Source organism: Ursus arctos, unplaced genomic scaffold (genome assembly GCF_023065955.2).
Source record: "Ursus arctos isolate Adak ecotype North America unplaced genomic scaffold, UrsArc2.0 scaffold_11, whole genome shotgun sequence".
NCBI lineage: Eukaryota > Metazoa > Chordata > Mammalia > Carnivora > Ursidae > Ursus > Ursus arctos.
The window spans coordinates 59,490,255-59,562,343 of NW_026622775.1; the positions used below are offsets into that span (position 1 = coordinate 59,490,255).

Genomic DNA, 72,089 nt, shown 5'->3' on the forward strand with positions numbered 1-72,089 from the left:
CCACTATAGTACTCAAGATTATAGATGGTATTAGAGAACGTATAGGAATATGGAGAAAAGGCCACAGTTAGAAAGGTTGTCCCCAGTAACAAAATGATAAATAATTGCCCATTATTTCCCATCCATCATGCTTTAGTGACCAAAGAAACAGAATTCCTAACTAAGGATCTGCAAATTGTTATGATTTCATAGCTGTAGCATGTCAGGATTCCACAGCCAGCTCTTGGCTTGATTTGACTGGAGTATTAATCTTGGTGTGTTACTGAATTGTGTTGATTTATCTCTGATTCAACATAAGGGATGGCAGGGACTCTCATGAGACCAGTCTGGCTCTGCTTTTATCCAAAAGCTTCTTGGGTAAATAGGGCCATACAATGTGTACAAGACAGGTGGTGGGAGGTAGAAGGGAAAATTCTGACATGGCATAATCCACGTAGATACTAATTAATAAGGAGCAAGGCCATATTTATGGAAAACTAATTAGATATCTACACTGAGCTTGGCAGCCTGGCTTCTGGCACAGAAGCAGAGAATGAGACGAGCATGTATATTTGAAATAATTTGGCAACCTAAGTAAATAGTTTCCTTTTTTTTTCCTGCTTAACTCTCTCTCTTAAAAAAAAAAAAACCACAAAAAACACAAAAAAAACACAAAGCACCCAACAAAATATATTTTAAAATGGAAGTAAAAGGCTCCTCGACAGAACATGATTTTGTAGATGTGTGAGAAGCATTACAGTCCAGTGGGAAGCATAGCCTTTGAGGCTGGGTTAAAATAAGGACTGGATCATTTATTCACTAAGTGAGTCAGGTTAAATTGCATGTGTTTGCTGAGTTATCTTATCAGGAAATGTGGAAAATAAAACCCACTTCTTGGCATATTTGAGAATTAAATGAGATAATGTATGTCAAGCACCCGGTGCAGGGTCTGGCACATACATTTGGGCCCCGGAAGATCATTTTCATGATTACTAAGTAATTGGCTCATAACGATGATTCAAGCCTGGAAGTGGGGAAGTGATTAAAGAAGAATGAAAAAGGCCAGGATTAGGCAGGCGGGGGTGGCGGGGATGAATGAGTAGAGCACAGAGTATCTTTAGGACAGTGATATATTCTGCATGGTAAATTTGGTGGATACATGCAATCACACATTTATTCAAATCCATAGGATGTACACCACCAAAAGTGAATCCTAATGTAAGCTATGGACTCTATGGGTGTGAATCCTAATGTAAACTCTGGGTGATAATGATGTGTCAATGTGGGTTCATCAGTTGTGACAAATGCAGCAGTGGGGAGGGTATGTGGATAATGGGGGCCTGCATGTGTGTGTGTGCGGGGAGGGTAGATAGGAGATCTCTGTACCTTCTGTTCAGTATTGCCATGAACTTAAAACTGCTCTAAAAACAGTTGATTGAAAAAAAAGAAGATCTCTTAGAGGCATCCCTAGGCATCAGATAAACCAAGGGACCTGGGAAGGTTTTAACTATGAATGAGGGTATCCACTAGATCTCAGGAATGAAGAAAACAAAGACGACTGCTCTTTGGTGGGTTGTTCTGATTCGTGATAGGTTAAATTGAGAATTTCAATCTCCAGAGCCATGGAAAAAAATTTTAAATTTTGGAACCTTATCAATCTTTGTAAATTTCCCCTGCTAAAATAGGCAATTTAATAATTACCTGTGATGTACTTTAGAGGCTTTATCTGAGTTTCAACTTGGCTTTCTGTATTTTCTTGCTTGCTTTTTAGATATTCCCATTATAAAGTATAAAATAGAAATTGTAATGTAGGGAGTAAGAGTTTCTTTGTCAAATTGAAATAAAGTAATTGGTAGCTTTCCAAGATAGTCTGAAGGGGGTAAGTTACGTTTATGTGATCTAAATCCATTGGTTAAATGCACAGGGATTAACATCTGTTAAAAGAATTCTGCGTGGCATGCAGGTGTTTCAATATTTGCATTTAGTATGTGTTTCAGAAACAGCCTCTGAGAAAAACATTTATGTAACAATCTGGTGGTTTTATTGTTTAAATCTGTCAGGACAGTCATTTTGTTACTCAGACTTTGTGACCCTCTTGCAAGCTATAAACTGTTTAACGAAGTGAATATATTGAGAAAGATGACAGACTTTCAAACTTTGGGGGGAAAGAGTATTAAATGAGAAGAATCAGCTTTCCCCCTGGAGACCGCGCCTAATATGTGAACAGCAAAAACAATTACATTGGTGATTTCAGGAAGTCCAATAAATTCCATTGCACAGTCCTACTTTTGAAATATTACATCACTCAGCAAAAGCTTAGGCTCATATATTAGCTGAAATGAACTAATCATGAATTAATTACCATTAGTTCAGTTTTGTGAATGGAGGGCAGAGGTAAGGCTCTGGTTTTCCCGCGGCCAGCGCCTCGAGGTTTAACGACGCCTGCAGTCTAGTCTCCCTGTGCCCGTGCGTACGTGGGGGGCACTCCGGAGCCACTCATTTCAGCAGTCCGGCTGATCAGCTCTCATTGCGGTGATTGACTTAATCATTCTGTAATCCACATTGTTAAAATAAGTTGTGCTCTGGTCGTTTGTTTTGTAGGTAAAGTGGGGGAAATAAATGCAGCGTTTCTCCAGAGATTTGTGGCTTAAAATTAGAAAGAAAATAGAGGAATCAATTGGTTTCACACACGGCCAGATTATACCTCAAGCAAATTAAAACTGGGTAAACGTTGAATTGCAAGTTGAATTCAGCTTTATAAAAGCCGCACATGGCTATGCTAGCTCGTGATGGCTCACTTTGGCTTAACTACTTTTTAAGTGCCTTAAATGTCTTTAGGGTACATGAGTATCCAGTGGGACACAATGTTTTGTGGATAAATAGCAACTAGTTTTGAATGTTAATATCTGCCCTGTGGCTTGTTCTCACACAATTTCTTTGCTTTTTAACTTCTAGATCCTAGTTCAGGGTTATTGCAGGCCACTTTGGAAATTCACCCAGGAAGTTTCAGTTGGTGTAGATTTCAGATACATTATTGCCTCAGGTAATTGTCTCCAAGAGCCACTGGGTAGGGTGTGTGTGGAGTTGTATTTAGAATTTTGTTTCATAGCTTCTGGAATAGTCCGCACTTCTCTAGGGCTAGAACAGCCATCTACCGTATTTTCTTCGCTTAATAATAATACTTCTCTCAATTGCTGTAGTCAGTCCCACAAATTCTACCTTATTCATATCTCTCCTTTGATAGTATCCAGATTTGAGATTGTATGGACCAGCAAAATCTCCAGAAAGTTCTGGGGGGAACCTGTGTTGATGGTCAAGTTTTGATTTTGTCAATTATGGACAAGAAACAAATACTTTTATCGTTTAATAAATGAGAGTACATTTTAACACCAAAAGTTAAGAAAGGTCTGCATGAATGAAGAACAGTGCTTTAAATTTAGTCAATTTAATTCACACAGAAGTCAGTTCCTTAACTTATTTTTCTCATTTGGGTGACAACTTTGTCATGGATGGACATCCAGCAGGAGAGTGTAGAGAATTATTGAAAATTTTCAAAATAGCTTTGAAATGCCTGGCTGTCTCAGTTGGAAGAACATGGAACTCTTTTTTTTTTTTTTAAAGATTTTATTTATTTATTTGACAGAGATAGAGACAGCCAGTGAGAGAGGGAACACAAGCAGAGGGAGCGGGAGAGGAAGAAGCAGGCTCATAGCAGAGGAGCCCGATGTGGGGCTCGATCCCAGAACGCCGGGACCACACCCTGAGCCGAAGGCAGACGCTTAACCGCTGTGCCACCCAGGCGCCTCAGAACATGGGGGTCATGAGTTCGAGCCCCTGTTGGGTATAGAGATTACTTAAATAAACAAATAAATAAAAACTTTTTAAAAAGTTAAAAAAATAAAATAAAAATAAAAATGGCTTTGGCTTAGAATCAGGAGACCTGGGTTAGGGATCAGACACCATTCCATGTTAGCTATCGGATTCTCTCTGAGCTTCTCCAGTGGGACAAGGGGATGATAACCTTAGTTGGGCTTTTCTCACAAGGCTATTGTGAAATTCATGGGAAATAATGCGTGCAAAAGTGTGTATGAGCCCTAAAGCACAATGAGAATGAGGTGGTTTTAATGTAAATTTATGCACGGTTATGATGAACTTCTAGAATCCTACGATTGGGTTGAGCCTTAGGAATCATCTGAACAATCACCTCACAGCCTTTCCATTTTCAGGGGCAACACAAGCCATCTCTGGTCTCTCATGGGTAAAGTATATAGCTTTTTAATTCAACTGGTTTAGATGCTTTCCTGTAGCGTCTGCCTATTGGTACCTGTTTCTTGAAGAAAGAAATGCTGTTCTTTCTCCTCTGTGATGGCACTTGAGAAAAGTAAAGGGATTTTATTCCCGATATTTTATTTTATTTTTCCAGGCCCAATATCTCTAATTTCTTTCATCATTTTTTGTATGGAAAGATCCTGAGTCTCGTTGTCATCCTGTCCTGCTTCTTCCGTCTCTCAGTGGAACTAAAGATGGGCCACCGAATTGCAGGTGTGCTGTAGTGAGCATAGACAGAGGTAAGGGATCGAACTCCGTGCTTAACACATCGCACTGCCAGCACTGCAGCTGGAGGTCTTGAGCGAGATTGACATCGTCCGTGAACTTCTCTGGATGTTGTCTTTTCTGCTTCCCTCAGACTGCATGTTCCTGCTTTCACTCTTAGTGCACCCTATTTAATTATATGTTGATTTTTTTTTTTTGAGAATGGGATTTATTTATTTTATTTTTTATTTAAAATAAATTAATTAACATATAGTGTATTATCAGGGGTAGAATTTAGTGATTCATCAGTTGCACATAACACCCACGTCACGTGCCCTCCTTAATGCCCGTCACTCAGTACCCCATCCCTCCACCTCTCCTCCAGCAACCCACGGTTGGTTTCTTATAGTTAAGAGTCTCTCATGGTTTGTCTCCCTCTCCGATTTTGTCTTATTTTATTTTTCCCTCCCTTCCCCTATGTTCATCTGTTTTGTTTCTTAAATTGCACATGAGTGAGATCATACGATATTTGTCTTTCTCTGCCTTACTTCGCTTAGCATAATACCCTCTAGTTCCGTCCATGTTGTTGCAAATGACAAGATGCATGGAGAAAGAAGATGCAGTATATATATATATAATGGAATATTACTCAGCCATTAATTATATGTTAACACGCCTCTATCCTCTAGTATCCTCTAGCATCCTTCAGAATAGGGTCGTTATCTTTTCTCATTTTTGTGCTTTCATTACCCAGTAGATTCTTACTAAATGTTGTACTCCACTGAACGTGGGTCTTTTTCTTGGCAGCCACATGATTCTGTTTACAAATATTAAACTGATAACCCAAATCTTCACGTCTTTTTTTTATTGGGGTTGGTGATAAGTCATATATTTCCTGTTTTTCAGTTGCTTACTTTTTCTGGTGTCAAGAGGAAAACCTTACAAAAAGTTAATTCTATCTTGTTAATTTGGCCCTGTACTCAGTGGGTCTAGTAATGGAGTGCAAGTCTGATTTTTAATTTCTTTCTTTTTTTTTTTTTTAAAGATTTTATTTATTTATTTGACACAGAGAGAGAGAGAGGCAGCGAGAGAGGGAGCACAAGCAGGGGGAGTGGGAGAGGAAGCAGCAGGCTCCCAGTGGAGGAGCCCGATGTGGGGCTCGATCCCTAATGCCGGAATCATGCCCTGAGCCGAAGGCAGACACTTAACGACTGAGCCACCCAGACGCCCCTGATTTTTAATTACTTAAATGATTTTAAATTCAGGTAATACATGTATAAGGAATTCCGTTCAAAGGGCACAAAATGTGTGTGCTGTGTAAAGGACGTCTCTTTTCTGTCTGTCACAGAGCCAGCCAGCCCTTTCTCTTCTCTGGATGAAATTGTTACCTGTTTTCTTGTGCACTCCTTAGAAATAGTTTCCACACACACACACACACACACACACACACTCACACTCACACACACACACTCACACTCACACACACTCTCACACACACACACACTCACACACACTCACACTCACACACACACTCATACACATTTTAAAATATATTTACATTATTCTACATGGTGATTTTATTGATTTTTTTGTCCAGCTTTATTGAGAAGTTATTCACAAATTAAATTGTATATATTTCAAGTATATAATGTGATGATTTGATATACATATATATTGTGAAATGATTACCAACATCAAGATAATTAACATATACGTTATCTCACATAATGAACTCTCTTTTTTTTCTTTGTGGTGAAATCCCATAAAATCTACTCTCAGCAAATTACACGTACACAATAACTGTATTATTAACTATAATCACCATGTCGTAACTAGATTCTCTGAACTTATTCATCTTATAACTGGAAGTTTGTATCCTTTGACCTACAGCTCCTACTTTTCCCTTACCATAGCCCCTGGCAACTACCACCCTATTTCTATGAAATCAGCTTTTTTTTTTTTTTTTAAGTTTCCACATATAAATGATACCATACAGTATATGTCTTTCTCTGTCTGGTTTATTTCTCTTAGCATAATGCCCTCCAAGTTTATCCATGTTGTCTCAAATAGCAAGAACTCATTTTTTTTATGGTTGAGAATATTCCACTATATATTATATATACATACCTATATATGCATATGTGTGTATACCACAGTTTTTAAATCCACTCATCTACTATTGGACACCGGTTGTTTCCATATTTTTAGCTACTGTAATGCTGCAATGAACATGGGAGTTCATAGGTCTCTTCAATACAGTGCTTCTATTTCCTTTGAGTGTATTTTCGAGAGTGGGATTGCTGAGTCATACGGTAATTCTATTTTTTAATTTTTTGAGGAAACTCCATTCCCACCAACAGTGTACAACGGTTCCTTTTTTTCTGCCTCCTTGCCAATATTTGTTATCGCTTATCTTTTTGATAAAAATACTTATTCTGACAGGCGTGAGATGATACCTTATTGATGTTTTGATTTTCATTTCCCTGATAATTAATGATGCTGGGCATCTTTTTCACGTACCTTTGGCCATTTATATGTCTTCTTTGGAAAAATGTCTGTTTAGCTGCTTTGACCATTTTTAATTGGATTGTTTGGTTTTATTTATTTTATTTTTATTTTTTTGCTATTGAGTTGTATGAGTTTCTTATGTTTATTGGTTATTTACCCCAGATATATGGTCTGTAAATAAATATTTTTCCCCTTCCATAGGTTGCTTTTTGAATTTATTGATTATTTCCTTTGCTATAAAGAAGCTTTTTAGTTTGATGTAGGTCTCTTTATTTAGCTTTTGATGCCTGCGCTTTTGGCCTCTTACCTAAAAAATCATTGCCAAAACCAATGTCAAGGAATTTTTCTCTGTGTTTTCTTCTAGGAATTTTACAGTTTCAGATTTTACATCTCACTCTTTAATCCATTTTGAGTTAATTTTTGTGAGTTGTGTAAGATAAAGGTCCAGTTTCGTTCTTTTGCATGTGGGATATCCAATTTTCTCAACACGTTTTATTAATGAGACTATTCTTTCCCCATCTTGTGTTCTCAGTGCCCTTGTCGAAGATTAGTTGGCTGTATACGTGTAAGTTTATTTTTGGGCTCTCTGTTCTGTACCATTGGTCTGTATGCACGTGTTTATGCCAGTACCATGCTGTTTTGATTACCATAGTTTTGCAATAGAGTTTGAAATCAGGAACTGTCATACCTCCAGCTTTGTTCTTTTTTAAGATTTCTTTGGCTATGTGTGGGCTTTTGTGAATCCATACAAATTTTAGAATAGTTTTTTTTTTAATTTCTGAGAAACATGACATTAGAATTTTGATAGTGATTGCATTGAATCTACAGATGGCTTTGGGTAGTATGGACATCTTAACAATATTAACTCTTCCAATCCATGAGCCTACGATATTTGCCATTTGTTTGAATTCCTCAATTTCTTGTTATCGATGTCTTATAAATATTTTCAGTGAACTGGTTTTTTTACCATCTTGGTCAAATTTATTCCTAAGTATTTTATTGTTCTTATACTTCTATAAATGAGATTGCATTGTTAATAATTCATTGTTAGTGTGCAGAAACATAATTGATTTTCTGCATGTTGATTTTGTATCCTGAAACTTTATTAAATTTGTTTATTATCTGTAACAGTTTTTTGGTGGAGCATTTTGGGTTTTCTATATAAAAGATCATGTCATCTGCAAACGGAGGTAATTTTACTTCTTCCTTTCCATTTTGGCTACTTTTTATCCCCCCCCCCTCCCAATTGCTATATCTAAGACTTCTAGTACTATGTCAAATGGAAGTGGTGGGAGTGGGAGTCCCTGTGTTTTTCCTGATCTTAGAAGAAGAGCTTTTAACTTTTCATTATTATGTTGTTAGTGGTGGGCTTATTATGAATGGCCTTTACTATGTTGATGTACATTCCTTCTATAACTAGTTTGTTGAGATTTTTTATCATGAAAGGATGTTGAATTTTGTCAAGTGCTTTTTCTGCATCTATTGAGATGATTATACGATTTTATATAATGAGATGAATTTTCTTAATGTGATGTATTATTTACTGATTTATGTATGTTGAAATATTCCTGCATCTCAAGGATAAATCCCCTTGATTACAGTGTATGATCCTCTTAATATGCTGTTGAATTTGGTTTGCTAGTGTTTTGTTGAGGATTTTTGCATGTATGTTCATCAGGGCTACTGGCCCATAATTTTTTTTTTTTTTCTTAGAGTGTCCTTGTCTGGTTTCAGTATCTGGATAATGTTGGTCTCATAAAATGAGTTGGGATGTATTCTTTCCTCTTCAACTTTTTGGAAGAGTTTGAAAAAGATTGTTATTAATTGTTCTTTAAATATTTGGTAGAATTCACCAGTGAAGCTATCTTGTCCTGGTCTTTTATTTGTTGGGAAGTTCTCTATTACCAATTCAATCTCCTTACTTGTTATTGGTCTGTTCAGATTTTCTATTTCTTCATGATGCAGTCCTGGTAAATTGTATGTCTCTAGTAATTTATCCATTTCTTCTAAGTTGTCCAAATTATTGGTGTATAATTGTTCATGGTAGTCTCTTATGATCCATTGTATTTTTGTGGTACCAGTTGTGATGTCTTTCATTTATAATTTCATTTATTTGATTCATTTTTTTTCTTAGTCTAGCTAAAGTTTTGTCAATTTTGTTTATCTTTTCACAAAGCCAACTCTTAGCTTTGTTGTTATTTTCTATTGTTTTTCTAGCCTCTATTTCATTTAGTTCTGCTCTAAACTTTATTATTTCCTTCCTTCTGCTATTATTGGGCTTCCTTTGTTCTTTTTTCCTTAGTCCCTGGATACATAATCTTCAATTGATCTTAGATTGATTATTTGAGATCTTTTTTTTAAAATTGAGGTATAATTGACATGTAATATGTATTAGTTTCAGATGTTCAGTATAATGATTTGATATTTGTATACATTGTGAAATGACCATGACAGTAGGTCTCAGTTCCCCATCATCATATAAAGTACATAGTACACAATACAATATTGTTAAATATAGTCACCACGCTGTACATACAATCCCCATGACTTATTTACTTAATGACCTGAAGTTTGTACCTCTTGACTCCCTCTCCTTTTGCCAACCCCATGACCTTCATCCCCTCTGACAACCACTAATTTGTTCTGAATCTATGGGTTTTGTTTTGTTTATTTTGTTTTTTAGATTCCACATATAACTGAAATCATATGGCATTTGCCTCTCTGTGTCTGATTTATTTCACTTGGCATGATATCCTCAAGATCCATCCATGTTGTTGCAAATGGCAAGATTTATTCTTTTTTATGGCTGCGTAGTATTCCATGGCATATATGCAGCACATATTCTTAACCCATTCATCCACCAATGGACACTTTTGTTATTTCCATATCTTGACTATTGTAAATAATGTTGCGATGAACATGAGAGTGTATATATATATATGTCTTTGAGTTGGTGTTTTTATTTTCTTTGGATAAATATGCAGAAGTAGAATTACTGGGTCATATGCCCTTACAACTGAGTTGAGTCTCTCATAGACAGTATATAGATGGATCTTATTTTTGTTGTTGTTGTTGTTTTGTTTTTTACCCATATAACTGTGCCATGTCTTTTTTTTTTTTTTTTTTAAGATTTTATTTATTTATTTGACAGAGATAGAGACAGGCAGTGAAAGAGGGAACACAAGCAGGGAGAGTGGGAGAGGAAGAAGCAGGCTCATAGCGGAGGAGCCTGATGTGGGGCTCGATCCCAGAACGCTGGGATCATGCCCTGAGCCGAAGGCAGACACTTAACCGCTGTGCCACCCAGGCGCCCCGTGCCATGTCTTTTGATTGGAGAATTTAGTCCACATACATTTAGAATAATAATAATTTGTAGGTATATACTTATTGCCATTTATTAATTGCTCTTTTCTTGTTTGTTGAAATAGACCTGTATTATTTTGAGCTTCCCTTTTAGAACTGCTTTTGCTGTATCCCATAGATTTTGATGAGGTATTGACCAAAGTTCTTTTTTGTATTTTGTAAACTGTATTGTTTTTAAAATTTCAATTTCTAATTAGTCATTGCTAATGTATACAAATAAAATACTGTATCCTGAAACCTTGTTAAATTCACTTATTGGTTCTAATAAGTTATTTTTGTTTTTTGAAATTTCTGAAGGATTTTCTATGTAGTCCTTTTGTTTGCACATAGAGGCAACTTTTCTAGTTTGGAGACCTTTTGTTTCTTTGACTTACCATATTGAACTGGCTTAAATCTCCAGTATAATGCTGAATAGATAGTAAGGGGGGCATCACCGCCTTTTTCCTAGTCTTAGGGAGAAAGCTATCAGTCTTTCTCTGTTAAGTATGATATTAGCTCTAAGCTTTCTGTAGAACTGTAAGTTTTCAAGTTGAAGAAGTTCCTTTTGAGTCCCTCTTTGCTAAGAGTTTTTAGCAGATATGCTTATTTAATTTTTGTCAAATGTTCTTTCTGAATTTGTTGAGATGATCATATGATTTTTACTTTTTAGTCTGTTAATGTATTGAATTACATTAATTGATATGTGAATATTAAATCAAACCTTGTTTTCCTTGAATGAGCCCTATTTGGTCATGTTTTATCATCTTTTTATATATTATTGGATTTAATTTACTAAAATTTTATTTAGAATTTTTAAAATGATTTTATTTATTTATTAGTGATATAGAGAGAGAGACAGCACAAGCAGAGGGGAGGGGCAGAGGGAGAGAGAGAAATAGACTCCCCACCGAGCAAGGAGCCCAGCTCAGGGCTCTATTCCAGGACCTTGGGATCATGACCCGAGCCAAAGGCAGACTTAACAGACTGAGCCACCCAGGTGCCCCTTATTTAGACTTTTTGCATCTATGTGCATGTAGGATGTTGGTATATGGATTTCTTTTATTATAATGTCTATCTGGGTTTCATGCCAGAGAACTTCTGGCCTCATGCAATAAGTTGGAAAGTATTACCTCCTATTCAGTTTTGTGGAAGAGTTTGTGTAGAATTGATACGATTTTTTGCTTAAGTGCTTGGTTGAATTGTCCAGTGAAACCATCTGAGTCCTGAAGCTTTTGTTGATTTGTTTGTGGGACACTTTTAATTACAAATTCAATGTATTTAATAGGCTATTTAGGTTAGTATTTATTCCTGAGTAAATTTGGGTAGTTTGTATCTTTAAAGAAATATGTTAATTTCATCTAAACTGTCAAATGTTGGCATAATGTTCTTAATATTTTCTTATTTTCCTTTAATATTCATAGAATATATAATGATATCATCTTTACCATTCCCAATATTAGTAATTTATGTCTTCTCCCTTTCTCCTGATTAGTCCAGCTAGCAGTTTATCAATTTTATTTATCTTTTTAAAGAAGCAGCTTTTGTTTTTACTAATCTTTTCATTGATTTTCTATATTTTATTCCATTACTTTCTAGTTCGATTTTTTTAATAATTCCATCTCTTCTACCTTGGTATTTGTCTTTTTGTTTCTAGTTTCTTTCTTTCTTTTTTTTTTAAGATTTTATTTTTAAGTAATCTCTACACTCAGTGTGGGACTTCAACTCACAACCCTGAGATTAAGAGTCTCATGTTCTACTGACTGAGCCAGCCAGGCACCCCTCTAGTTTCTTAAGGTAGAAGTTGAGGTCATCCATCTGAGGTCTTTCCTCTGTTCTAAGTGTTTGGTGTTATAAATTTACCTCTAAATATTGCTTTAACTGCCTCTCACAAATTTTGAAATGTTGTGTTTTCACCAACACAATTACTAATTTCCCTTTTCACTTTTTTTGACCCATGGTTTATTTAACATTATGTTGTTTAGTTTCAATATACTTGAGAATTTTCCAGATAATTGGTTTTTTAAGCTATTTTTATTGTGCTCAGAGTAAATACTTTGTATGGTTTGGGTCTTTTTAAATTTATGGAGACACGTTCTGTGATCTAAAATATGGTGTACCTTGGAAAATATTTCATGTGCACTTGAAAAACATGAGTATTCTAGTGTAGTGTTGGATGGGTTGTTCTGAAAATATCAAGTAGGTCAAATTGTTTGATAGTGTTCTCTTTAACTCTTCTATAGCCTTACTTTCTGTTTAATGGTTCTATCAATTATTGAGATTGTTGAAATCTCTGACTATAATTGTGAATTTGTCCTTTTTTATTACAGTCATATCAGTTTTTGTTTCATGCGTTTTGATGTTCTGCTATTATGTCCTCAATATGAATTGACCTTTTTATCATGAAATAATCTGTATCTTTAGTGATATTCCATGCTTTGAAATCTACTTTGTTCTATATAATATAGGTGTTTCATCTTTTGATTTCTGTTAACATAGTGTATCTTTTCTTATTCTTTTAATTTTAATCAGTTTGTGTTTATATTTAATTTTTTGATAGACAATATACTGAATTGAGTATTACTTTTTATTTTTTTAATCTGATCTGACAACCACTGTCTTTAACTCGTATTTGTAGGCCATTAACGTTTAACGTGATTGTTGGTATGGTGGAGCTTAAGTCTTGGTATTTGTTTTCTATTTGCTCTATCTTTCCCGTATTCTCCTTTTCATCATTTTTTATGTTTTCTTTTAGATTAGTTGAATATTTCATTGTTCCATTTTATTTTTATTGTTGGTTTATTAGGAAGAACTCTTTGTTGTGTTATTTTAATGGCTGTTTTGGTGTTTGTAGTCAACATCTTTAATTTATTACATTCTAACTTCTAGTGATATTATACTGCTTTATATACTATATAAAACCCTTACCACAGTATACTCTCATTTTCTCCTCCCAGTCTTTCTGTCATTATTGTCGTCTATTTTATTTCTATATATGTTACAAACTCCATAATCCATTATTGCTTTATATAGTCAATTATCTTTAAAGACACATAGCTAATAAGAAAAAAATATTTTAAAAACATGTAGTTGCCATTTTTGGTGCTCTTTGTTACTTTGTGTAGATTCTGATTTCCATCTGTTATTATTTTTCTTCTGGCTGATAGATTTTCTGTATTATTTCTTGTATTTCAGCTGTGTTAGTGATGAATTCTTTTGACTTTTGTGTATTTGAAAAATATCTTTATTTTACTTTTGTTTCCAAAGATATATTTTCTGGATAAAGTGTTTGAGGTTGACAGATTGTTTTTTCTTTTAGAACTTTAAAGATGTTTCTTCGCTATCTTCTGGGTTGACTGTTTCTGACATGAAATCTGATGTCATCCTTATCTTAGTTTCTTTGTATGTAATGTATTTTTTCCTTGGGCTACTTTCAAGACTTTTCTGTCACAAAGATTTTAAGTAATTTGGTTACGATGTGTCTTAGTGTAGTTTTATTTATGATTCTTGATCTTAGGGTTCATTGAGATTCTTGGATATGTAGGTTTATATATTTCATTAAATATGAATTATGTATATTTTAATTATGTCTGGCTATTATGTCTTCAAATTGTCCAGAATTGCCGGATCATAGGGGAGTTCTATTTTTAATTTTTTGAGGAAACTTCATACTGTTTCCTGTAGTGGCTGTACCAATTTACATCACCCACCAAGAGTGCACCAGAGTTCCCTTTTTCAACGACATTTGTTCCCTTTGCATTGCTGCATCACATTTTGATAATTCTCACAGTATTTCAAAATATTTCATTATTATTCTATTTGTTATAGTGATCTATAATTAGCGATCTTTCATGTCACTATTGTAATTGTTTTGAGGCACCACAAACTGTGCCTGTATTATATAGCAAACTTAATCAATAAATATTATGTGTGTTCTAACCACTCCACCAATTGGCTGTTCCTTGGTCTCTCTCCCTCTGCTCAGGTCTCCCAATGTCCTGAAACACAACAATATTGAAATTAGGCCAATTACTAACCTTACAATGACCTCTATGTGTTCAAATGAGTCAACTGATGTGGCAAACTTCATTGTTGTCTTATTTTAAGAAACTGCCACAGCCACCCTAACTTTCAGGAACTATCACCTCGATCAGTCCGCAGCCATCAGCATCAAGGCGAGACTCTCCACCAAGATTATAACTTGCTGAAAGCTCAGATGATGGTTAGCATTTTTAGCAATAGAGTATTTTGAAATTAAAGTATGTGCATTGTTTTTCTAGATATAATACTATTGCACACTTATGGTATATTATAAACATAACTTTTATATGCACTGGGAAAACAAAAAATTTGTTTGACTGGTTTTATTGTGATAGTCACTTGATTGTGGTGATCTGGAACTGAACTTGCAATATCTCTGAGTTATGCCTGTGTATATGAGTCTTAGAGATGGCCATCTTTAAGAAAATGTGTATGCTTTATTATACACGTAGCTTATAAGTGATTATACGTTTTGTTTAGAATCCTGGTTGATGTTAAGCATCTGAGACACCCTTGTTCTTGGTCTTCAGGATCTAGCTAGGCTAAATCCTCATCTATATTTTATATTACCCATTATGTAAAGTGAACAATAAAAGCAGATAAAAATAAACAACAACAGCAGCAATGACAAGGACATGAAGTCATCCCGAGGCCAAATGCACCTTGAAATTTATTTATGGCTATCAGAGAGTCTCTATACTATAAACTTGCTTTAGGAAATACATATTTGAAGGAGTACATGCACTCTGATGGTGATAGTAGCATTATCAACCCTAGCCAAACTATGGAAAGAGCCCTAATGTCCATCAATTGATGAACTGAAAAAGAAGATGTGATGTATATACACAATGGACTACTACTCAGCCATCAAAAAGAGTGAGATCTTGTTGTCATTTACAACAACATGGATGGAGCTGGAGTGTATTATGCTAAGTGAAATAAATCAATCAGAGAAAGACAAATAGCATATGAAATACCATACCAGAGGAATTTAACAAACTGAGGGCTGATGGGGTTTGGGATAGATGGGTGATGGTTATTAAGGAGGGCACTTGTTATAGTGAGCACTGGGTGCTGTACATAAGTGATGAAGCACTGAACTTTACTCTTGAAACCAATATTGAACTGTATGTCAACTAACTAGAGCTTAAATTTAAAAAATAAAAAATAAAAAAAATAAATTTGCCTTAGTAATGGTATGGGATTTATGTACAGGTCATATAAGATGAAAACTGCTAGAATAGAAAAAACCTCCTTCCTAAAATCTGTTTAATATTCCCTGAGTTTTATATTTCCATGAATAGCATGATTATTTTTAGTCATCTATGTAGGCTCAAAGCCTTGTAATAATGTTTTATTCATTTCCCTCTATACTTTAATCAATCATCTCTTACAGCTGCCTTCCCTGAGCATCTAGTATTTGCCAAAAATCAGTTATCATCTAAATTTCACAATGTCTTATAGAGTAGATATTATTATTCCTATTTTCCCAATGAGAAAAAAAGAAACATAAAGAAGTTATACTGGTGACTCCATGTCATCGAGTTTGTAAAAAAAAGAGCCAGAATTCAGAGCCAGGTTTATTTGTCTCCTGAGCCCCCCCCCCTTTTTTTTTCCTACTAGAGTAAGCTAGCTTTCTCAGGGGACACTATTATTCTCTAGGGAGTTTTCCTCCTGAAAAATTTCATTGTTATTATTTTTTTAAGTTTCAGGGACACAGATTAGTCGTAATCCTTGGTTCAGAACATTTTCATCATCAGTTCATTCATGGCCACCTTTTTTATTTGTTCTTCTGTTTTGAAATAGTAATCATGATCGTAATAAAGTGAACTACTGCCCAACATGAAAGAGAGGACCTTGACAGTAACTTACATCTACTCACTGACTCTTGTATTAATCTTCTTTCAACTCCTACTGCCACTGCATGACGTGCAAGTCTGGATATCTCAGCTTTGAGCTATTTAAATTGCCTCATAATTGACTCATATCCAATTTTTTAGAAAGATTTTTAAAAATTTATTTTAAGGAGAGAGAGAGAGAGAAAAAAAAGAGCATGAGCATGAGTGGGGGGAGAGGCAGACGGAGAGGGAGAGAGAATCTCAAGCAGACTCTCTGCTGAGCATGGAGCCCAACAGGGGCTGGATCTCATGACCCTGAGATCATGACCTGAGTAGAAATCAAGAACTGGATGCTGAACTGACTAAGCCACGCATGCACCCTGACTCATCCAATTTTTTTTTCCCTTCAATCTATTTCAAACATCTCTTGGTATTTGATTGATATTACTAAAATACAACTCTCTTACATCAGTATCTTGTTCAAATCTTTTACTCTTTCCCCAGGATTTCTTAGCTGGCCTTTGAAGACCTCTAAGATTTGACCTCAATCTACACTCTAGTTATATCTCACAGTGTTTTTATACACTGTATGCTCTAGACAAACCAAAGTGTTTGTGCTTCTCAGACAATCTCCCCCGTATTTTTATTCTTAGTGCCTCAAGCCATTCTCTTTGCTTGTGAGCCAATCTCTGATCCTTTAGTTATGCCTTTCATGAAGTTTTCCTTGATTCTCCCAACTAGAAGTAAACACTGAACTACATGAATCACTCACATACTTGTGTCTATCACATGGTTCTTAACGCCTACTAACTCATGCTATAACAATTTGTATTCTTGTTTTATTTCCATTAATGGATTGTAAGCTCTTAAGGGATGGGGATTATTTTAAATTTATTTTTGTATTTCTCATCAGTGCGGTCATTTACTTTGGTTTTCCGTTACTTGTGGGAAGGATGGACGTCTGTGAACCTCAGTTATTTAGCAACAACCAATTACTTCTGCCTTTTATTCTCAAAGCCTTTTTTCTTTTGCTTTTCATGACTCACCACTTCTGCTTATCCATACACTGAATATATGGGTGGTGGTGGAAGTTTAGTGGGGGTGGGAGGAGAGATAAAGGAGGAGGAAAGGAAGTACCCAATACATACAGCTATGTCATAGTCTCCAAGACATGGATCTATAAGGAAGTGATGTAAGCACATTTGACAGGCAAGAATATGACAGTATCACTTATTTCAAGGGTAAGGAGTGGCTGGAATGGAAATGGGGAGGGGGGTCCAATTTCATATGGTGTCTCTTGGGCTATTTCTGGAGCCTCCTAGTTGACTAGTCATTCTTACTACATTGAATAATAATACCTTGCCCTGAGTAGCACATTATAATGTAATTCACATGACCACTATTTCAAAGATAAGGAAAATAGGTTGATGCAATTTCTTTAATTCTTTTCTTTTCTTTTTCTCTATAATTATCTTATTTACTGTTTCACAAGTTAGTAGTACTTTTCTCCTACCCTAAAAGAATGCAGGGACTTTTGAGAAGCAGAAGAGGGATGACATTTCTAAATACGCGTGAACTGGCACGTTGATGGAAGGAGCTCTCCCCCTGTTTGATGTGGTGCTGTCCTAACCAGCCACTTTCATGCACTGAAATGCAGTTCCTAAGGTTCTTTACCATTTCTTTTATAATCCATCTTCTTGCTTCTTTCAGGGCTCCAAACACTGTTGCTTTTTTGGTGCTCTCGGCTTCCTGGGCTGCAGTTTGGGTCAGGGTCTTCCCCCCTGAGTCTCAATGTTCGGAGCCCCTAGGCAGTGGCAGACAAATTATGCCTATTTAATCATGTGAATTCTAGCTTTCTTAGATCTATTTCAGTGAAGTTGCTAAGAAGGACCAGGTCTTTCACACATTTATTCCTGAGAAAATGCCATTAATGAAAACACTGTAGAGTCATAATTCCATTTGCTCGCCAATAATTCGTACATTGTGTGACCTACCACATGCTGCTTTTGCAGCTTTACACCTTCGGTGGAAACTTGCTGGAGAAAACCCTTAGGAAAGAGGGAGGGAAGGAGCGAGGGGGAGGAGGAATGGAAGGAGCAAGGGAGGGTGGGAGGGAAGAAGAGAGAAAGGGTGGGGGAGAGAAAGAGAATGAGAGAGAGAGTGTGTGTGTGGGGGGGGGGACTTTATTTTTAGCTTGAACCCTAAATCAGGGCAGACAGGAAACAAAAAAGCAAATGTACAGGACGTTGATGTCTAGGTGACGAGTCCTGTCAATGTTACTAAGTCGTTCAGGGTTTCCGTGGCATTGCTTTTAAAATATAACCTACAGGTTGAATGTACTTATGAAAAATTTCAGAAAAGAAGTTATTCCCAATGAGTTTTTTGTTGTGGTGGTGATGAGGGGTGTGTGTTATTGATCTTATAATAGAAATAATGACTTTAAACCAGGTTTTCTTAGAAAATTAATGACTGCCCCAAGTTAATGGCCTTCAGCCAATCTCCCAGTGAGCCATTAATCCCCAGGAAATGCCCTGGGCCTTGATCATTATTGCATAAATAATACAAAAGTGGGTAGAGTTCTCTTGTCAGATGAGAAGCATACATTGCCCTTGTTGTCTCCTGGCCTCCTTTTATGGTAGTAAGAATAGCCTATTAGGGAGGAAAACTAACAATTTTGTTACCAATGCAAATAAATAGTCTTGTTTAAACAAAATTATTAAATAAAATATTGAACAACAGGAGCTCTGCATGTTTGAGTAAGAAGTAATGGAGGACTCCAAGTTCAGAACTCTTAGATGGCTGTACTTAGAGCCATGAGGGACGTAAAATATAGACTCAAATATTGAATTGAGAATAATGCAATTACTGTCATATTAGATATTTCCAGTTAAAATCAGGGTTAAAGTAACACGTAATTGACTTCTTTCATGGTTGCAAACAAAAGATGGTACTGAAATTTACTTTTAAAATTAGGACCTTAAATTCTAATAAAAATATCTTGAGGAACTACATTTTACAAGGTTTCAAATAAATATCATGATGGATGGGGATATTTTTCTTATCTTAAAATATCAAAGGACTTTCATAGTCCTTTTCGTGGCTTATTTTGCATTCCAGGATCGTCAAGAAGGCAAATAGTAAAATGAAAAACATGTGTGGGAAATTAGTACAGCCGTTGCCCTTGACTGCCAACGGAGATGCTCGTGAGCTAAAAAGGACTTGGAGTGGGTTTTCCTATTTTGAACAGAGATGTCCATGCGTGTCGTTATCCCACGTCCCAAATTCAGGTGTAGAACTTTACATGAGGTTTCTCAATAAACGTTTTCAGAATGAATAAATGTACTTTAAATATCTTAAAATGTTGTCAGTTTTACCTCAGCAGAGCTGGAAAAAAAAAATCAAATTAAAAAGTGCCCCTCCTTGTCCTAAGAGTTTTTGGTATCTTTAGAAGATTAACTCTTTTTAATTTTTTTGAAGTTTATTTATTTATTTTAGTAATTTCTACACCCACCATGGGGCTCGAACTCACGACCCCGAGATCAAGAGTCACATGTACTTCAGGTAGGCGCCCCAGATTAGCTCTTTTTCTTTGTTATATGTTGTGCGCTTTTTCTCCTAGATTGGCGTTTATCTTTTTTCTTTTTCCAGACGACTATCCATTTGTCACAACACTATTTATGAAAGAGTCCATCTTGTCCTCACAGGTGTGAAATGCTATCTCAATTATATTCTAAACTTCCATATGTATTTGTATTTATTTTTAAACTTTCTTTCAATGCCATGTTTTGATACGTAGGGGAGCTAATTACTTCCCCCTTGCCTTTTCTCTTATTTTGTTACACTAGCCAGTAAGTCTGATATTGTATTAAATGGTTAAAAAGTGGGGCGCCTGGGTGGCGCAACGGTTAAGCGTCTGCCTTCGGCTCAGGGTGTGATCCTGGCGTTATGGGATCGAGCCCCACATCAGGCTTCTCCGCTAGGAGTCTGCTTCTTCCTCTCCCACTCCCCCTGCTTGTGTTCTCTCTCACGCTGGCTGTCCGTCTCTGTCAAATAAATAAATAAATAAAATCTTTATAAAAAATAGTTAAAAAGAACAGCAGGCATTTTTGCCTCATTCTGGATCTTAATGGAAACGCTTCTAATGTTTACCTAATAAATAATATGCTGGCTTTAGGATTGAGGTAAATTTATTTTATCAATTTAAAGAAAAATCCATGGCTTTCTATTTTACAAATGTTTTATCAGAAATGAATTTTGAATTTAGTTGCATTTTTTAATGTCCTTGTCATTAGCCAAGTAATTTTTAAAAATCTTTAAGATGGTGATCATAGTGGGGCGCCTGGGTGGTTCAGTCTTTGGGTGTCGGCCTTCCCCTTGGGTCGTGATATCAGGGTCCTGGGATCCAGCCTGGCATCGGGCTTCTCACTCCACAGGGAACCTGTTTCTCCCTCTCCCTCTGCCTGTAGCTCCCCCTGCTTGTGCTCTCTTTCTCTTTCAAATAGATAAATAAATTCTTAAAAAAAAAAAAGATGGTGATCATAGTAATGGATTTCTTAATATCGAACCACTCTGCATTCATGTAATAAACTTGGTCATGAATATATTAATTTTTTAAATATGCTGTTGGATTCTACTGCCTAATACTTTAAGATTTTTTGCCTCAGTATTCCAAAGTAAGATTGGTTTCTGTTTTTCTTTACTCTACTATATTTTCAGGTTTACGTACTGATTTTTTTTTTTTGTAATAATAGTTTTGGAAATGTCTTTGTTTAGAAAAATTTGTGTAGTTTTGGATCATCTAGTCTTTAAAAGTTTGGCTGAACTCCCCTGTGAAACTATGTGCACATGGTAATGTTTGAGGGCAAATTCTCCACTTCTTTGAAATTTAATCCAAGTTTTTTTTTTTTATATATATAAGAAATCTGTATTTGGATCTGTAATAGGAGAACAATGGCCCCCCAAATATCCATGCCCTAATCCCCAGAACCTGTGATTATGTTGTGTTGCATGGGAGAAAGGACTCTGCAGGTGCGATCAAGGGTAGGGACCTCTAGATGGGGAGATTATCCTGAACTGCTTAATCTTTTGAGAATTTAAAAGTGAATAACTTTTTCTCACGGGTCAGAGAGACTCAATGTGAGAGAAACTTAAACCTGCATCACCGTTGCTGGCTTTGAAGGTGGAGTAAGGGACCATGAGCCCAGGAATATGGGTGGCTTCTGGAAGCAGGGAAAAAGCTCTCAACCGACAGCCAGTAAGAAAATAGGGACCTTGGTCATACACCGACGAGGAAACAAATTCTACCAACATAGAATGAGCCAGCAACAAATTCTCTTCTAGAACCTCTATGAAAGGAAACAGCCTGCTGATACCTTGATTTTAGTGAGACCCATATTGAATTTCTGACCTAAGAACTATAAAATAATAAATATGTGGTATTTTAAGCCACTGAGTTTGTGGTAACTTTTTATGGCAGCAATAGAAAATGAATACTTATCTGGACAGAGAAAGTCAAATTTGATAAACGTATTTTATACGAAATTGACTGTTTTAGCTAGATTTTTACATTTATTTTCATAGGATTACACAGTAGGGACTCAGGATTTTTCAAAATTTTCTCACTTTATTTCTCCTTTGTTATTTGTTATTTTGTGTATTTGTACTTTCTTTTTCTTTTTGGGGGTTTGGCAGAGCCATCTGAGTCTTTATTTGGGAAAAGACAGTTTTAGTTGGGGACGTGGGCAAGAAGGGGTACCCAGGGTGACAGACTGCCTCCAAGGGTAGGTGGAGGACTGGGACTGAGCCTCAGGTAGGGCTCTTGTTCCTGATGCTCCCCCGCACAGCTTCTTCCCCCAGAGGCTCTATGGTAGTAACAGGAGGGAGGAGGCTGGGAGGGACCACAGTGGCTATTCACGTGGACAGGACATCGGACGGCTTGGACACCAGCTTTCCACTGCAGGTCTTGATCGTGTTCACAGCCAAGGCCTTGGAGGAACTGACACAGCTAAAGGAACTGGAGCCCCTGCTGGAGCCGAAGCTGGACTGGCAGGAGCTCAGGCCATAGCTGAGGCTCGGGCTCAGGGTCAGGAGGACTCTGTAGGCGGAGCTCAGCCCACGTGAGTAGCCGCTGGTGGTTTTTGCATGGATATTCATATTCCACAGCCCAGACTCCGGCTGGCTCTCCTCGGCCTCCAGCAGCTTGCGGTAGGTGGCGATCTCCATGTCCAGGGCCAGCTTGATGTTCGTGAGCTGCTGGTCCTCGTACAGCCGCTGCACCATATCCTGCTTGGCTCTGATCCGCCGCTTTGGCATTGGCGTCCTTAACAGCCAGCTCCTGGCTCTGCTTAGCATCAGCGGTGGTGACCTTCAGTGAAGCCCTCTGGCCTTTGAGGCCCTGGAGTCAGCTGATCTTCTGGTTCATCACGGAAATCTCCATCTTCTTGCTACCGAGGTCATCCCCAGGCTGCCCAGCCAATGCCTGCAGCTCCTTGTACTTGATCTGGTACACGGTCTCGGCCTCAGCCCAGCTGCGTTTGGTGACGTCCTTGACCTCAGCGATGATGCCGTCCAGGTCCAGGGAGCAGCTGTTGTCCACCATGGACTGCAGCTCACGGATCTCTTCTTCATAAGCTGCCCTAGGAAACCGATCTCGTCCGCCAGCCCTTCCCGGCGGGACTCCAGCTCTACCTTGTTCATGTAAGCTTCCTCCACATCTTTCTTGATGCGGACAAATTCATCCTCCATGTCTGCACGCTCTTTGATCTCCTCCTTGTACTTATTTCTGAAGCCCTCCACCCGCTCCTCGCTGTTGCCAAGCTCCACCTGCAGCTTCCGCTTCTCCTGACCAGGTGTGTTCTGCTGCCGCCAAAGGTGGTTGATGGAGCTCTCCAACGTGCTGTCCGTGTTGCTCCGAGCGGGATTCTGCTGCAGGAGGAGGCTCCACTTGGTCTGCGGAATTTTGTTCTGCTGCACCAGGTGCCGCACCTTGTTGATGGAGGCAAACTTGGTGAGGGTCTTGATCTGGTCCTTCTTCTGGGTGTTGCACAGCCTGGATGTTGGGGTCTGCCTCCCTCTTAAGGGGGCTTAGCAGGCTCTGGTTCACTGAGACGGCTTTGATGCCCCTTATCCCCCAGCCCTGCTGTAGCCCCTGACCATACTCACGCTGGTGTCCAGACCACCCCGGGAGCTGCTGCTGCTGCCGCCGGCGGGAGAAGGCTGGGGAGTGGATGTGGGCTCCAGGTGTCTCGGGTGCGAGTGGGCGGGAGGTGAACACCTCTAGGACTTCTGGGTCACCCTGGTGGAGGTTGGAGTGGAGGTGAGGAAGCTGAACCTGACAGAGTGTTTGAGAAGGAGCCAAGAAGCTACTTCTAGGTGGGGATCTCTTTTTCTCTGATTCAATTAGCTACGTTTTTGGTTTTGGCTACTTTTAAGTCATCTGAAACAGCAGTCTTGCATGAGAAAGCAAAAGGCCCTGTTTTCTTTATCTGATCTTTGCCACTAGACTGGCCCCATTCTCAGTGATGTTTTCAGGGGGAGTGGGCCAGTCTCATCTTCCGCTAAATCCGTCTTTGCAGAAATATAATTCTTTTGAACTCGTCTCTCCTGCCAGACTTGCTAAATTTGGCAAGGAAAAACCAATTCTCACCAATATTTTGAGTTTTTTCCCAGGTGAACTCTCTCATAGGCTCTATCGGCATGTGATTTGTATTGAAAGATATTATAGTCTACAGCTAAGCAAATAACAGTTAATCACGTAATCCATCACGGCATATCAAGCATCACCAACTTTCCAGCCTGCAGTATCTCTTTTCTTGGTGATCACCAACTGACCACAAAATTAGTATTTCATATCTTAAGCATTGTTAAGGTAGCTGCATGTCTAGATAGCAACTCTGTAGTTTGTATATTATGTTAACAGTATAACAAATAAGATGACTTTGAAAAAATAAAAGTGCGTTTGTCTCTCTTACAATACTTCAAGCATAAGCAGTCCAGGTTATGATATGATAACTTTGTTTCTTTTCTTGCTCTGTAATAGTCCCTTGGTCTTGCTCTGGTCTGTATGGCTGCACATGGCTTACACTACTCCTTCTAGGTTCTGCCTGAGGATTGCACACGTCACTTCTGCTTATGTTCACCTGGCAGAACTCAGGCACATTCCTGCATTCCTACCTGTAAGGGAGAATGCAAAATACAGGGTTTATTCTCAGTGCCAGTTTGTCTAGATGAAACACAAAGAGAATCTAGGAACTGCAAAAGGGGAGAATGGATAGTGAGGCCTATTGGTGGCAGATGCCATCTCCTTTTTCTCATGATTTTTTCCCCCCATTTTTTCCCTTTAAAATGTGAGGGGTTTTTCTTTTTTAATTTCAAGGCTTAAACATGTCCCCCATAGTAAGTATTCATACTGAGAGATATTTAAACTAGGTGTTCTTTATATAGCTTTTAGGTTTTTTCCCTCTAATGAAAATAGCCCTTTCATCATATATTTTATATATAATAGTAATCACTGTTTAAAAAAATCAGCCAATGAAAGAGAAATATCATCCAAAATTCTTGCACATTGAGGAAAAATACCATCGATGTTTTGATGACTACTCTTTCATGTACCATTTTTAGAAACATACACGGACACTCCTTTTCCCAAAGATTTCCAAAGATGGTCATCTAATAATTCTGCTTTTACTTTATAAGCTTTTAAAAAATGCAATTTTCTTTTTTGTTCATTGCCTCTTCTTCCACCAACTGAATAATCCTGGGTATCAGTGTTACCAGTTTGTTGTGTACCTTGGCTTACTTTAATTTATGGTCAAATGATTATATGCATTTGCATATTTACATATATTCATACACATTTGTAGTTGTATATATATTCAAATATTTTTGGCATTGTTTGGTTTAGAAGAGTGGGGTAATATATATATATTTCTCTGCCTCTTACCTTTCTCACTTGATCACATATTGTGGAAATGTTTTTAATCCTTGATTATAGATTGGTAAAATCTCTTGTAATTGCTGTGTGGTATCTCATGGTATGGTTGTACCACAACTTATTAAAAATTTTTACCCATTAGTAAGACATCCAACCCCCCCCCCATTTTTGTTCCTGCCCTAAAAAACTGCACTAACTATCCTTATCTACTAGTATTTTATTTCTATGGTTTAGATGACCGGTAACAGAGATGTTGATTTGAAGGGGGTCTATATCTTCTATTTTAGCAGATATTACCAGACTGCTTTTCCAAAAGGCCATAACAATTCATCCTTTCTCCAGTATACTTCCCAATGTCTCCATCAGCATTGGTGTTCCGCTGTTTTAAATCTTACCAATATCAATGTGTTACCTACTTCTACCTTAAGTTTTCATTTTGTAATCATTGAGAGTGTATGCATATATTTATTTATTTATTGTGTATATTGTATAGCTGTATTTATTTAATGAAAAAGGAGACACAAACTTATTTTACATTGCTCTTGGACATTCAAAGTGCGTGTCTGCTGTGGCTCTATGTAATCGGTGTACATACTATGGGTGTCAAAATCAAATACACGCATTTGATTGTAAGAGATAATTTTCCTCTAGCGGTTTATGTTTCTCTTAAACCTTTAGGAGTCTGTAGGCTGCTATATAAATGGTCTGAGTGCTAGGTGAAATTTTTTTAATGTAAAGATATACAAAATTGTAGCTACTTGTTTCTATGGGGATCGAGAGAGAAACTGTGAAATAAATTTGGTTGTTCTTGCGGCATTTTAAACAAGCAAAAAAAGTTAAACTGTCTATAAAGACACTGCATTTATAAGTTTTATTATTAAATCCACCACTGCTTTGCTGACTAATAAAATGGAAAATGTGTGCTTTTATAGGTTTATAAAAAGGCAAGCTATAGTTTCATGAAAAATATCTTGCACCGATTGAATACAGGTGGCTACTTGTTTAGACTTTGAAGATGTAAAGACTTAGTATAGATGTCTGAAAAAGGTAATATGGCACAATAAAAAAAATCTTCCTTTCTTTGCTCATCAATCCTTGGGGTATTCCATGTCAAATAAACGCTACAACAATTTATAGTAAAAGTACACAGTGGAAGTGCCAACGTTAACACTCCTTAGGACTGGATACCTGCCAGATTTTTCACACCAATATTTAATGTGAACTAAAATGTCTTTTCCATTGGAAGTGTGAGAAGGCGCTTGCTTTCCTATATTTGGCAACACGCTTACGTGAAGTATAAAGTCAAATGCCCGTGATGTTCTCTTTATTTCAACCATGATAAATTGTGTTCGTTTGTTTAAGTGCATGTGGCAGCTTTAGTGTTCCAACTATAAATTTTGGTTAACTTCTATTGACATGCTGTATTAAACTTAAGAAAAACAAATTACACTTCACCCGTTTTAATTGACTAAATGTGTCAAAAACACAGTAAGTATAACACAAAAGGTCAGAGCCTTCGTCTACACTGTAATGGGTGTCATGGCAGGGATCCAACTTTTCTTGTACATTTCATTTTTCATGAAGTTTTAGGACAAGGCATACGTTTAACATTCACTTCCACTTCTCATTTGTACTTCAAAGTTTATCATAGGCTGTGTGACTACCAAGAACACTTTTCTCTCGTGCTATTTAAAGTTCTCTTCGCATTGACGTGTGTGCCCAGGGGATACTGATGTTCTCCTGTAAACAAGGCCTTGAGAATGGACTCTGGCATCCTGAGGGCCACGGTGCTGGTGTATAGCACACCCATAGATCACTGCAACGCTCCCTGGGAAAGACCTGGTTTACATATCTAGTCCCCGCTTCTATGACTGAGCAAGCAACACTGTGGTCAGGTGCCAGATTAAACTTGGCATCCTGGATTCCCTTGGGATCTGATGAAAGTTACCAGTTTTAATTCTTTTGCTCTATGGCCAATCGATTACATCAATCTTTATTCCTTCAGTAATTTATTAGCTTGATGCCTGATGATTAAATAATATTAATTAATCTCTCTCTCACCTGCTGCCACCACCCTCTCTCTCTCTTTTTTTTTTAAATTTTTTAAATTTTTTATTTATTTGATAGAGACAGCGAGAGAGGGAACACAAGCAAGGGGAGCGTGAGAGGGAGAAGCAGGCTTCCCGCTGAGCAGGGAGCCCGATGCGGGGCTCGATCCCCGGACCCTGGGATCATGACCTGAGCTGAAGGCAGACGCTTAACAGCTGAGCCACCCAGGCGCCCCATCTCTTTTTTTTAGTTACCCCTTGGTAACTAACCCCTTGGTGTGGTATCTTTTCATCTCCTGTCACAAAATTAGCTCCTTTTCAGGGGTTCAGACATTAGTTTCCAGTGTGAATTTATGTCTGGAAAAAACTCAAAACGGCGCAGGTGTTTGCAGAATGTTACGTTGCAAATTGGAGAAAACAGAGATTCTGAATCTTAAAGTTCATTCCATTCTCATCACTATTTGTAAGCATCTCATTCCTTAGTACGTGCATTTCAGCAGAGAAACTACAAGTTTTATATTGGCAATAAGAGGAGACTGTCTATTTGTTCAGCTTGGATCAATTCAGGGGTAGAAAAAATGAGCAGTCATCCTTATCCAAGAAGCTCAGAGACTGCCCAGTGGAGCCTAATAAAAAGTTTCAATTCTCCTTAAAAAAAGGAAGAGATCCATCTTTCCAACCCAGGGGATCACTGTTATCCTGAAGATTCCCTGAGAGCGAGTCTGGTTCTAAATTACAGTCGGCAAACTTTCCGAGAAGCGCCAGCGCGGAAAACTTTTAAGCCTCGAAGCCCATGTGATCCCGGTCTCAACTACTCAGTCCTGCCGTTGACAGCATAGCCATTGATACTACGTCAGTGATGACTGTGGCTGTGTTCTAATAAATGTTTATGGACGATGAAACTTGAATATCATATAAATTTCACGTGTCATGAAATAGTCTTCTTGCCTTTTCCCAACCATTTAAGAATGTAAACACCACTTTTAGCTTTGGGGCTGTGCAAAAACCATTGGCAGGTTGGATCTGGCTTCAGGGCCTCGCATGCCAGCCCTTGCTCTAACCTCATATTAATTTCTAAAAAGCCCAAGAAATTTAAAGGAAGTTGTTTTTTTTCTTTGAGAGAGAGAGAGCATGTGTGCATGTGCACATGCAGGAGCCGGCGGGGTGGGGGTGGAGCGGTGGGGGAGTGGGGGTGAGGCAGAGGGAAAGGAAGAGAGAGAATCTCAAGCTGACTCCACTGAGCCCGGAGCTGATGCAGGATTTGGTCCCACGACCCTGAGATCATGACTTGAGTCTAAATCAAGAGTCGGTGGCTTAACCGACTGAGCCACCCGGGCGCCCCAGGAAGTTTCCTTTTCCAATGATGTTGCTCTGGCCCTCTCGTACATGCAGTATTCTCTTCCGTACAAGGAGAGTTTCTCTCCCTTCCCTCATTTTTTTTTTTTTTTGTTCAGATGATAAATATATCGGTATTTTGGAGTCCAGTCTGATGGGACTAAGGTACAGCAAATGCTGTTGATGCCTCGTCCGTATCTGTTCAGTAGCCACCGTTCCCCTGCCCGTCCACTCTGCTGCTTTGTGCAGCAGGCGTGTGAGATTCTGTAGATCGTCTCTGACCACTGGAGTGCGTTTGGCCTATAAGGACGGCGTGCTGGGAGTGCTGAGGCATTAACGTCCCTTGGGAGTAGCTCTTGGGCAATGTCTGATAGAATTGGAGGGTAAATATCCGTAGCTAGGGAAATCTCTGAGGCATATTCTGCGTTGTCTCCCTGGGTTCTTCCGTGGGATTGGAGCTCCAGGTGCTAACAGCTGTAGCCTGGTCGAATATTTATTGGCCTCCTTCCTTTCTCTATTTCAATTCCCTACTTCTTTTCCTGGTGCTTCTCAGGATTTCCTCCCAAATAAATCACTTGCTTGCTAGATTCTCAAGAAATTGCATATACTTAAATTCAAAACCAGCCTTTTGCAATGAAGGCCACTGGCTTAGGTTATAAATGTTAAGTCCTTGCTTTCTTCTCTTGAGTTTAGGCAGAGCTTGCCATCTGTCCTTTGAGTATGGCAAGGATTTTCTCTTCTCCTCTTTTGTCTTCAGCCAAAGGGAAGATAATCGTAACTAAGGGCCATCAAGTAGCATTCTGAGAAGTGGTATGCTGTCTCCACCCAGGTCATAGTGATTGTTGTGACCCGTACAGTATGACACATGACACAAGAAAATAGTTCAGAGGGGACATTGTGTATCCTTCACCTCCTCCCCTGTACCAGCCCATAAATATATCAAACAAAGACTATTTCTATTGACAGCTCACTTTCTCTTTTCCATTACGAAGTGCAGAATTGGGATGAATTAAAATGACATGGTCTTTTTGAAATCCAAATCCTGGATAAATTTCACTCTGCATCTAATCTACAACAGATTTCCTTACTGCCCCCCTGTACTCCGACCTATCTGTTCACTTTTCTTCCAAAGCACCTATGTTTTATGGTGCTGGGACCAATATTCCCAGTCATTCCTACTATGATTCCTAGTTATTCCAAATAACAATTACTTTTATTAAAATTCTTAAAAGTAGTTAGTTTTTCCCCCTGATAACCCTCTATATATCTTTCTTTCATTAGCAGGAAGCATGGATATGATTTAGTAGCATTCCTCCTACTGGCTCCTGTTTTTGAGAGGTACAACACTTTCGCTACTTGCGGTGTAAGTGGAGAAGGAGTAGGGGTGACCAGAAGCCTTTTTAGGGTAAAATTTTCATGAAGAAAGAGGTACAAAGTGGATGTATATATGCAAAGGAGAGACGCTAGGATTCTTTTTATAGCAGCAGAGAGTGGTAGCGGTAAAAGCATCGAGAATGTTTGAGACAGAGTTGATAAGATGAAAAATTATTTCAGACAGACCGAAATAGAAGCAAATTTATATATTAACCAAAAGTTTGTACTTTTGGTAGAAGGTTCTACTACTACTTCAATGCCAGTTTTTAAAAAATGCATGTTTCAATGGATAATTATTGTTATATTAACTCCCGATCCCTATGAATATGAAATCAAAGATAAAGAGCTAATCTGGGACTCCTACCTGAAGAGCATGTCTTCTGCCCATTTTGTGACTGGATATTTTGGGTTTTGGGTGTTGAGTTTGATAAGTTCTTTATATATTTTGGATACTAACCCTTCATCAGATATGTCCTTTGCAAATACCAGGGGACTGTTTGTAACTGTCTTTTTCTTTCCTGAATCATTTTGATCAACTTCTGAACCAAACTGGCTATCTTAATTCAGTGTAGGTTCAAAGTCAAGTCCTAAACTGTCTGAATGCATCTATTCCATTTTGAAGTGTGTAAGTATGCCCTAAAGGTATAATTCCTGGTCGATCTCTGGTCTTCCTTATTCTCATCTTAGCCTTTCACATCGTCCTCCATGCCAAACTACCTCAGATATTTTTGGTCCCAGTAGACCTGAAGAGCATGTGACTCTTGATCTCAGGGTCGTGAGTTTGAGCCCCATGTTGGGTGTAGAAATTACTAAAATAAATAAGTAAACTTTAAAAAAAATTAAAAAGAGTTAATCTTCCAAATATACCAAAAACTCTTAGGACAAGGAGGGGCACTTTTTAATTTGGTTTTTTTTTCCGGTATGCTGAGGTAAAACTGACAGCATTTTAAGATATTTAAAGTACATTTTTGAATTATGACATCATTGAGTTTCAAAATAATCCATATATGGAGGTTAAATTATGGCAGAGGCTTGTCGTTGAGGACTGCTTCCTGACAACGTATCACTCTAGTCACATGAAGACAGGAGGCAATTTGAAGACAGGACATCTATATTGTGTTTAGGGATTTAGTTGCCAAGTGTTGCTCTTAATATTCTAAAGAATATCCATTTACCAACATTCAGCCCAGTTTTCAAGTTTCTTTCTGGTCATTTGTATAATCTCTCAGATTTTTGCATTACAGATGGATGTCCACCACCCCAAGATCACGGCCCATCTCACTTCATCCTTCCTTGGGATTTTCAGCTGCACTTCATCATGTATCATCGCCTGTTAGTCTGCGCTGGTCACCCCACCTCACACTTCATCACTTCTTGCACGCTTTGTGAGTTCTTTGCTCTGCTCCAGAATCTGTCTCCATTGTTCACTAATTCATTCCATATCAACCAAATGTAAATGAACCAAGCTTTAGTGGTATCTAGATTAGTTCTTTCTAATTTATCGAAACAAGACTATGGCACATTATAAAAAGGAATGATTTCTATGATAAAATGTGGTCAAGAAAGTATTGCATATAATACTATATACTTTCCGGGCTTTATTCCTCTTTATATTGACTCTATAAACTTGAGCAGGCAACTTATCACCAGGCGCCTTTATTACATTAAGCTGAAAATAATAGAGGTATTTGCTGTTGCCCTGTTGAGGTGTCAGCATTATGAGTTGGACATGTTGCTTTTGGGGACGCTCACTTAGCAGATTTTTGCTTTGACTACATTTCACTGTATTGAGTGTCATTTTGGGGGTCATCCTCTTACCTCAAACAACTAGGTAATTTCCTCCCTTCCGAATGACCAATCCAGGCTGAATGTTTGCGAACTTATTTGGATCATCTGAAAGAAAATCTCTATACAAAAATAAAAGTACTGCTGTTATATGGTTTACTATTGATTTAAGTAGATTTTCCTGAGTGAGTGATTCCTTCCAGCTTTCTGATGTAAAGTTGCTAGCAATAGATTTCATTATATAATGGAATTGGTCATAGCAAATGTAATATTTTTATTCATACTCTTTATGTTTTACCCATTCAGATTCTCATGTATCCTATGTGTAATTTCCAACTCTTTGCTAATACAATGAACTCAAATTACCCAAGTAGATTTTTCCACTACTCTGAGTGTCTCAGTCTATTTAGGCTTCTAGAGCAAAATTCTGTAGACTGTGTAGCTTATAAACGACAGAAATGCATTTCTCAAGATTCTGGAGGCTGTAAGATCCAAGGTCAAGGTGCCAGCATGGCTGTATTCTGGTGAGGGCTCTTTTCCTGGCTCACAGCTGGCAGTTTTATCTCTGTGTCCTCACATGGTAGAAGGGCTAGGGAGCCTCTTTTATAGTCCCATTCATGAGGGTTTTAGCCTCTGAGTTAAGCATCTCCTTAAGGCTGCACCGCCTAATAACGTTATCTGTGGGGGTTAGGATTTCGACCTATGAATTTTGGGGAGACACAAAATTCGCTCATAGCACCATGTCCAGTAGAATCAAAGGTGGTACATTTAGAAGTTCACCATCCCTTACGAGGGGATGCAAATCTTAGCTTGCCATTGAGTTTTTTTGTTTGTTTGTTTTGTTTTGTTAAGTAGACTCCACGCCTGCAGAGAGCTCAACACGGAGCTTGAACTCACAACCCTGAGATTAAGACCTGAGCTGAGGTCAAGAGTCAGATGCTTAACCAGCTGAGCCACCCAGGTGCCCGTGCCATTGAGTTTTAATGTGGTTTAGTAGAGCCTAAGGGAGACCAGTCAGCAATTTCAAGATATAATGTGAAGGGGTTGTGATTTCTGATGACATCATTTTAATAATTCTAGAAGTTGTATTTATGGTTATGTGGTATATCCCATGGATGTTTCTAGCTCATTATTCAACTAGTCCTAGAGAATATGGAACTTATACTATTAAAGTAGGGAAAAAACATGCCTATATAAGATATTTTAATTATTATTTAGGAAAGTATTTATTATTTAGCACAATATTAACTTAAAGGTCAAAAGGCCGCAAATTTAGGATTACTTACCTTTACCAAGTCCTCTTCGGGTACCTCATTATTGCCTAGGTACTAAATTGTGACATTAATCACATCTGTTACAGCTAAGCAGGCAGGTGTGTGTGGTCAATTTTTAATTTTGTTTTTATTTTACTCCTGGTCTGTAGAATTTACGATTTTGTTTATTCAGAGGATGATGAGAAAACCCTGCCTTTGGAGTACTCCATAAAAATTTACAGAGACAATGCTTTTTTTCTTTAGTCAAAATAATGCATTTCATTTACTTTAATGACCGCCTAAGTTTGTAATTGGTTTGCACTTTGAAGCACTTTGGTATTTGTTGAAGGTTTTTAACTTAAGGTATGCAGGTCAAAATACAAATGGGTTGATAAGTCTGACTTTAGAATCCGGCCTTTTATATTTCATTTTAGTAACCCAAGAAAACAAACGTTGACATTTGCCGAATGAGGGGATCCATGTTATATAACCAAGTATATACAGAAATATTTTTAGATCTATCTGGGGTGACTCGGAATTAGAACTGCGTGAATTTTTCAAATTGAGACTGGCAATGTGGCATTGATATTTCTAAGTAAGCAACTGAGGGAGCATGCTAGAAGAATTCTCTGTAATCTCTGACTGCATGCAGACGTAAGACTTACTTTATGATTGGATTCAGATGGAAAGGATCAGATGTCTTAACTGATGAATTTTAAAGACCCACAGCCAGTCTACAAAAGCCCGGTGCTGACCAAGAGGAGTCTAAAATATTATCTATACTATTTTTTTTAGCAAATATTTTTTGAGTCCCTTTAATGTGTTAGGCACAGGTGATGGAGATATAAACATAAAGGAGACACTATCCTTCCTCAAGGATGGGGCTGCGTGGAAATAATAAAAGCAGTAGTAGCAAAAATAGTAGTAGTTACATTTACTGAACACCTCAAGTATGTCCACTACTTAACTGCAGTTATCTCTAACACAACAGTTCTGCAAAGTATCATTTGCTCTGGCTTGCCGGCGAAGAAACAGCCCCAAAGTGGTTAATTAACTTGTCTGAGTCCACAGAGAGCAAATAGAGAATTTGCATTTGAACCTTGTTCTGATCCCAAGGTCTAAGGTCACCATTTTAAAAATACATGGGTCAGATCATGTAGATCATTTAGGACATTCCAAGTAGTTCAGATTTTATTCTGAAGGCTATTGAAAGCTACTGATTTTAAACAGCATACGGCATGCCAGGATTTGGGTTCTAGAGAGAAACTTCTGACAATAGCATGGAGAATGGAATGGAGGGGCTTGAGACGGGAGGCAAAAGCCATTGCAAGAGCTAAGGTGGGAGAGACTGAAGTCCTTCTTAGGACACGGCTGTGGGAACGAAAAGGAAGCAAATGAATTTAAGACATACTGAAGAGGGGGTGGGTGCAGGGATAAATCAAGGACTACTTCCAAATTAGAAGATGGTACTGTTTGGCTCCATTTTGTGAATAGGAAATACAGAAGGAGATTAGTTTAAAAAATTTTATTGAAAAATTGTCCAAACTCATTATAAAACTTAGAGCAGTACAAGAAGGAAAGGAATGGAAGTTAAATGTCACCCCAAATCTCAGAGCTCAGAAGTATTCATTATTAACTTTTGATACACTTAATTCTGGACATATTTCTATGGGAAAAAATATATATATAGAAAAATAAATTACAGGATTCACTCAGCTTTAGATGCCTGATTCTTTACTGAAAGGGATATTAGTTCCTAAAAGCTTCCTCTAAAGTTAAGACAAAAGATTATAATACGGTTGAACAACATGGTTTGAACTGTGTGGCTCTATTTTTGCATGGATTTTTTTTGATAGAGTAAGGCACTGTAAATGTATTTTCCTTATGATTTTTAAGATAACATTTTCTTTTCTCTGGCTTACTTTAAGAACACAGTATATAATACACACACAAAATATGTGTTAATTGACTATGTTATTGTTAAGACTTCTGGTAAGACTACTAAGAAAATTAGTAGTTTAATTTCAGGGAAGTCCAAAATTATATGTGGATTTTTATTTTTAATTTTGCATCTCACCTTTATTTATTTTTATTATTAGTTTCAGGGGTAAAGTTTAGTAATTCATCAGTTGCATATAACATCCAATGCTCATTATATCAAATGTCCTCCTTAATGCCCATCACCCAGTTATCCCACCCTCCACCCCCACCCCTCTAGCAACCCTCAGTTTGTTTCTTATAGTTAAGAGTCTCTTATGGTTTGTCTCCCTTTCTGATTTTGTCTTATTTTATTTTTCCCTCCCTTTCCCTATGATCCTCTGTTTTGTTTCTTAAATTTCACATGTAAGTGAAATCATATGATAATTATCTTTCTCTGATTGGCTTATTTCGCTTAGCATAATACCCTCTAGTTCCATACAGGTCATTGTAAATGGTAAGATTTCATCTTTTTGATGGCTGTGTAATATTCCATTGTATATATGTACCACATTTTCTTTATCCAGTTTTCTGTTGATGGACATCTGGACTCTTTCCATATTTTGGCTATTGTGGACATTGCTGCTATAAACATTGGGGTTCAGGTGCCCCTTTGAATCATTATGTTTGTATCCTTTGGGTAAATACCTAGTAGTGCAATTGCTGGGTTGTAGGGTAGCTCTATTTTTAATTTTGTGTGTGTGGGGTCACGCCCCTAATTTCTGCTCTGTTCAAGGGCCAACTTGATTCTGGTTTTGTAATTGCACATTACTTCTCTAAACAGTGTCCTATGGATTCAAGTTCAATTTTTAATGTGCTGAATTTAGGTGCTCACGGGATATCCATATGGAATTGTCCTTTAGTCAGATGCATTCGTGGTCTTGGATCCACAGCGAGATCAGGGCTAGAGATGTTAAGTCAGGAGATGTTATCGTATAGGTGAAAGTTGAACCCCTGAGAGGGTCACTAACACTGAGTTAGCATGTAGAGTTGATGAGGCCTGCAGTAGAGCCTTTGAGGGTACTCACATATTTAAGGAGGGGGAGATATAAGACATGACTCTCCAAAAGTATTTATGTAGGTAGAAGAAAAACAAAGAGATATGATGTTATAAAAGCCAGGAGAGAAAAGAGTTTGAAAAAGTTCTCCATAGTTTTGAATGCTGTAGAACAATCAAGAAAGATAGAGTAACTAATTATCCACTGGCTATAGAAATTAGGGAACAGCATGAACAACAATTTGGTCTCATCACGAACAGTTTTTGTAGATTGGAGAAAGAAACCGAATTACAGTGAGTGAAGAAGTAAGTGGGAGGCCACTCTCAACCAACTTGGTCATGAGGGTCCGGGGAAGCTAGAGAGATTGCTTAAGAAAGACACAGGGTTGAGAAAGGGCTTGCTTTTTCACATGGGAGGGGTTTGAATATATCATATGCAGAGGGTAAAACCCCAAAAGGGGAAGAGGCTGAAGGCAGAAGCAGAGCTGATTGGCAGAGCAGGGACCTGAGTGGGTGAAAGATGTGGATTGCAGGACGAGCTTTGGGCAGGAAGTGGGCATCTCATTCTCTGTGATAGAAGGGACGTAGGTATGTAGATGTATTTACACAGGAAAATAGGCTTTGAGAAAGTTCTGCCTAAATGAGTTGTGTTTTCTGTGTCAAGAAGAGGACAAGATGATCTGCTGCAAATGAGAATGACAGTTCGAAAAAGGAGTTTGAAAATAGTAAATGTAAATAGTAAAGTTGTTTGTGATAAGGGGAAAAGGGGCAGATGAGGAATATGTAAAGGGCTGCTGATTGGCTCCAAAGGCTCGATCAGCATTGGAAACCATAAATCTTCCCGGTGCCAGATTTTATGGCTGTGTGATTTCCTTCACAGATCACAGATGTAGTAGAGTAGACTAATGGTTAGATTGAACCATGGGTTTTCAGTCCTTATGCATCGGAAGAGAGATCGACAAGGGCAAAGGCAATGGATGTTAACAGGAGAATATTTGAAGGGATAGACCTGAGACTGAGACCAGGAAGGGGAGAGAAAGGGAAGAAGATAAGGCAGGTTCTCTGAGGTTGACTGTAGGTATCAATGAAAGTAAGAGATTGCAGAATACATGAAGAGAAAAACTTGCAACTGGGATGTGATGTGTTTAGATTTAAGAGATGGAATGCTTTCAATGGAAATGAGAAATTTAAAATAGCCAAAAGCAGTTTGCGTATTTTATCACGAAGGGAACACAGTACCTGGGAATTCCATGGTTGTGGACCTGGGATTGCAAACACAGTCTGTGGTAGGCACACGCCCAGAACAATATGTCTGTACTGTGAAAGAATGACGTCTTTCTTTCAGGCTATCAATGCTATGGAGAACGGTCCTACGAGGGTTAGAGAGATTGAGTTCCAGGTGGGATGATGGAGATGAAATGAAGTTCTTGCACTCCAAATCGACTGCACCTAATGTTAAAATAAACTCAAACTGAACTGATATGTGAATTGGTTGTGTTAGTACCATGTGCGTCATCGTCATGCTGCTATATAGCTTAGCACGTTAGAGGGTAAGAGCTGTTGTCCCCCTCCCATTAGACCGTGATTTCTTCTGTAGCAGGGACTGCCTCTCATTTATGTTTATACCCCCAACACTTAGTGTGTCTGGCACATCACAGGGGTTCAGTAATGTTTATTTCCTCACACAGACAGATTTAATCAGGAAGAATTCACAAACTAAGTAGGCTTTGAGCAACTGACTGTCCTTTTTGGGTTTTTTTGAGAAAGAGAGAGAGAGAGCACATGAACTGGGGGTGGGGTGGGGGGAGGAGAGCAAAGGGAGAGGGAGAGAGAGAATCCTAAGCAGGTTCTACGTCCAGCATGGAACCTAACATGGAGCTTGATTTCACAACCCTGAGATCATGACCTGAGCTGAAATCAAGAGTGGGACATTTAACTGACTGAGCCACCCAGGCGCCCCTGACTGTCTTTTCCATCACTGTTTTCTGTATTTGATTTGCCCTCGAAGGACCAACATGGCATAGAGTAGGTGCATAATAAATATTTGCAATCCATTGGTTACAAAATAGCATCTTTTCTTGATTGAAGAATTTTGGGCATTTCTTTGCAGTTATTTATGTAAATCTGCACCTGTATTTATACAGCTCATTTATTTCCTTAGTTCTGATAAAGAGATGTATTTTATTTCCTGAAAATACTCCTTTGCATAATTGCTTCTGCACCTCGTTGAAGATACTTATCCTCCAATTCTGATGATGAGAAAATGATTTTAATAGTGGTGGGAGATCTCTGTACGTTGCATAGCTCCTATTAGAGCTCTAGGATGTTTACTGAAAATTCTTCTGAATATGTTATACCTATTGATTCAAAGGCTGTGTCTACCTAACAAAAGTGGGAGGTTGAACCCCCAACTTATTTTTACCTTTTTTTCCCTCTTGACTGGTTCTCAGTCACAATCATGGGCTAATTACCCAAACAGCTCAAGTGCGGTTTAGGAAAATCAACAAGGACAGGTATCCTTTGACTAATATAAGATGGAAAAAATTTTGCCATTTTAAAAAAGGATGAAAAAGTCATTTTAATTACTGGACTATTTGTGTACTGGGATCTGGCATGACTACTTCTTCTCAGGTGCACAAACAATGTCAGAACTTGTTAGAATGTTTGACTGGATCCTGTGCGATAGTCTCAAGATTTTCTGTTCTGTTCTCAATTTTAGGGGATACTGCTCTTCTTGTTTTTGACCAAAGTGGCCCTCCTTATTTTTATTATCCTCGGAGAGCTCATTATCTGTCTCTTTATCTATCTCTCTATATCTATCCTCTATCTATCTATCTATCTATCTATCTATCTATCTATCTATCTATCTATCATCTATCTATCTATCTATCATCTATCAATCATCTATCATCTCTCATTCTCTTTCTCTCTCCCTCTCTTTCTGCCAGGGAAGTTTGAGCTATTGGGTCTCTGGATATCCCTTATAAATAGTCATAAAATTCCATTTAACACATAAAGGGGCCATGAGGGTGTAAGCATTAACTGGTTAAATTGTGAACCCAAGTGAAATTCTTTCTTTTTCTTTTTTTTTTTTTAAAGATTTTATTTATTTATTTGACAGAGAGAGACAGCCAGCAAGAGAGGGAACACAAGCAGGGGGAGTGAGAGAGGAAGAAGCAGGTTCCCAGCGGAGCAGGGAGCCCGATGCAGGGCTTGATCCCAGGACTCCGGGATCAAGCCCTGAGCCAAAGGCAGACACTTAACGACTGAGCCACCCAGGCGCCCCCCAAGCGAGATTATTTCTAGATTCAATGGCCATCACAAATAGCCATATCCTAATCTATATTTTGGCCACAGATTTCAAACTCCCAGTGAGATCAGAGGCCAGATGTATTACTATTCTACCATAATTTCAGGATTTCTGGGTCAGGCTTAGTGAGGAGACAATGTCAAGTGTGAAAAACCAACACAAATTATTTCATTGAAATCTGGGTCAGAACACAATTGTTGGTTTTTTTGAACATTTTATCAAATGTAGTTTAGATCACTTTGAACTTATAAGCAATGTAGGGAAGGAATAGTCTCATGGAGAAGAAATCTAAAGCCGGAGTACTTTTATGAGCTCTTTTCACCATTGACTTAAGAATCAACATTTACTTGGTGGGATTTATTTTTATAAAATGTCAGAAAGTAAAAAAAGAAATTATGTGTCAATTAATGTTCTCAATTTCTGAAGCAACTGAATGCTTCCTTTTTTAAAGTTAAAGGCTTTTCAAGAAAATTTAAAATAAGTATGCAATCCCAACCAGATGTTACTGTAATCCTTCTGAAAGACTAGTCAGAAGCAATTTTTTCATTCCAGATTGCTTGGCCTGTTGACGAGATTTTTCCAAATTCTTCTTGGATTCTAAGGAACCAAAGTAGGCATGCGTGGGGGGCACGAACCCTGTTATTTCCTACTATTAAGTTAGACAATTCGCTTTCACTTTTTCAGATTGGGTTCAGACACATTTCCCTAATGTGTCAGGAAAGCTGGGCTCACCTCATGGCTCTTGTTTCACCTCTAAAGGAAGTATTTTTGGGTCAGTTTTTCCCAAGTCTGTTCCTGGATTCTTTTTTGGATCAAAACCAAACTTTGAGTTCCCTTTTGATATTGCCAGCCACAAGCTTCTAATAATCTACCTCTTCTCCAACTCTTTTCTTTTTCTTACACCCGAGGCACCTATCGATGGGATCCATGAAACTGTTTTTCTGTCTTCTCTTCTTCTATTATAATGTATTTTTGTACCATTTTCAAAGACCTCTTTTGAAAACATAATGCTTTTTTGGTGACTTTTCTTCCAATTGTAACTAAAAATTATATTAATGGATCTAGGCTGCTGAGCCACAAACCAAATACAGTGTCTAGATACAGAGTTCCTAAAGAAAGCTGATGAATTGAAGAGGCTTGTCCTCTTTTGTCTACCTAGGTATTAGTTGGTGAAGTAGAGAATGATGAAGAAAACTAGTTATTCAATTTGTTGGAGCAGGATGTTAATTAAATCAAGGCATTTCATCCTCACCACAGTCCTATCATTAAGAGTGCCCTTATTTTTCTTCTATCATAGATAAGGAAACTGAGGTGCAAGGGGTTGAATAGCCTTCCTTGGACCCCATAGTTAGGAACGAGCAGAGCAGGGATTTAATCTCAAGTCTGTGTCATTTGGAAGACTGTAGTCTTTTTTTTTTTTTAAGATTTTATTTATTTATTTGACACAGAGAGAGAGAACCTAAGCAGGGGGTGCAGAGGGAGAGGGAGAAGAAGACTCCCCTCTGAACAGAGAGCCTGAAGTGGGGCTCCATCCCAGCATCCTGGGACCATGACCTGAGCTGAAGGCAGACACTTAACCGACTGAGCCAACCAGGTGCCCCATGAAGACTGTACTCTTAACTACCCTACTACATCAACCCAACCAGCTATTCAGAAACATTTGCAGTAAACCATAAAAATAACTTCATTATGGTGACAACTCAAGGCTCAGCTGATACGAATGTTGGGTTAGTGGTCCTGCCTTGCACAGTACTGTATAGTGATGCCCAGAATCCCTCCATTGAGTCTGAAGAGAAAAGTATTACCTTCCAGCGGGGGTTAAACTCAGGGAAACCAATGCATATTCAAAAAACCCACAAGAAATTAATTTATAAAGCAGGAGTTCAAATTATTTCTGTAAAGAGAAACACATGTTCACAAGATGACAAATGTTGATCGTTTGGAATGAGTTTTCTCTTTAGTTAGGTAGATTCACTTAGGAGATCCATAACATGTTAGAAAGGTTCTTACTCAGAAAAAAAACCCCAATATTCATAATGGGTTTTCTTTAAATTACTACAACTGAGTGATTATTATGGGCCGAATTGTAACTTCAAATTTACATGTTGAAGTCCTAACCCTCAGTATCTCAGAATGTGAGTGTGTATGGAGACAGAACCTTTAAAGAGGTAATTAAGGTAAAAATGAGGTCATAAGGGTGGGTCCTTCATCCAGTGTGACTGGTGTCCTCATAAGAAGAGATTCGGACACACACCTGTGATCACACCAAGGAAAAGAACAGTGAGAAGGTGGCCGTCGGTGAGCCAAAGAAGGAGGTCTTGGAAGAAAGCAAACCCGTGCACACCTTGTTGCTGCATTTCCAGAGCTGTGGGAAAATATCTTTCTGTTGTTTAAGCCACTTGGTCTGTGGTATTTTGTGATGACAGCCCTAGTAACTTAATATGATAATTATATTTTTTTACTGTAGAATTATTTCCATTTCATTAAATAATATTGGCCATTAAAATCAGAGTTTACTTTTTCTAAACAGTCCTGAGATGTACCGAACAATTTTTAATCCGTTTCCTAGATTCTGTACCTAATGAATTGTGTACTAAATGAATCGGTACTAGTTTTCTTCACTAATAAATTCTGTTATTTTTAAAACTACTTTGATTAGATTTGGTAAGCATTCCAGACAAACCCTGAGCAATTAAAATATAACGTGAACCACTAACGCTCACATTATTAAAGTTGCTAATAGGCACATTTAAAAAATAAAAAGAAAAGGTGAGGTTTAATTTCAACAATATATGAATATATATTAGTGTATGTTATGTCTTATATGTGTTAATATTACATATAATACATTCAAAATAGAATCATTTCAATATGTAGTCGATATACAATTATTAATGTGAAATTTTCCAATTTTTTCCCTCATACTAAGTCTTCATAATCTAATGTTTACTTTACTCTTAGGGCAGATATCATTCTGGACCAATCAAGTTTTAAATGCTCAACAGTCAATGTAGCTAGTGTGTGGGACAGCTCTAAACCTGTTGTTGAATCTTTTTCTATCAGCACTGTATTTGCACATCTTTTTTAAAGATTTATTTATTTGAGAGAGAGAGAGAGAGAAAGAGAATGTGTGTGAGTGGGGGAAGGGGCAGAGGGAGAGAATCTTCCAGCAGACTCCTCAGGGACTGCCGAGCATGCCACGGGGATCCCACGACCCATGAGATCATGACCTGAGCCAAAACCAAGAGCCTGACATTCAACCGACTGAGCCACCCAGGTGCCCCCTATTTGCATATCTTTTTAAGGCAATGTTTCTGCAGATGTCTGAGGTCACCGATTTTACGTTGGTTATTTGAAGTTTCAGTTTCTGAATGTGATATGCTCTTACATGAAAGCATCAACTTTATCTGAGTTTACTGCCACTTTATGTAACAAATTCCTGATTGACAAAGTGTGATAAAAGGAAGTCATTACTAAAATTCCAATCAGATAATATTTTCCTGTTCAGGCTTCCTGGAAACATCAATAGATATTTATGAGCTGGCCTGCTACATGCAAGGTACTAAGAGGGAAAATGTGTGTAAAGTTGTTTATTTTCAAATTGAATTATCTTAAATATTAAAAATCTCTAAATGGATTAAAGGGGAAAATGCTTCCATTTGTTGGTCTTTTACTAGGTACTGACACATGTGATCTTATTTATCTTTTTTTAAAAAAGATTTTATTTATTTGAGAGAGAGAGAGCATGCATGCCCACAAGTGGGGGAGAAGGGCAGAGGGAGAGAGAGAAGCAGACTCCCCACTGAGCAGGAAGCCCAACTTGGGGCTCGATCCCAGAACCCTGAGATCATGACCTGAGCCGAAGCCAGATGCTTAACCGACTGAGCCACCCAGGGGCCCCTTACTTATCTTTTAAAAGTCTTGTAAGCTTTATACAAATGAGAAAACTGAAGCTTCATAGTTTTAAGTAAATTTCCCAAGATCGCCTCGTTCACAATTGATGGAGTTTCTCATTCATATGCTTTACATCTGAGAAATTTCAAAGCAACACGAAGCGTGTGAATTTTGCAGAAACCATTAAATCTAGCATGGGTTTTGAAGTAGGCTAAGCTCAAGTTCAAGGTTCCAGCTCTTCTATTTACTAGGCTTTTTGTCTTTGTTTTATCTTATTTAAACTCCATGAGCCTGTTTCCTCATTTAGAAAATGGGCATCATAATAGCTCCTATCTCTTAGGGCTGTGTGAGGACTGAGTGAGCTAATTCAGGGAAAGTACACTGTGTGAGCATATATTAATGACTCACCAAACATAAGCTCTTTGTTCTTTTTTATCATCACTAGTGACAGGCCTGGTATACATTAACTCTTTCAATTTGCAGGAATTTTTTTGACCATTCGGTAGAACAGAATACATTTTTATATTTTAAATATGATTAAGCAGAGAAGCCTGAAATACGTTTCTATAATTAACTGCTCCAACTGTGTTAGCGCATGAGAACAGCTTTCAGAAGGAGCTCTGACATTCCCCAAGAGCCAGGGAGAGGCCAGCGCTGATGTCTTCTCTACCTGTGAATGAACCGTTTTATCCTTCGGAGGTGGGGACCTTGATTTCTTTTTTAAAGATACCTGAATTCTGGCCAGTGCTGCTTTAGGATTCGATGTGCCATGTGACCCATCTCAAAGGAGATAGAATAAAGTTTTTCAAAGGTCACATCTCAGCCACTTAAAATGTTTATGTTTTTATTATGGCTGAAGATCGTATTATGGCAATTGCAATAAAAACAACCGAAGTCAAAATGAACCAATGAACACAACAAAAACAGAGAAAGAAAGGGGTGGGGGGGGGGAGAGCTTCCGTTTAGGGTTCAAATGCTTCCACTCATCAGTCTTAACCTTTTTGATAATTGTATTATGTGCAGCAGCAAAGAAACAAAAGGGGATAAAGGTCTTAAGAGTTATATTGATAAACTATGTGTGGTGCTCAAAAATGGCATGGAATATCTTGTTTAAGCTGTAAAAATATATTAGCATGTCATGTTATCTTCATAAATTCTTCTCACACATAGGGTGGGTGGAGTTCCCAAATCCCAAGGCACATTACCAATTCGGTTGGTCGCCGCAATTCATCAATTGTTTTGTCACATATTTTCAGGCTCACAGTTGGGACTGAGGTATTATGATTCTAGAGGGTTTGATAATAGGTGAGTTATTAGCTGTTGGGGACAGATTTGTTTCGGAGCCTTTCTGTGGCAGTCTGTTATATGGGAAGGCAATCATTTTCACGGAGTTTGCTCCCTCAGACTTAAAGAGATTCTGAATATAGCTTGTAATTTTTTTCCTAGTAAAATTTCATTAGTGGTTAATTATGATTGGTAGAGCTTACCGGAAGTTCACCAAGTGTGTTGAGAGTTCAAACATGGCCAGTTTTAAGCGGTGTCATGATGGGATGGACAGCTCTTGGTATTCTCTCTCGCCATGTTTATACACACTGTCTATCAGTCTTCAGTGTATTATCGCATGTTGAACTTGTGATTTTAACCTTTTTGGAAAACAAAAAGGACTTTCAGAATTGACTTTTCTCAGTCTGGGCAACTTTACATTTTGGTTTTTGAGCATTTGCCTCGTACTATATGATTTGGGGTAAGAAATAATTCGAGGAATGTTTAAACAGCATCTGACTTTGATGGGCTGCAAGAAGGTAATTGCTTTTTGTGGATGTTCTGTTGCAGATCAGGCCAGATGAACCCAAAGTGTGCTGAAGTCTGGTCAGTCCCATCTACAAGTTTCTCAAAGAAGCCCTATTGTATCAAAGGCAGATTAAGCAGAGTTAATTTCTCTTCGAAAAGTGCACATTTGTAAGAAACATGAAAAAGATAAAACATAAAGGAATATAATATGTTTCTCCATATATTTTTCTGACAGTTTCAAGTTTCTATTCTAGAAGGGTATCCTCATATTTAGATAGGTACTTTAGTTCACACAATTGTGATCAACTTCAAAATTAGCTTGACTATTAAAATTATTAGTTGCTTATACTTTTTTCAGTAAGGGCAGGAGGAAATGCAAATAAAGGAGGATTTCAAAAAAATCAATGCAAAACATAGTTATATTGAAGTAATACATAATTAAATATATAATTTGGATTAGGCTGAATCAAAAGTTTTTGCTAAGAATATAATGCTGTCAGAGTTTTGTGCTGTCTTTCCTCTCTGTTTTACTGGAGACAGGGTTTATCTGAAAACTGCATCTATTATCTCCTAACTAGAGAATATAGAAAGAGAAATGAAAAAACTTTATAAAAAATGGAAAAATAGTCACCACGGCAGTAGATCTCCCAAATGGCAGCTGTGTATAGAGCAAACATTCCAGAATACTGGAATAGATTTAAAATATTGCTGATCTTCTGTTTATGTTCTTGCTGTGTTGGGATATAAACATTTTTTGATGAGGGGTATTTCTGTTTCAGCAAAGAATTATGTGGCTCAATTATCTGGAATAGGATTCGGGGCCTGAAAGATATTTGATTATATGTTATAGAGGGCTCATAACTGAAATGGGGTATGACTTAGACATTATACATCCATTTAGCAGTTATGTAAATTATTTCTGATAAATTATTTCGAGCCCTTTTTTCAGCCTTATACCTCTCATGCTATTTTGGAGAGCCCCTGGCCTAGGGCAGATTCAGTCCTAGGTTTTATTTAAAAATGCTTTATAGGGGATACAAAATAAATCTAAGTCATAGACTATATTCTAGAAGCTTCCTAGAATATTTTGGGAAAGCAGCACCCATTCTTAGAGGAAGAAGACCAATGAGGGCCTAAGGTGCTATGGAATGCTTGCACTTGGGCAGGCAATGAACGGGGAGGAGGATAATCCCAACCTATATTGGGGGCGGGGCAAGCTGAATGGGGGTTGAAGTTGAAATGTGTCTGCGTGAGGAATTATGTGGCTCTTCTCCCTCTTACCTATTTTAGCTCAGTCACTTATTCAATATTTGTTGTGCATCTACCATGGTTCGGGTAACTCGAACCATAATGGCACATCATGCTGAAGATAATGGACACAGTTGCTGCCTTCATGACTTTTAAGATCTGGTGGGCGGTAAGCATGAAACATGAAAACAAACAAATGTATAAAACAACACACTGTGCTAGGCAATAGCAAAGAAAAGCAAGATGCTATGAAAGAGGTTGCAGATTGGGGAATGCAGGTCTGAAGAAGAGACATTTAAGCTGAGATTCGAAGGATATGCCTATTAAAATATAGACACACTTCTTATACAGGATATGCTAAAATTAGAATTTCTTTTCTTTTAAGATTTTATTTATTTATTTGAAAGACAGAGAGGAAGAGAGAGAGCATGAACAGGGGGAGGGGAGAAGCAGACTCTCCTGCTGAGCAGGGAGCCTGCTGGGGCTCGATCCCAGGACCCTGGGATCATGACCAGAGCTGAAGGCAGTCGCCTAACTGACTGAGCCACTCAGGAGCCCTAAAATTAGAATTTCTACCGACTTGCTTTTTTATAGTCATGTGTATGACAAATGAGGTAAAGAAATATCTAGAACATACTCATTTAATTAGCAAGTGTATCCTCAGAGGCTCACCAAGAAACAGATGCCACCTCAAAATGGAGAACTTGAGGAGGGTTAAAAACATTTTATAAAGCTGTGGTGATGGTGTAGGGAAGTGACAAGGGATAGAGCAGTTTTTTCAGGGCCATTAATAGCAGAGCTGTCACAATACCTAGACCCAAAGGGACAAGATGGGGGGCATGGAGACCTGAGTACTAGGGAGAGGTATTGCCTTGAGATGAATATGACCTTGGTTGAGGGACACAGCAGCCTGAGGTGCCCCCAGTGTGAGAAGGCAGGGCTTGTGTGTGGGGGTACAACCTGGAATCTCACTCTCCTTTTCTTTCTGTCCTCCTAGTAATGATCCCCTTTAGCTGGACCCAACTAGAAGTCATAAGATGCCCAGTTTCACATGGGTTGGACTACCAGTTAGAGATCATGGTCCAGAAGGTAGAACACGGACTTTGGAGAGAAACAGAAGATACCTCACAGAGCGAGTCTAAACGAAGCTCTCACCATAGACAGAGCTCAGAGGTGGGGAAGGGGTGTGAAAGAACAATAAGCCTTGTGAAAAGATTTATGAAGATTCGCTCTGTTTTGAGTTCATCGGTGGTGGGCATGGTGGGGTCTGTCAGAATAAAAAATATGGCTTCTGGAGACTATTATAATAGCTCTTCTAAGAATTTCTCCTACTGGCTATTCAGACTTCTCTTCCAGGGGCTGTGTTTTCTCTGTAATGTCTGCCATAATACCTGAATCACTCGGGAAGTAATAGCACCCATGATGGCACTGCCACAGGAAGTGCAACGGGCCAGGAACAGCTCATGGCTGAGCAGTGTGCTCCCACAGTTACCTACCCAGACACCTTCATTCAACATATTCCTGCACATTCCTACAGTGCCACTTCTCCTAGGACCACTGCTCTGCTCTTTCTTTGGGTTGTTTTGTCTCCCCCCCCCCCCCCTCAGCAAGGCTGGGGATGTGGAAATGAAGAAAGGCAGAAGTTGAAATGTGCTGTAATGCTAGCTGACATGTGAACGTTGGGATTCCTGTGTAAGAGGAAGGAATGGCCATATTTACCAACCAGCGCCAATCCCCCTTTCCGCCTCAGTTTCAAATTCTGCAGGAAAGAGACAGCTCTGAAAATTTACGAGCCATAACTTGCTCTTCATTACTTGGTTACAGGGTAAGCAATGAGCACCCAAGCCTAAGGGTCACCTGCGGGTCTGGAAATCTTTGTAATTTTATAGGGAAGTTCATGGGCTGCGGGAGGAGTGATGAAGTGCTGAGAAGCCACTCGTGCATCGGGGACCGCTAAGTAGTTTTGTTATAAATAAGGATATACATATGCACAGGGCTCTTTCATTAGAACATTCTCCCCCATCGTGAGAATCTCAGTTAATGGCTACGGTGGCCCAGTGAATTGGGCAGCGGAGGCCTCGCAAACTTCCATTTCAGGGACACTGAGACTCAGAGGCCAACACGACCTGCCAGGGTCCTGCGGCTGGGGAACGGCAGAGGTGCTGGAAACGAGTTCCAACTAAAAAGAAAAAAAATCACAACAGTTTCCAATGGAAGATTTCAAAGCAGAGAACGTCTAGGCCTTTTACAGTTCTCAGAAAATTCCAGAGTGTGGCGAGAATCGGGAACTTTTACGGAGTTTGTTTATAAATTTGTCCAATGAAAAGAGAACTGTGGTTGGAGGTAAAATTATACTCTGTTGGACCTGCTGTTCAAATACCTCTTTCCTTCTTTTTTTCCTCTTCGGAATACTAGTAGCAGGATGGGAAGCCTGCCTCTCTCTTCGCTGTCACGAGCGGTTAGTCTCGGTAAAATGAGGACTCTGCAGCTTTGCGAGCAGGGAGGTTACCTGATCTGACTTCCGGTTTTGCAAAGGCTCCTCTGGCCACTGTTCTGAGAGCAGGCGTTGGGTAAGGAGGAGGGTCCAACTGAAAGGCCCTAGCAGCCTGATATGCGAGCGGTGATCACGGGGTTTTGGACAAAAGTAGCGGAAGAGGTGGTAACAAGTATTGTGACCTGGATATATTTTGAAAGCAGAGCCAGCAGGACTTCCTGACAATTTAGATGTGGTTTGTGAAGGAAAGAGAGGAGTCGAGGATTAATACGTGTTTGGCCTGAGTAACTGGAAGGAGGTACCATCAAAGAAGATGGGGAAGAATGAGGTGAAGCCAATTTGGAGGGAAGATCAAGAGGTCAGTTTCGCAAATGTTGAGCTTGGAGGATCTGTTACACATTTGTATTTCGTCCCTCCCTCCTCCCCCCCCTTCCTTCTGTCCTTCCTTCCTTCCATCCTTCCTTCCCTCTTTCCTTCCCCTTTGTTTCACTCTTTCTCTCTTTCTTTCTTTGTCCTGCCCTTTCCCTGTGTAACAAATTCAAATAACACCCAGTTACAGTTTTGTAGGTCAGAAGTCAGGCAGTGCACGGCTGGATTCTCTGTTCAGGGTTTCACAAGGCTGCAATCAACCGGTCGGTAAGGCTGAGTTCTTGTCTAAAAGCCCTGGAGAGCAATCCACTTCTAGGTTCATTTAAGTTGTTGGAGGAATTCAGTTTCTTGTGGTGGTAGGTCTGAGATCCCTGTTCCCTCCCTCTATGTCAGGCGGGAGCCTCTCAGCAGCTAGAGTCCGCTCTGAAGTCTTTGCTCCATGACCTTGCCCTCCTTCAGCAATGGAAAATTTCCCTCATGTTGAATTCCTTACATGCTTCAACTTTCTGACTTCTTTTTCAGAGACCATTTGGAGAAAGCTCTCTGTTTTTAGAAGACTCATGTGATTAGGTCAGGCCCACCTGGATATCTCCCACCCTCCATCTTAAAAAAAAATTTATTCTCAATTTGCTGAATTTTGTTCTAAGTATCAAGAAACCTGAAAAGGAGCTATGTATAACAAATCGTTACTAGAAAACATAAGTAACTGTTCAAAAAAGAACAGACAGTTCGATTAAAGTATAGATAATAGCAATGCTTCACCATCCTCTAATACTTCTGCCCTTTTCTGGAAATATTATTTTATTAAAGTATAACTGATGTATAACATCATATTAGTTTATGATATACAGCATAAGTATTTGATATCGGTGTACACTGAAACGATTAAGACAATAAGTCTGGTTATGATCAGCACCATAAAAAGTTAGAAATTTTTTCTTTTTTTAACCTTAGGATGAGAATTTTCAAGATATATTCTCTCAGCAACTTTCAAGTATGCAATACGATACTATTGGCTATCGGTACCATGCTGTATATTACATCCCCATGACTTACGCATTTTATAACTGTGAGTTTGTAGCGCTTTTTTTTTTTTTAAAGATTTTATTTATTTATTCGACAGAGATAGAGACAGCCAGCGAGAGAGGGAACACAAGCAGGGGAAGTGGGAGAGGAAGAAGCAGGCTCATAGCGGAGGAGCCTGATGTGGGGCTCGATCCCGTAACGCCGGGATCACGCCCTGAGCCAAAGGCAGACGCTTAACCGCTGTGCCACCCAGGCGCCCCATGTAGCTCTTGATCCCCTTCACTTATTTCACCCACCTCCTTACTTTCCTCCCCTTTGGCAACTATCAGTCTATTCTCTGTTATCTACGAGTTCTTGTTTTGTTTTTTTAGATTCCACATATAAGTGAAATCATATGGCATTTGTCTCTCCCTGTCTGACATAACTTCAGTTAGCATAATACCCTCAAGGTCCATCCATATTGTGGCAAATGACAAGATTTCATTCTTCTTGATGGCTGAGTAGTATTCCAATGTACATATATACCACATCCTCTTTATCCATTCACCTATCAGTGAACAATTAGGTTGTTTCTATATCTTGGTTATTATAAATAATGATACACTATACATAGTGGGACATCTATCTTTTCAAATTAGTGTTTTTGTTTTCTTCAGATGAATACCCAGAAGTGGGATTGCTGAGTCATATGGTAGTTCAATGTTGTTGTTGTTGTTTTAAGATTTATTTATTTATTCTAGAGAGAGAGAAAGCATGAATGGGAATGGCAGAGAGAGAGGGAGAAAGAATCTCAAGCAGACTCTGGGCTGAGTGTGGAGCCCAACATGGGGCTCAATCTCATGACCCGAGCCAAAACCAAAAGTCAGATGCTCACCCAACAGCACTACCCAGGTACCACGGTAGCTCTATTTTTAATTTTTTGAGACAACTCCATACTGTTTTCCATAGTGGTTGCACCACTTTACATTCCCACCATCAGTAGATGAGGGTTCTCTTTTCTCCACATTTTTTGCCAATACTTATTATTTCTAGTTTTTTTGATAATACTATTCTAACAGGTGTGAGGCGATATCTCATTGTGGTTTTCATTTCTATTTCCTGATGATGAGTGATGTTGAGCATCTTTTCATGTGCCTGTTGCTCATTTGTACATCTTCTTTGGAAAAATGTCTATTCAAATCCTCTGCCCATATTTTAATTGAATTATTTGTTTTTTTTGTTATTGAGTTGTAGGAGCTCTTTATATATTTTGGATATTAACCTCTTATCAGATGTATGATTTGCAAATATCTTCTCCCATATCTTCTCTTCATTTTGCTGATGGTTTCTTTCACAATGCAGAAGCTTTTAGTTTGATGTAGTCCCACTTGTTTATTTTTCTTTTGTTGCCCTTGTGTTTGGAGTCAGGTCCAAAAAACCATCTCCAAGAACAAAGTTTTCCCATCATTTACTGAAGAGACTGTCTTTCCCCATTGTATATTCTTGCCTCTGTTGTTGTAAATTAATTGACCATATATGTGTGGGTTCATTTCTGGGCTTTCTATTTGGTTTCATTGATCTATGTGTCTGTTTTTATGCCAATACCATACTGTTTTAATTTCTATGTGTTTGCAATATAGTTTGAAATCAGGGAGAGTGATCTAGAGTTGTGCTTCTTTCTCAAAATATCTTTGGCTATATGGAATCTTTAGTAGTTCCAAATAATTTTAGGATTATTTATTCTATTTCTGTGAAAATGCCTTTGGAATTTTGATAGGGATTGCACTGAATCTGCAGGTTGCTTTAAGTAGTATGTACATTTTAACAATATTAATTCTTCCAATCCGTGAGCGTGGGATGTATTTCCATTTACCTATGTCGTCTTCAACCTCTTTCATCAGTGTCTTATTGTTTTTAGTCTATAGGTCTTTCACTTCTTTGGTTCAGTTTATTCTTAGGTATTTTATTCTCTTGTTGTAATTATAAAAGGGATTGTTTTTAACATTTCTTTTAATTTTATCATCCATTCCCATCTCCTCTCCTTACCACTGCCCCCCCCCACATGCAGCCTTTTAAAATTTAAAAATTTAACTGTGCCATGTCACATAACATCACTACAGGAGGAAGATCCATCATATTTATAGTCCCAGGGATTTTGCAGGGCATGTATACAAGGGCCAGGAATGTTGGGGGACCACCTCAGAATTCTGCTTACCACAGTATCCAAGAGAAATGTTGAATAGAAGTCTGGATAGTCACATTTAGAGTTCAGGAGAGAATTTTGGGAGTCCTTGTGGTCCAGATAATACTTCAAGCTGTGAGGCTGAGCTAACTATGAATGAATCTAGATATTAAAGAGAAGAGGCTCAAAGAGTGAGCTCTGGGGAATGTCAAATTTTTTAAAAGATTTTATTTATTTATTTGACAGAGAGAATGAGGAAGCACAATTAGGGGGAACAGCAGAGGGAGAGTGAGAAGAAGGCTCCCTGCCTAGGGAGCTCGATGTGGGCCTTGATCCCAGGACCCCACGATCATGACCTGAGTTGAAGGCAGATATTTAACCATCTGAGCAACCCAGGCGCCTCTGGGGAATGTCAATCTTGAGAGGTCTGAGAGAAGAGAAGAAACCAGTAAAGGAAACTGAGAAGGGGTGACTAGTAAGGTGGAAAGAGATCCAAGAATGTGGTTTTCTAGAAGCTGAGTTTTAAAAAAGAATATCAAATGTCAATATCAATTTAATAAATTGTATCAAATGCTGCTGCTAGATTAAGTAACATGAACAAAAAGAATTGATCATTAAATTTAACAAAATGGAGGTCTTCAGTGACTTTGATGAGAATGATTTTTTTTTTTTTTTTTATAGAGAGGAGGGAGAGGAAGTCTGTCAAAAGTGGAAGAAGAGAGAATGCAAGGAGACAAATTTGAAATGGTTACTCTAGACTGTTCTTTGAGAAGATTTGCCATAAAGGGAGCTGAGAAATGATAGTAGCTGGTACAAGGCAAAGTGGAGCCAAAAATGGGAATAAAACTATGATTAAAGATGGGATAAATAACGTTTGTATGTTGAAGGAAATGATCAGTTCGAGAGGAAAAAAATTAATGATATAGCATAGAGAGATGAGAATTGCCGTGTGGCCTTGAATAGGCAAAAGACTAAAGATCAAATGCACAAATGGATGAGTCAGCTTTAGATAGGAGCATGGGGTATCCTTTTACAGTAACTGGTGGGAAGCAGAATATTTGGTTACACACTGGGCCATAACCTATAGATGTGTAGCTTGTGCTCTGCTCAAGGTTGTCTTCCTGAGGAGAGTGGAGGAGCTGAAATGTAGCCACATTGTGTGCCTTGATGTGGGACCAAATCTATCCAGCAGAAGGAGCATAAAAGTATCATTTGGGATACATATACTCATAGATGGTGTTATAAGCTGAATCATGTGTCCCCCTCTAACCCCAGATTCATATGTTGAAGGCCTAATCCCCAGTTCCTCAGAATGAGACTATATTTGGAGATAAGGTCCTTAAAGAGGTAAGTAAGGTACAATGAGGTCCTAAAGGTGAAGGGTTAATCCAATATGACTGGTGTCCTTATAAGAAGAGGAGAAAAGAGACACCAAGAATGTGTAGGCAAAAAGAAAAGAACATGTGAAGACATAGGAAGAAGACAACCAGCTGCAAGCCAAGGAGAAAGGCCTTGGAAGAAACCAAAACTGCGCACATCTGACCTTGAACTTCCAGCATGCAGAGATGCAAGACGATACCTTTCTGTTGCTTAAACCACTTCGTCTGTGGGACTTTGTTATGGCAGTCCCAGCAAACTAATTTAAGTGGGTAGAGGTGGTGGTGGAACTCTGTGGAAGTTCTTTTTGGATTGCTTCAGTTTTTCTCAGTCAGGTGGAATCTTTAAAATATAGGCGTAGAGATGTGGTCTCTACATTGAATACTATTTAAATTATTTTCTTTTTTTCATGGGTTTGTGTTGTTTATTTGCTAGAATCTGACCATAGATACTTAGTTCATCAGTTTTGAGGTTTTCAACATTTTCTGCAGCTGCTAGTGCAATAAGATAAGGAAAAAAAATTGGAGGCATAAGGAAGAATAAAACTGTCATTATTTGTGGGTCATTATTTATATAATTACCAAACAATATAAACAAATTTTTATTAAAGATAAGAAAAAATACACAAACTAATCAGACTGTTTAAAGAAAAAAAAAAAAAAACGATGAACATGGGATTTAGCGGAGAGGGAGGAGATGGGAAAAGGGTCTATGTGGCCAGATGTGAGTTGTTATCATGGCACTAGCTTATGTTTTGGGTGGTGATTTCATGAATGTTTATTACATTATTAAAAATGCCAACTAAGTAATCAACCAACTAAATAAAGGTGGGCTAAGCCTGGACCAATGATGAATGTGTACTATGAATGAAAAATTATAATTAATCTAATTTTGTGTACCTTGGGCACAAATAAAAAAATATCATAATCACCATGTGTTTAGCAATTTGCAATTTATGATATGTTTTTATACCCATTCCTTGTCTTGATAATCATTTGAAATATCTCCTTTGATTTTCAAGGTGGTTCTGTAAGGTAAAACTTTATCCTCATTTTCCTGTAAAGACAGGGATCTAGGAATATTAAATTAATGTCACATTGCTCATGGGTGGTGTTGTTAGAACTTGAAGTGTCCTCCTCAACTTCATGCCAAGTATCACATCTAGCGATGTTTTCCCAATTGTTGAGTTGAAAGCTTAAGTCTAAAATCATTCACCGTATTTGGATGTTGTTTGATTTGCCTTGCTGTCGTCTCGTACATTGCTTTTATCTTTCAGACAAATTCAGTGAATTCTTTTAACATTCATGTGCGTAAGAGCTGTCCATACATTTGAAAATTAAAATAAACAGATTGATGTAATTGAAATTTAGCTGTTTAGAGAGTGAGAGTGTACAGTTTTTAATTCTGATTCAATCCTTAGCCAATATTAGTTCCATTGTCTTACTATTCTACTAAAATCAGAGAATGCAAGTAGCCTCAAAAACGCAGACATCCTCCCCGCCCCACAAGCTTGATAACAGACTGACTAGAAACCAAGTACATGAATGGTGATGTAAATGAGACTCTTAAGTTTCGCTCAGCGATGGAGGGTAGAGGGACCTTAAGATGACTATTTCATTAAGAAAGGTCTTCCCACCAATAACTTTCATTTGCCCTATTTATTCTTTTATAATGTCAAGTTAAGGCAGATATTATTATTAAATTCTATTTAATATAATGTATTCACTTTTCTAGCTTCAAAATATTCACCCAGAAGGGTACAATGAAGTTAGAAATGGGCATTCTTTACTGTTTTTTGATTGGGGGAGGTATTTTACTAATTTATTCTTGCATTCAGTAAGACACTAATTTTTCAACTGACTTAATTTTTCAGTTTTACAAGAAATATTGTACACTTCACACTTATTTCTTCTGTGATTGGTTTTATTCGGAAGCTGTGGAGAGTCATATACTTTTTTGCAGCCACGTCTCTGCTCAGAGCGTGACTCGCTCCCCTGGAAGGCACTGCTGTGTTCTGTTAACAGCATGTTGGCTTTAACTTGGTAAATAATGACAAACAGCATCAAAGTTTAGTATGAAGATATAGCACTGAGCGGTCATGCCCTTGGTCGCTGTATCATTCATGCAGACACAATTATTGTAGAACTGACTACATGCAGCTTCATGCACTGCTACATACCGTGTACAAAATTTCATGCACTAATTATTCTCTCTCCAGTAAGTTTCTAAGATGTCTGAAGACAGGTGGGTCATACCTTTTGTTTTGAGTGCAATATTTTTTGTTGTTGTTGGATAAAACATTTTTTTAGAAGATTTTATTGATTTATTTGAGGGAGAGAAAGACAGAGAGATTACAAGCAGGGGGAGCGGGAGAGGGAGAAGCAGGCTCCCACTGAAAAGAGAGCCCGACACAGGGCTCAATCCCAGAATCCTGGGACCATGACGTGAGCCGAAGGCAGACGCTTAACCAACTGAGCCACCCAGGAGCCCCTGGATAAAACATTCTATTCATTTATTCAACTGTTGCTTATCCAGTGCTCATTCTGAGCCAGGGCTTTTGCTAAGTACTGCCATACAAGCATTTGCTATTTATTAATTCAACACATTTCTGAGTGTGTAACATCTGCCGGATTCTTGAGATACAGGTATAAAATAAATTAAATTTCTAATTTTGTGTACCTTCCGTTTTAGTTGGGAAGGGCAAACAATAAAGAAATAAATAACCTATATGTATTATTAAGTAGTGATAAGGGCAATGAAGAAAATGAAACAAGGTAAAGCAATAGGGAGGGATAGAGTGTGAGTGTGGGGATAGTTGAGCGAAGATGGTGAGGAAGGTCCTCTCTGAGAGATGGCATTGGAGCAGGGACCTGAGTGAAGTGGGGGGGGGGGGGGCGTGCTGAGCTAAGCAAATGTCTGACAGGAGAGAGTTCTTGGCCACGGGAAGAGCAAGTTCAAGTGCCCGGGATGGGAGGTGCTCTTGGCATGTCCTGGCGCAGCGAGAAGGTAAACTGGCTGGAAGGCCCTACGCTCCAGGGAGGGCTCCCTGGAGGTAAAGTCAGAGAGGAGGCAGGGCCAGATCAGAAAGGGCTCTAAAGGATTTGAGTCTATATGCGGTGGAAAGATGTTGGAGGTTTTAAGTAAGGCACTGATATGGTCTGATTTATGATGAATAAGACAAATGAAAAAGATTTTGAAACTGCTCTAAAGAAACTTAAAATCTATTATTCAAAGTTTTACTATACATTCATAGGCATTCTTATTAAACTATGAAATTAAAAAAATAAATTTACTAAAAATTAAAATATTCCCGCTATGTGTATGGTCTATGTAGAGAGAGAGAGAGTGTGTGTGTATATATATATATATATATATATATATATATATATATATATATATAAATATATATAATTGTGGGAAGAGGCAAATTGCAAATTTAAGTGGAAAATTATAACCTCAAAAGTTATAAAGATGAGGAATGTAGCATTTATAAACTAAAAACTCAAATCCAAGAAATGTAGTTTATTCATTTGAGAAACAAAAGTGGCTGTTTTTTTAAATTTTACTTCCATATTTTTGTACCTCAAAATGCCAGCATATGACTTACTATTTTTGCAAGAATATTAATTACTGTTATTTGTTAGTTTTTTATTTTACTTTATTTGAGAGAGAGAGTGAACGAGAGGGAGAGAGCATGAGCAGGGAGAGAAGCAGAGGCAGAGGGAGAAGCAGACTCCCTGCTGCAACGGAGCCCAATGTGGGGGGTCTATCCCAAGACTCCGGAATCATAACCTGAGCCGAGGGCAGACGCTAAATCGACTGAGCCACCCAGGTGCCCCTAAATTACTACAATTCAAATAGTAGGTCCCAAAGAAAATTTGATAAATATTTACAGCACATGTTTGCTTTAAATTAGGGCATAGTGGTTGGTTGTGTAGTGAATCTGAATAGAAACATAATTATATGATCTTAAGGATCAAATAATCAAAGGTCCTTCTTTTTTTTCTGTCCATAGATGAGATTTTAGCCCTGTAACTAAGGGGTCTGGTTTGTAATATTAATTTTGGTGCTAATGTGATAGGTGGCTTTGAGCAAGACTGCAATGATGGTAACCGCTAACGCAAATTGAGTTCTGTGAACCGTGCTCTTTGTGCTGGTGTTTTCTTGCCAGAGTTTGGGACCAAAGGAGAGATAAAGAGCAGCTGGTCAGATGGAGAACCAAATATCACCTTTAGGGCTAACGAAGCGGTTATCAGGCATTGTGGCAACAACAGGTTTCTAAATACTGAAGCCCGGGATAAGAGATTTCTGCGTGCAGGCTTGGGCCAGGCTGGTGGACTGTGACTTTCCATTGAAGGGCATCCTGAGGTGTATAGAACAGAGCAAAAGTTGAGTCTTGTGTGGGTATTTAATCCTAGGGTAAAGGAGAGCAAGGATCTGGGCTACATCATTCTACCCCTTCTTCCAAAATCATAGATGTATTTAAGGATGTTCCCTCTTCATGGAAGTTACGCTAATGGAGAAGACCTTTTTTTCCTGGTAATGAATCTCATTTAATTCTCACAGAAACCCCACAGAATAGGTATTATTATCACAGAAACCAAGGCACAGAGAAGTGAAGTGAAGCGTGTTGGCAACGTCCCACCGTGAGGCTGTGGTGGAGACATCCTTGAACCCAGGCAGTCTGGCCCCAGACTTCGCATTTTCTGTTCTCTAATCTTTTTGAGCTGAACTTTCTTATCTGAAAAATGACGGGGTTAGGCTAGAAAAATCTCTAAAAATTCCTTTCGACTTTAAAATGCTTTAATATGTCTTTTGGTTTATTGTAGAAATATCTGGGTGTGTGAAATATTTGAAACTCCTCAGGCAAGGGATAATATGGAACAATATTACATACAACTTAAGACGTTATTTTGATGAAAAGTCACAGTAGGTAATTGTAACCCAATTCTCTTTTCAATGTGGAAAACTTAACAGTTTAAAAAGGAACAGACAGATGGAATTTTGCTAACACGTCCAAGAAGGAAATATGATTTCACATGCATATTATATGCAAGTTTATGAATGCAGTCATAGTGTCTGGAACCTAGGTAGGAAACTATGATGAAAATCAGTGAAGTGAAATATCAAAATAAAACATTGCATGACAACTCCTAATGGGCAGCAATGCTGGCGCCTTTAATAAAACCACTTGGGAGTATTAACGTGAGACATAAGTGGCTGAAGGGTTCTGAATTTCCCTGGTGATATTCATATATCAAAATGAATGTTAGCTGGCAATAGCTCAAGCAGCGACATGCTTAGCATGCCACACTGTTGAGATGCCCAAGTTGTGATCACGGACAGTAAATCGTGACATTTTACTTTGTATTAAAATCAAGTAGACAACTGTGTTCATAATTTCCTGAGCACTTGTTTGGGGCACAGATTTAGGCTTATAATCTCAACGAAGGATGGAATGTGTGATTTAGGTAACAGAATCACCGTTGTATATATATATTTTTTTAAAGATTTTATTTATTTATTCGACAGAGATAGAGACAGCCAGCGAGAGAGGGAGCACAAGCAGGGGGAGTGGGAGAGGAAGAAGCAGGCTCATAGCAGAAGAGCCTGATGTGGGGCTCGATCCCACAACGCCGGGATCACGCCCTGAGCCGAAGGCAGACGCTTTAACCGCTGTGCCACCCAGGCGCCCCCACCGTTGTATATTTGAAAGGATGGAGGCATTATCAGCAGGTTTCCAGTGAAACTGCTTTCACAGTCTTCCAGGCAGCAGAGAATTTACTCCACATTTGAATACACTCTGGGCATTTTGGAATACTATTTTTAATGGAAGATTTTTAAAAATCACTTTAAAATAATACGCTTTTAAAAATGGCTTCAAACCAATATATGTTCCTTTTTAAATAATGATTTTATTTATTTAGAAGGAGGGAGTGCATGCATGAGCAGGGGGAGGGGCAGAGGGAGAGAGAGAGAGAGAGAATCTCAAGCAGACTCGCCGCTGAGTGGGGACCTGGCCAGCCGCTGGCTTGATCCCAAGACCCCAAGATCCTGACCTGAGCTGAAATCAATGGTCAGACTCTTAACCTACTGAGCCACCCAGGCACCCCGAACCAATATAAGTTCTACTCATACAATTAATGTTCAAATAACTTCAGTTTTTCTGTTAATTTAATTTGGTAGTTGGCAAGTGTCAAGTACCTTTATTTAATGCAATATGTTTAAATTCTAGCTGATGAGCTTTCTTCTCTACCAAAAAAAAAAAAAAATTAAAAATGACATTGCCTTTACTAACTAAAAATATATCTTTGATAAGTATGACTTTTGAAAACAGGTCATTTTCTTTTTTCAGGGGTTGCCTGGGTATCACGTATGACTATTGTTCTAATGCTCCACTTGTATCTGTCTTTCTTTTCAGTAGCATCATTTTCCAGACAATATCCGATGGGTTCCTCCTGGAGAAATTGTTTCTGTTTGGTTAAAAAGAGATTTTCCTTACCTGTTGGAACTTTATGTATATTTACTCTTTCCAAAGTGTGTGTGTGTGTTTTGAAATTATTTCTTTAAAGATTCTGGCACTAATGGGATGTTATGATTCTTGGTTTTCAAAAAAAATCTAAGCAAAAGAATGATTTCTAATGACCCAATTTATATGTATTATAAATTGCTTTCAATAATATGTTTATTTTATTGACTAACAACTCCAGATCGAGGACATGAATTAATAAGGAGCAGGGCTGGATCGTTCGAAAAGTAAATGACAAATGTCAAGTACTCAGGAGCAGGGTGGTTTAATGAAATAAAGAGTAAAAGCCCAGGTTGTTTTTTCTTTATTGCAATATTATAAAGTGTAATAAAGTTTATAAACATGTAGCATAAACTAAAACTATATTATTTGACTTCTAATAAATTATGTTGATGACTTGTTACAAACAAATGAATAATAAGTAGTAAATATGAATGTACAAGTAAGTCAACATGTATTTTAAAAACTCTAATAATATCCAGGGTGTAATGATTATGGAGATTCCAGGAAAGGGGATGTCTGTCTGAATAGTGAGATTTCATTTGCTGCTTATTTTGAGAACAGTCACTTGGACCTCTTGTGAAATAGTCTCTTGTGATTTCTCCACCTATTAATAGCTTGCTTTGGGCCTGATGGCTTCTAATCAGTGAATAATGATTACTGACCGGGCCACGGTTATCAACAAAGCAACAACAGTAGCATTTATGGGCTTTTAGTCCTCATAACAACGCAGTGAAGTAAGGCTTATAATTACCTTCATTTTTACCCATACGCAAACCAACACTCAGAGAATTTAGGTCATTGCCAGAGACCATCAAACAATGCAAATATAACTGATACGCATTGTGCTCCTGCTTCGTTCCAGGAGCTGTGCTGGTCTAAACAGAATAGAAGACAGCCTGTGTTCTCAAGTCCTGTTCTGGGGGAAACAGATGAATTTCCAGGCAACTACAATGTAGACGGCACTGGGGTGCTGGGAGATACAGACGCATTCATAGGGCGTGAGGGAAGACTGCTGCAGGCAGAAAGCACACCCTTTCTTGTGTGTGCCTTGCTAGTGAACCCAGACCGTGTTCATCCTTATTCTTTGAGCTCTCGAAGCCTTGAGTTCTCTGCAAGCATATTCTAGCTCGCCACAATACCACATGGGAAACGACTCCTCTTTTGCATATGTAATACCAGAATAGATCTTACATTTATTTTCAGGGCCGCGTTGAGGAGACTACTTCTCTATTTTGCCAAGCAAAATACATACTTGAGAAAAACACTGAATAATTCTCGAGACACATGGAATCCACAGCCAATTGTTTCTAAGATCTGGTTACTATTTATAAACTCTCAATTTTAATATAAGATGTTTAAGCTGCTGAAAAGTATTATTTCTTTTTCTTTTTCTTTTTTATTTTAGAAGTTCAGCATTGCATGTACTTTCTAGGTGGAAGGATTGTATGAATTTACAGCACTGGAGAGCCATCTGTAGATCTGACTAGGTTTAAGAATGAAATGCAGGATGTACTAGGTCAGTTGGGGAAGCTTCGAGCAGTGGGAGTTGGGCACCGGGAAATCGTCTTTTTTAGGACCTGCCCCTCCCCTGTAAATTCACATGTTGCCATAGATATCACCAGGTTTATAAAAGTCACCATTGATTGGTTAGGTTGGGAAGAAGATCCAAGCCTGGCTAAGCATATTATCCCACTATCTCGACCTCATTAATTAGGCCTGGCTGGTCAGAGGCCATTGTTTCCATCCCAAGTGGGTTGATTGCAATTCAATTCTGGCGGTAACTACCTGGAATTAGCACCAGACTCCACAGGTTAAGGGCTCAGTCCTCCACAAAACTGCCCTGTTCTTAGAAACCAGATGCAAGTGGGGTCCCCAGGTCAGCCACACTTACTGACCTGCTTTAAATTTGGGGGTTTCTATGGCTCCTTCATTTTCTGTAATTTAATAGAACTCACAGAACTCAAGGATGTGCTATAGTCACGATTACAATTTTCTTATATAGGACACAACTCAGAAGTAGCCAAATGAAAAAGCTGCACAGGGCAAGGTCCGGGAGCGTCTCAGACACAGAGCTTCCATGCTTTCCGCAGAGTCAGGGCACTTCACTCTCCTGGCATATTTCTGCGCCAATCAGAAAGAGCCTTGCTGTTGAGTTTTTATTGGGGTTTCACTGAGAGGTATGATTGATGAGATCTTCGGCTGTGTGATTGACTCGATCTCCAGCACCCATTCCCCCTCCCTGGAATTTCCAACTGTCTCCTCACAAGCCAGGTCTTTCTGGTGACCAGCTTTCACTGTCCTGAAGCCATCTGTAGTGTCGCCCAGGCACGGCTTCATTAACATAACAAAGACACCTAGCATTCAGGAAATTCCAGTGGCGTTTAAAGCTCTGTGCCAGGAACCAGGGACAAAGCCCAGAGAATATTCTTTATTATACCACAGAGTTCATGCTTCGAAATTCTGTTATTGGAACTGATTAAGAGAATTAAATCTTTTTAGGTTCCTGTACTGTTATTAAACCTTAGGGCTGTTGGCTGCCTTGTTTCCCACCAGGAAAACAGAGGCCAAGGTATAGAAAGGAAAAGAGAAATGAAGCTCAGAGAGAAGAGAGGAATGGGGGAGGGAGCAAGCCCCTAGAGATCTGAGTCACTTTTCCACCATTTTCCTTTCGTTGGTTTCTATGAGGCTTCACGTCACCTTTACCAACTATCCTTTCCGTCTTCGGACTTCATCCAACTCTGGCTGAGTTTCCCCATCTCCTAACTGAGCATCTACTTGGTAGAGGGAGGCAGTGAGCACACGTGTGGAAACGGAAGTGCACAGGCTTAAATCACACAAAGCTGTGGGCAGGGTTGGTATCTCCTTACTCCACACGGCACAGAAGGGCCCGCGCTGCTTTGTGCAAATGCTGATCTTGGCACTCTGCAGAATGACGTCACATCAGCATGTGGGGAATGTTGCCCACCCTTTGTCAGGTGTTCCTTCCACACACAGGTGTCCGGCAGCAAGGACCTCTCTGTCTTTATAAGATGCTACGGTAGCAGCTGCAACAGAATTGGAGCAAGTGGCTCAACCCCAGGGTTTGCTCTGGCTGACCCAGACTCGGCTGCTGTGCGCAGACGCACTGCTGGTATCATGGCGGCCCTGGCTCTGCTTGCTCCTGGGGGCCTCCTTCAGTGGCCTGGGATTTCTACAACTTCCTGGTGGGGCCCCACAGTTGTGACTTGGGAAGGTAAGTGTGGACACATGATAACGTCCTGAGGAATACCAGATAACATATAATTTCACTCAGGACTTTGCGCCTTCTCCTGAGGGGTCCATGGGTGTTATTATGGGGACTGGAACATACTTGCCTTGCCTCAGGGCTTTTGCATGTGCTGGGCTCTCTGCCTGGAGGGCCCACACCCGAGGTCTGCGCATGAATTATTTCCTTAGGACCTTGAGGCCTGTCCTATGGACAACTCAAGGGCAGTCTCCTTAGGGATGTCTCCCTGACTCCCCTGTCCGGATGGCTCCCACTTATTCTTTGCCCCTCTATCCTGCTTATTTTACTTTTTAGCACTTATGCAACGTCTGCCATACTGAACATTTATTTGTTGACTTGTTTATTGTCCTTTTGCTCCTCTAGGATGTAAAATCTCAGAAAAGAGGGCCTTTGTCTATTTTGTTCATTGTTTTATCCCAGCACCCAGAAGAGTTCCAGGCACACTGTAGGCACCAACAAAGAGGTGAATAAGAAGAGAAATGAAGAAATGCTTTTGCTGCCCAGCACCTTTGGAATACCTTTCCTGCGTCTGGGGTGCTTTCTGCTTTGTCAGTCTTCCCTCCCTGAGGCGGCCAGTCAGGTACTTGATTTGACCTGCCTGTAGCTGGGGCACAGATCAGATGTACCCCCCAATACTCTGAGTCAGAAGACAGCAACCTCTGGAAGTATGTACTAGGAGGAACACGTGTGTGTGTGTGTGTGTGTGTGTGTGTGTTGTGTAAAGGCACACTGGTGGGGGATGTTCTAGTGGCCAAAGCCCAGCGCCCGTGGTGGGAGCTGCAGCTTCTGTGTCTGGTGGAGTTGGCGTTGGGTTTTTCTGTGGAACAGTCTGTATGTGTTTGGGGGTTGTACCTGCTTGCATAGCCTCCAGGTTTTACTCCCTCCCCTTCCCACAGAGTTTGTGAGCGATGTAAGTTACTTTTAAAAATAATTTTCTTTTTTTTTTCCCTACTTAAACTAGAGTTTAGGTGAGTTCTGTTGTCGGCAACTGGGAATCCTAACTGATTCACAGCTGGTTTGAATCTGAATAATATATCCGAAAGTCTACAGTTTTTAAAAACAATTTAGCGGTTTATAAGCTAGAACATTCTTTTGGTTAGATCTTCGTGTTCATCTGGTCAAGTAATTTTCAACTTTTTTTTTTTTCATAGAATTATTTCCTCAAGTGAAATTTTACGAGAAGGTGGGCATACAATATGAAAAACAGATAAAATCGAAGCCCCGCAAGGTGAAGGTTGGGAGATGTAAGAATCCTTCACCCCCCCTTCCCTCACTGTGTCTGAGGCCTCTTCTTGCATCCTTAAGGCAGTCCAGAACACGAGAATTCACTGACAATCACCTCATTTTCTAGAGGAGGGAATGGGTACTGGGAAAGTGTAAAAGAAACACATTTAGTGAGAGAACAGTCACTGGGACCCATTATCTCTACACTAGCCCAGAGTTTTTGTACCACACTGCACTGCACACTCAAAATAAGAAAGAAAAGTAATCATTCTCTTTTAAAGTTTTCTTCTGGGCATAGTTTGAGTAATAAAAGCAATAGTCTGTTTAAACTGAGGTTCTCAGATAAAAAAGTTTAACAAATTGAATTTAAAAACTAACTTCCAATGGTATATTTGAGAGCACTTTAAAAGTTACCACTGTGTAGCTTTTTAAAAAAATGTATATCATCCAATAAATCTTTTTCCTAGGGTAAAACCCCGTTTCAAGATTTCTTACCGGTATGTGGTAATCTAACTGCTATACATTATACTGTTAAAATTCAAATGCATTGAAAAAATGAATCAAAATAATATTAAAACATATGTTAAGTCCATATAGATATATTTATCCTTTGACAAGTCTAATGAGATCAAATCAGTGAAACAGACAAACGTTTCCTTGTCTAATGCCTGCATGTGCTAATGTGTGTTTTCTATGGCAATGCAGATAGAGCAAAACAAACTCTTTCAATTAGTGCATGAAATGAGTCCCTTTATTGAAAAGGCAAATTCAATTAGAATCAATAGAAAGTAGAGGATCCATTTGAATTTCGACCTAAATTCTCTGAACCTAACCCTATATAGAAAATATGACTAAAGTCCCAGTTGTCTCAAGGACAATTAGAGACATTTGTAATTTCGATTGCTATGATTACCTGTTTTGGTGTGAGCTCTTATGGAGAAACCAAAAGTCACAACAACTTATTGGCAACATCATTAATTCTCTCCTTTATTTCTCTTTTGCAAATGATAACAATTTGTGTCTGGTGATTTGTGGGCTGTTTTTTATGACTCATCTCCCAGAGGGCTATAACCTCCCATTAAATTGCTGTCCATACTAGGACCACAAAACAACTCTTCCCTTCTATCATGACTTTTTTCCCCTCAACTATTCCCTTTATAAGCATTAAAAAAAAATTTAAGCTCTATCCTACTTGTGAGTCTTTACCCTTAAATTTTGGAGGGACTATCAGTAAGTCGATCGAGAAATTTCTCCTCAAATAAATTTGTATTTTGCTTCGGTAAAAAAAAAGAAATGAGGCCTTCATGAGGAATTTAGGACAATTTCATGATTGATACATTGCTTTCTTTTTAAAAAATTCTTTTAAATTTGATTTTAGTTGACACACAACATTAATTAGTTTCAGGTGTGCAACACAGTGATTCCACTTTTTTATGTTATGCTAAGCTTAGCATAATTGTAGCCACCATCTGTTACAATACAACATTGTCACAGTATCATTGACTATATTCCCTATGCTGTGCCTTTTATTGCCATGACTTTTTCCATAACCGAAACCCTGTATCTCCCACTCCTCTTCGCACCTTTTACTCAACTCCCACCCCTCTTCCCTCCTGACAACCATCAGTTTATTCTCTGTATGTATAGGTCTATTCTGGTGTTCGTTTGTTTATTCATTTGTTTTTTTAGAGTCTACATATGACCAAAATCATATGGTAATTGCTTTTTTCAATCTGACTTATTTCACTTAGCATAAAACTCTCTAGATCTATCCATGTTGTTGCAAATGGCACAATCTCATCCTTTTCTAAGGCTGCATAATATTCCATTATATGCATATATACAACATCTTTCTTATCTATTTGTCTATCAATGGACACTTAGATCGTTTCCATATCGTGGCTATTATAAATAATGTTGCAATAAACAGAGGGGTTCATATATCTTTTTGAATTAGTGTTTTCATTTTCTTTGTGTAAATACCCAGTAGTAGAATTATTAGATCATATGGAATTTCTATACTTAATTTTTTGAGAACCTCCACACTGTTTTCCACAGTTGCTGTACCAATTTACATTCCCCATCGTCAACTTTTTTTGGTGTTAGTGATAAGAGAATCATATCAGTGACAAAAGAGGCTCAATACATGGCATCCAAAAGTGTTTCTGGTGCTCACAATTCAAGATATTTTCCATGACACCATTAGTGTCCACACCTAGAGGCTGCCACCGTTGGGCACTAGGGTGGTGGAAGGCATCGGATATGTAGATTCTCAATGACCAAAGCTATGCTGTGTTCCACAACTCTTCAAGTTCTATTCAGAATTCTCCCTCTTGTCTGAAGACCAAATTAAAAAAAAAAAGATCTGATAGGGAATAATTGGCAGGGTGGATTCTTTCCCAGGAGGATTTTCAATCCCTCATGTTAAGAGACTAATCTTTCTTGGATTAATAATTACGACATTTAAGACAAAATAACCAAGGACCATTATATTAAAACAGTAGTTACATGATATTTGTGTTTAATCGATATCTATAAAGTCCTACTCTGGGCCAGAATTGACCTTTCTGTTCTTAGTTTATTCAACTTTTATAAAATGGCTACTACTCTACCGTGTTTTCATATTTATACATTTTAAGGCTATATAAGCATTCATTCACCCATTTTTTCAACAATGCGATTCAAACCTCTATCATTGACCAGCGTATTTAATATTGATCTGTATAAAGAATTGGTACCCTGCCATGAATGATAAATGTAGTTTTAAAAATGGGACCTAGCCCTAGTCCCGACTCAGACAGTTTTCAAGGTTAAACAAGTAGTTGATCTCTTCCCATTCATCTATGCGATGCTTGCAGAGATCGTGGCCTTAGACAAGGCTCGGGGCGGGGGAGGGGGGGAACTGACTGGGGCCACTCTTTAGAGGGTCCTGTATATCGTAAATACCATTCAGTTCCAAGGAAATGCATCTCCACTTTTCTTGCCCTGTATCCATGAAGCAAAGCTCCAGTGTCCTAATTCCATGAAGACTTGGGGATTGTGTCACTGACAATGTTAGAGACAGACTTATTTTGAAATGTGGGATAAAAATACTTAGGTAGAGCAAAAATTAATTTGCCAAATGCTTTCTATCAAATAACAATAACACAATATTTTCTTGAACAGTAAAGTAGTGCTGTCAGTATTCCTGCTTTTCCTTATTGCCAAGGACTGAGTTGTTTCCCCAAATTCATATGTTGAAGCCTTAAACCCCAATGTGACAGTATTTAAGGATAGGCCCTTTAAGGAGGTAGTTAAATTTCAATGAGGTCATATGGGTGGGTCCTTAATCGAATAGGATTAGTGTTCTTTTAAGAAGAGATACCAGACTATCCGTCTCTCTTCCTCTTTCTCCCTCTTGCCTGGGCTCAGAGGGACGACCATGAGGATTGCAGCGAGAAAGCAGCTGTCTGCAAGCCAGGAAAAGTCCTCACCAGAAATCGGCTGGATGTTGATCTAGAACTAATAGCCTTCGGAAATTGGAGCAATGCATTTCTATTATTTAAGACCGTGTTTCTTGTTCTGGCAGCCCAAGCAGACCAATACGCCTGTGTTCTAATTTCTGGATCTGGAGGTAGCCATGAATGAGTGAGGTACACACAACAGTTGTACACGGTGTCTGAATAGCCTTTTACAATGTTAAATAACTCATAGTACTTGGAAAAAAGGTCTAGCTGAAACATGTGAAGCATGACTTTTTTTGCCAGTTTTATTGAGCTGTAATTGAGACATGAAATTGGATATATTTAAAGCGTCCGATGTGATGATTTGATGTATGTATACATTATGAAATGATTATCACAACCAAGTTAATTAACACATCCGTCACCTCACATAGTTTCTTATTTATTTGCTTATTTGTTGGGGATGCTTACGATTTACTGGCTTAGTTAATAATGCTGTGTTATATACTTGGAATTTGCTGTCATCCCTCCATGTTATATACTGGATCCTTAGAACGTTGTCATCTTCTGACTGAAGGTTTGTACCCTTTAACCAGTGTCTGCTCATTTCCTCTACATCCCAGGCCCCGGCAACCACCATTCTACTCTCTGTTTCTATGAGTTCAACTTTTTGTTTTTTGATTCCACATATACATGATACCATATAGTATTTGTCTTTCTCATGACATTGATTCTCTACCTTGAACATTCAATGGTGAATGGTTTTCTTTTTATAAAAATATTTAATAAGATGTAATTAAATTTTTGAAAATTAAAATTTCAGTTTATATTTATATCTTCTGGTTCAAACTTTGTCACTGATACTAAATTTTATTTTGCCTTTTAATTTTAATATATTATTTTGCTTATTTTAGAGAAAAAAATAAGAAGCATGATAAATCGTTTTACCTTATTTACCTATAAAATTTTTTATACTTTGAAAACAATATTTTATTTTTAATTCTTTAGATCAGGGGTCAGCAAACTAAGACCTGTGGGTCAAATCTGTCATTTGTTTTTATATAAAGCTTTATTGGGACACATCCATGCCCATATTTTTATGTATCGTCTGTGGTTATTTTCATGGCACAACATCAGAATTGAGTAATTGCTACAGATACTGTTTGACCTAAAAAGCCAAAAATAATTACTATCTGGCCCTTTATAGATAAAGTTTGCTAATCTTGGTTTAGATCATTGAGAGTGTGTACAATTTGAGTCATGATAAAAGTAGAAATTAGGATAAAAACGAAAAAGCAATAAGAGAGAGAAACTTTTCAAATTAATTCTCCAAATTTAAATAACCAGAAGCTAGGAAAGTGAGTGGACTTCTGCGCAGCATTGCTCACATAAAAGTTGTAAGCAAGATGTTATCAATTATTCAAAGAAGACTGAATGAAAATGAACGAGGTATATTATTCACCTGAAATCCACACTGAAACTGGTCAGATAAAACTTCTTCTTTTTTTTTAAAGATTTTATTCATTTATTTGACAGAGAGAGACAGCCAGCGAGAGAGGGAACACAAGCAGGGGGAGTGGGAGAGGAAGAAGCAGGCTCATAGCGGAAGAGCCTGATGTGGGGCTCGATCCCATAACACCGGGATCACGCCCTGAGCCGAAGGCAGACGCTTAAGCGCTGTGCCACCCAGGCGCCCCCAGATAAAACTTCTATAATGACAGAGACTCATTAAATGAAGCCGTAGTCACCGACCAAAAGTGAAAATGAAAGACAAAATTATTTGTATCAAATTTGTAATTCAGAGACAGCAAATATAATTCTGGCATGCTTGTTAGAAGCCGAAGAAAAATACATTCATAAAATCTGCAAATTGGATAAAAAAGTTGAAAACTTTGGAACTTTACTCTGTTTATTGGATGATGATTCTGGAAAATGGCTGTCATATCCTGACACAAATGAGAATGTTTCTAGCAAAGCACAATCTGATTCAAATCGATGATTACAGTTTTCCATTGGATAAATGTGAAATTTATATTTCGTTTTTTCATAGACTTTATTTTTTAGAACAGCTTTAGGTTCACAGCTAAATTGAGTGGGAAGTGCAGAGATTTCCCATGTCCTCCCTGTCCCCACACACGCACAGCCTCTCCCATTATCAACATCCCCCACCAGAGTGCTGCATTTGTTACAACTGATGAACCCACACTGACACCTCATTATCATTCCGAATCCAGAGTTTACATCTGGGTTCACTGTTAGTGTTGCACATTCTATAGGTTTGGACAAGGGTGTAATGACATGTATCCATCGTTATTGTATCATACAGCATAGTTTCACTGACCTATAATTCCTCTGTGATTCATAAATTTCATGTTAAACCCCTAATCTTTCAAATTGGGAAAGAAGCTGTTATATTCTAAGTTCGAAGACAAAATATCCTGTTACTACCCTTATATATTTCCCAACCAATGTTCATAAATGGTTTTGGGCAATAAAGATATTTGTGATTGGAAACATATTCTTGATTAAAAGAAAACGAAATGAGAAAGTGGCAATAATTAAAATGTAACCAGGAAGAATGCCAACCAAATGGAAAATGGTTAAACAAATTATGCATAGAATATTATGCAATGTGAGCAACCATTACTAAGGAATAATTAAGCTAAAAAAAGAACATGAAATGCCACAAGCACATAAAATCAACAGACACTAAACAAATGAAAAAAAGGATGAAGTAAGTGACAATTGATATTTTTCAACAAAGAAGTAAATTAGAACAGAATATGCAACATTGTTATCAAGTTCTTAAAAGAATATTAAAGATGATATCATGTGTCCAATTTTTAGCAAAGCACAATGATACTTATTGCAGCAATAGCATTTTGTTCAGCTTTACTGAGGTACAATTGATAAAATTGTAAGATATTTAAAGGGTCCATTGTGATGATTTGATAGATGTCTGCATTGTTAAGGAATTCCTCCGGTCTAGTTAATTTGCACATCCGTCAACTCACATATTTACATATATATGTTATGCATACATGTATATTTTTTGGTGAGAATAAGTAAGTTCTCTCTTAGCAAATTCCAGTGACATAATACAATGTTATCAATTATAGTCACCATGTTATATATCAGATCCTCAGACCTCATTCATCTTATAACTAGAAGTTTGTACCCTTTTATCAACCTCTGCTTAATTTTTATATAAACATGAAAAATTTGGGGGTTTGTAGAAATCATCTCCAAGTCTGTTAATAGAATGGCTAAAGATGTACAAAATGTGAATAAAAATCAGGAAAAGAATAAAAAATGCGACTCCCCTTTGGATAGAGAATCCTAATTGGATCGTTCATTTATTAGATAAGAAAATGGGAGAAGGAAACATATAAAACAGTAAATATTACTCAGTTTAACTGGATTTCAAAGGTTATATTGAGAAGCTCCTCAAATAAAAATCAAATTGTGATTTTTGGCAGAAAATGAATTTAATTTCAAGTGTCTGTGTGGCTTGCTATTAGTAACGGTAGGAAAAGATGATGACCACCACAGCACAAAAACGATGTGCTTGGCCAACGACTTCATTTTTAAAAGACTTCAAAGCTTAAAAGAAGCCCCAAACCCTGGAGAAAACTTTGGAGAGATTGCAAGAAGCTACATGTTAAATATGCAACAAATGTGACATTTCATTAAAAGGGAAAGAAATTGCAACAGCAAATAAAAATATTTCCTGCCTATGCAGAAAAAGATTCATGTACAAATACTTCTGAAACTGATTTCTGTAAAGCATACTTTCTAGTCATGAGAAAGCAAGCTATGGTTTCGACTGAGAGATTGGAATCAGTCGAACAGCACGCTGCTCTTTTCATATCTCTTTATAATATTCCAGTACAGACAATTTTAGAAGAAGAAGAACCTAAGAAATGTGGTATGGCTCTAGATACTGCTTTAAAATACTTTGAAAATCTAATAGAGGCAGTAGAAATTTATATCTTGGAGTTAAATTATTTTGTAAT

The 72,089-nt window shown here is 38.3% G+C and overlaps 1 pseudogene; it reads right to left on the reverse strand.

The window, feature by feature from the left end:
* Positions 1-22,148: 22,148 nt before the first annotated feature.
* On the reverse strand, positions 22,149-31,254 carry LOC113270023 (keratin, type II cytoskeletal 8-like; annotated as a pseudogene).
* Between the last annotated feature and the right edge of the window lie 40,835 nt (positions 31,255-72,089).